Below are 71406 nucleotides of genomic sequence, written 5' to 3'. Positions count from 1 at the left end.
CTCTACCGCCAGGCTGGAGTGCAGTGGTGCAATGTTGGCTCACTGCAACTTCTGTATTCTAGTTTCAGGCAATTCTCCTGCCTCAGCTGCCTGAGTAGCTGGGACTACAGGCATGCATCACCATGCCTGACAAATTTTTTATATTTTCAGCAGAGGCAGGGTTTCACCATATTGGCCACGAGGGTCTCGATATCTTGGCTTCATGATCCACCACCCTCGGCCTCCCAAAGTGCTGGGATTACAGGCATGAGCCACTGCGCCTGGCCTGAAATTATTTTTAATTTTACAAATTACTCACATAGAACCTAAGAATTAGAGACACCTACGAAATCTAATTACAGCAAGGAAAAACAACTTAGATCTTAGAGAACAGAACTAGTGTGAAATTCATTAAAAATTTCCCAAGTTCCCAGACTCTCAAACACTACACATTGAATTGCAGGTAATAACAAAAAATTCCTAACTAGGCCACATTTACCATTCAATGCTGTGCAGTAGAAGCACACATCACAGCATATTAAATAAGGAATACATATTGTTTTTGCTTTTCTGGCCTTTATATGTAAAACCAGTTACCTACCATCATGAGGAGCAGGACTCCTTATAGGCAGGTGCATCCAGGAAAAGTCACATCAAACTTTTATACTGAAGAGGGCAACAATGCATTTGACATCATTGGGAATGATAACAAGGTGAGAACACATTGTGTGTTTACAGAGGGTTGACTATCAACAGGAAAGTATGGTTTCAAATGATTTATGAGTTACTAATCAATCAGATCTCCACCTTGGTTATGCGTTTACCTTGTCCTCCAACCTGATCTGCATTTGCTCCTGACCTAAAAAAGCAGAGGAAGAGAGAAGTCCTCTTTGCTGAGCCTTCACCCTGTGCTGGTGGATTGCTAGCACGTGACAGATGACATGTCCTTATTTAATTTCACACACAAAGAAACAGAGCCTCAGGGATGCCAGTCACAACAGCCAGGAGGTGAAGGTGGGCTTCCTGAAGGCATCAGAATAGCCCACCAGGCACACCAGGCACACCAGGCCTGCATCTGTGGCCCAGCTGACACTGCCCTTAAGGTCTGGCATGAGAACAGAAATGGGTCAAGCTATCCTGCAGGGCACAGGAGAGCAAGACCTACATACGGCTCAGGTTTCCCTACAAGCTCAATCACTGGACCTTTGTAGAGCCCTCCTTTGAATCTGTAGTCTACTCCCTGCTGCATCAAGCAAGTCTTCCTGCTATTCATTCCTCTGTGGTCTCCCAAACAACCGCACCTGTCCTCGTCATGGCCAGGATGACCTTGGGGAATGGCAACAAGAAGAACCTCCGAGGGTGCTGGAGGGACGTACCACTTTATCTGTTTGCTCTGGCCACCATAACAGAACACCGCAACTGGGTGGCTTTGACTAAAGAAATGTATTTGCTCACAGTTCTGGAGACTAGAAATGTGAGGTCAGGCCATTGGGGAGGCCCATTTTCCTCTGAGGCCTCTCTGCTTGGTTTGCAGAAGGCCAGGCTCTTGCTGCCTCTTACATGGCACGCACCCCTGGTGTCTCTATGTGTCTGAATTTCCTCTTCTTCTAAGGACACTAGCTGTATTGGGTTAGCGTCCACTCCAACTATCTCATTTTACTTAAGTCCCCTCTTTAAAGGCCCTGTCTCCATTACAGTCACATTCTGGGATATTGGGGCTTAGGGCTTAAACCTATGAATTTTGGGGGGATGCAGCTGAGCTCATAACACAATTTTATACCAAAAAGTTCCCTCACTCCCCACCACAGCTTGCTACAGTTCCAGAAATTTAACCCTAAGTTCCATCTGCCCACAGATGAGCATTCACGCTCTTAACCAGGGGGTCCTTGAAGCTCTGAGCTGGGCACAGTGACCCTTTCCAGCGCTATCCTCTACTGTCCCTAAAATCAGCCCCACCACTCATAACACAGCTTGGGGTCACTCTCCTGCTCCCTGGAAGAGCTGTAGTGCTGTCTGGCTGCCTCCCCACTCACCAAGGGGGCCACACACTTCTGCCTTCACCTGCATGAGTTTAAAGTGTGCGTCGACTCTAAGTTCCCGGAAATCGGGGCACAGTCATCATGCACTGTAGCCCCATGGTTTCTTTAAAACTGCAAGTGTCAAGAGCTTCCCTCAGTGTGAAGTGGAAAGTTCTGCCTTACTTTGGGAGTGGCTAGGACTTGCTGCCCTCACCTCCTTGCCTGCAGGGCACAAGCACAAACCTCAGCTCCACAAACACTCTCATCTCAGCAAGGCCTCTTCAGAGAGGGTTCAAGGACGCTGGAATCATGCAGAATCTCCCTGGGAATGATGGTGTGGAGGGTTCTGGCTCTCAGCGCAAGGGTTTCTGGAGTCCCGTGTGCAGTGTCAGCACATGGGGGCCATGACTGTGACTGGTAGCAGGGTGGTTATGCTGGAGCCATGCAGCAGTGTGGTTTCAGTGCTCTACCTGACCTTGTGCCAACAAAGCTGGTGCCTCTGACCTTTAGTAGAGGCTTGAATTCTCTAATAAATCACTTTCCAGCTCAACCATATAGAGCAAGTTCTATTGTTTGCAATAAGGAACTCTGTGACCAAGACGGTGACTGTGGCCTATTCCTGTCAGTGTCCCTCCCAGAGACCGTCAGGGTGCCTGGCACAGAACAGCTGCCCAGAACAGGATTTCACTGGGTTATCTCAGCTATTCCCAAGCAAAAAATATCCTGGCATGACCAACCCCTACCATTGCGGAAATCTCCCACTCTCAGCATTTGAGAAAGGGATGCTGAGGATAGGTGTGGCCAGCAGCCCACAGGGAGGAAGGCAAAACTGAAATGAGCAGTGCTTCCCGGGTATGACAGCCAGCTCTGACCAAATCTGCCTGATTGGTTTTCAGTGTTGATCCTACCTCAAATCCAATCCTTACAGATGGAACCAGCTTGTTTTGCTTTTAATTATTTCTTTTGCTTTTCATTTATTTTATTTTTTTGAAAGACCAAGTCTTGCTTTGCTGCCCAGGCTGGAGTGCAGTGGCACCATCATAGCTCACTGTAACCTCCAATCCCTAGACTCAAGCAGTCCTCCCACCTAAGCCTGCCAAGTAGGTGGATCTACAGGTGCACACCACCACAGCCAGGTAATTTTTACATTTTTTATAGAGACAGGGACTTGCTACGTTGCCCAGGCTGGTCTTGAACTCCTGGACTCAAACAATCCTCCTGCCTCCACCTCCCAAAGTGTTAGGATTACAGGTATAAGCCACCATGCCTGGACCGATTATTATTTTAATGGCTACATTTTATTCCATGGAATGATTTGGGCCATCACTGATTTGGTCAGGTCCCTCTTGTTGAACACGCAGATTGTTTCTGTCCTAGACATTTTTTTGTATATGTACTGAGCGATTGCTTTTCTTCTTTTGTGAGTACGTGTTCACTCATGTCCTTTAGCTGTTTTTCTGTTTGGGGTGTTCATATTTTTCTTCTGGGTTAAAGCTCCTAATATATTAAAGATATTAGCATTCAAGTGTCAGACATGTTAAAATATTTCCCTGATTTTTTTTATGGTCAGCACACCCATTCTGGAGAGAGAACTAAGGAATGAGAAATTTTCCTCATTTGCATTTTTACCTCTCAAATATGTTTTCACATATAGAGATTTAAAACTTTAATTTAGGTGATCAGGTATTTATTATATGGTTTTTGCTTTTGTTTACATGTGGTTCATAGCTAGAAACTTCTTGAGGTTTCTTCTCAAGTTTCATTAGATTTGAAAACATTTTGCTCTTAAACAAGTAATGCAGCCAGGTACAGTGGTTCACTGCTGTAATCCCAGCACTTTGCAAAGCCAAGGCAAGTGGATCACTTGAGATCAGGAGTTAAAGACCAGCCTGGCCAACATGGTGAAACCCAGTCTCTACCAAAAATACAAAAATTAGCCACGTGTGATGGTGTATGCCTGTAATCCCAGCTATTCAGGAGGTTGAAGCAGGAAAATTGCTTCAACCCGGGAGGCAGAGGTTGCAGTGAGCCACGGTCATGCCATCACACTCTAGCCTGAGCTACAGAGCAAGACTCTGTCTCAAAAAAAAAAAAAAAGTAATGTATGTACATGAGAAAACATTTTAAAAAGCAAAAGCCTGATCAACAGACAAACAGATAAAGAAAATGTGGTACATGTACAAGATGGAATACTATTCAGCCATCAAAAACAATGAGATCCTGCTGTTTGCAGTAACTTGGATGGAACTAGAGGACATTATGTAAAGTGAAATAAACTGGCACAGAAAGACAAACACCACAGGGTCTCACTTATTTGTGGGATCTAAAAATCAAAACAATGGAGCTCATAGATATAGAGAGTAGAAGGATGGTGACCAGAGGCTGGGAAGGGGAGTAGGGGGCAGATAGGGGAAAATGGGGATGGTTAATGAGTAAAAAAAAATAGAATGAAGAAGGCCTAGTATTTGATGGCACAACAGGATGACTATAGTCAGTAATAATGGTACATTTTAAAATAACTAAATAGCATAATTGGATTGTTTGTAACACAAAGGATACATGCTTGAGAGGATGGGTGCCACATTCTGCTGACGTGGCTGTTACACATTGCATGCCAGTGTCAAAACATCTTGTGTACCCCATAAATATATACACCTACTATGTGCCCACAAAATTTAAAAATTAATAAAAAGCAAAAGGCTCTCTTCCACCCGTCTGCATCTCAGTTCCTCTCTCTGGAGCTCATGGCAGTTACTGATTCCTTGAACATTTATCATCTCCCTAGCGATGGGCTCTACATACACATGCATATGCGTGTGCTTTTCAGAACACAATCTGTAATATGTTACAAGGTGTTGTGCATCTTGGATTTTCTTCCTAGCACTCCATTCCAGCTGCCGTGGCCTCCTTTCTGGCCCTGACCCTGAGTCATGCCCATGCTGTTTCCTCTTTGTGGATGGACTTCTCCCCAAGGATCTGCACAGCTCACTCCCTTGGTTCCTCCAGAGCTCTACTCCAATGCCACCCTCTCAGGAGGTCCTTCCCTGGGCGACCTCACAACACCCACCCTAACACTCCTCTCTTCCCCTCCCTCCTTGATTTGTTATTCTACAAGGTACTGACCATGGCCTCACCTAAGACACAGTTCCCTGTTGACTTGTCCATTCTCTGCCAGCTCTGACTAGAATAGCAGCTCCTTTAGGGCAAGGACTTGTCTATTTTGTCCATCTTTATTCTTGACTCAGAGACAAGTGCCAGCACCATAGTTCAGTCTAACAAATACTCATCGAGTGAATAAATGAATGACCAAAAAGTGCTTCACACAATTCCTGACCCCATACATGTGCTCTATAAATGGGAGCTGCAGCTGTGCTGCTGCTGTGTAGGATGAGAACAATGAGGACACCCACCAGGAGGCCTGCAGTGGGATTTAAGTTAAGCCACTTAGGTTGAAGGGGTTGTAGAACCATTAAAAGCCTCAGAAATGAGTAGCAAGAGCTGTTATGCAAGGCTGTTTGTTAATAAACTTTTTATTCAGTAGGTTTCTTGACAAGGCTTTGTGGCTTGTGTGGACCAGTCCCTGGGTCTCAATACAGCTACCTGCCTGTCCAGAACAACCACATGCACATTGGTTTGTCCCCCACAGGATGCAAAACTTCCTCTCCGTGTTCTGCCCCACCAGCCCAGTCCTCTGCTCTGAATGCCTGTCCAGGAGCCTGCGCTCTCACCATGCCCAGGACTCTGTGTACTCTGTGCCCAGCCTCTTCCTCCACTGAAGTTACTACTGGCCTCTCAGGGCACCTTTCAGGGTTATTCTCCAAAATAAACCTGTCTTTTACTGTTGAGCCACTTTTCATGTTTCTTTCCTCTTTCTTTAACTCTTACAGTGAGACCTAGTCTCTATTAAAAATTTTTAAAATTAGCAGGCCCTGTGGCATGTGCCTCAGGAGGCTGAGGTAGGATGATCGCTTGAGTCCAGGAGGTTGAGGCTGCAGTGAGCTATGATGGTGCCACTGCACTCCAGCCTGGATAACAGAGCAAGACCCTGTCTCTAAAAAAGAGGGGGTGGAGGGGGAGTGGGGGAAAAGACAAAAAGAGAAAGAAAAATGTTTAAAAAAAAACAAAAAAAAATTAAAACAGGAGGAATAGTAGTAAATTGGGAAAATGTGACAGGGACAATCAAAAGGGCTTGGACTAGGTAGTTAATTGAGTACAGAAGTAATTAGGAAGATAAGGGTTCGTTTGCACAGATTTCTCTAGGCTTCAACTTTCCATTCCTGATGATGACAATATTAGTTTCCTTCCAGTATAGAGAGGACATCTTGCATATGGGGGTTTTAATTTCTGCTTTCAAAAAGAAAAGGGGAGGTTCAGAGCACCATTCTTTCTTCCTCTTTTTTTTTTTTTTAATACCTTTAGCTCACAATAATCCTAATGCCAACGTAGCATATTTTGGGGTGGCATGTTCTGAACTCCATCATTGTCATGTTTGATAATGGCTGCTACCACCAAGCTACAGCATCTTGCTGCATCCCTCTGCCCTAAGAGTCTGATGACCAAAGCCTCCTCTATTCTGGAAACCTTAGCAATGCTCTGCTCAATTCTGTCATCTCTGTAACATGACATCTGCCTTCACACTGGTTTCACTTCCACAAGCCACAAACACAAGGTCACACTTCCCTGGAGACACTCTTGCCATCCTGTGGTCAGCAGCTAGTGATTCTGGGAAGGAGGGCAGGGGGGAGCCGCTACCTTCTGTGAACCAGGATGAAATCAACTTTCATCAAACCCAGACAAAATAGGGCCAGAAAGGCCCAAAGGAGAGGAGGCTCAGATAAGAACTGTTTCCAATAAGCCTCTAGAAACATTTCACATCTCTCCTGCTTCAATAAGACTTATCAATAGATATTCTTTACAACTCCTGTACTTTAGATAAGATGTTCTCAGAAGAACCCTTGCTCAGTAAGTGCATCTTTTTTTTAATTTTAATTTTAATTTTTTTTTTGTTTGAGAAATCTTTTATTGAAGATGTCCCAGAAGGCAACATTTTAAAATCAGGCAATAAGTAATCACAACTAAATACAAAATTTCAGGTGAACTTGCCTTTCAAAATAAATCAGACCCTTGCAACAGGAGAATTGCCCAAGAGTTTTTTTCTTGTACAAAAACAGTTAACACCACTTTGCAAAAGGCATACAAAAATACAATATAAAAAAAAAACAACTCCCCCCAGCATGATACCCAACAGCAGCTTATAAAACACAAGCTATTCAGGTGAGACATCAGTAACTTACACCCAAACTGTCCTCCATAGACAGTTCCAAAGTCAGCTGGCTTTTGTAAACCATGTTCCAGAAGGTTAGAGAGGCTATTTCCAAACATCCTCTGGGGTCCTTTGAGGCCAAGAATCAACCTCAGAAAGAAACCATTATGGACAATAAATTTGGAAGTAGCAGCTGGTTTTCCAGAGCCACATATAGTACTTATCACCCCTTACCCACCCCAACTCCCAAACCCAGAGCTAGGAGGCACCTGCTATCCTGGGCAGAGTTCTGGAGGGGCTGCTGGTCCTTCTTCCAAGACAGGCCTAGAGATGCCTGTGGTTACCCACATGACAACTGCTAGGTTGGGTGACTTTCTCAGACTGGAGACTGCACCTGGATTCCACTTGGAGCTGCCAAGTCCAGCTGAGACAATCATGATGGATTCATCATGATTGGCTAAGCATATCTCCTGGGGGCTCCTTTAAAACCCACCAGAAGCAAGTCCACCTTCTGGAGCACTGAATCCAGAACAGCTCTCCCCAAAACTTCAGAACGGCCCAGATTCTGGGAAAGAGATCTGATTCATGGCAGGTTGGCTGGGGCCCAAGGGTGGCTACAGAGCCAGCAAGTTCCTTGGAGTTGCACAAGAAGGACAGATTTGCATGGTTCCAGAACTTCAAACTTGCCGGTCTACGACTGAAATGAGAAGCAGGTGGGAAGAGGAAGCAGTACAGTTCTCCCTCTGAGGTGTCTTACACCTGCTTCGAGCAAAGATTGGGCCTCAAGTGCCCCTCTGAAAACACATGGGCAGGGATCAAGTTCACGAGCCAGGACTCCAAGCTTTCCCCAGGCCCCAGGCTAGGATCCATTTCCCTATGTCTTGGGGAAATATTTCTGACCTGTGAGAAAGGGTGCTGTAGAGCCCATTGCATAACAAAGGCATAATGAAACAAAAAAGTCCCTTGTGAGGAAAGAAAGGTCCCTCCCTCAGAGGAGAGGGCCCAGAGGGCTCTGACTCAAAGAATCTAGAGGCCAAGCTCTTTAAATGTTCCCAGGGTCGCAGCATTTAGAGTGGGAGGAAGGGGGTCAGCTAACATCATTTTATATATATTAAAGGTTTCCAACTCCTCGGCTACTGTAAAGTGTCTGACAGTGAGGTAATGGTCCATGTTAATCAAGTCTGCGAGCTTCTCGTCACCTAAGACAGCTCAAGTGTCTTCTGGAAAAAGGAGCTTCAGGGAGAGCATCCAGGCCCAGCTGTCCTTGCATCACCCCAGAGACACCAGTCGGGAGCATCCTTTCCTAGCCTAAAGCTCATGCAGAGTGTGAGATTTCATGCAGGCTGGAGCCCCTGACAACATCCACCACCTGTTGCATAGCATCTGTCAGCCTTTTCTTCAGAGCTAGTGAGCTAGGCAGACCCCAAGCCTCCTCAGTCAGCTGCCTGCTAGGAAGCCAAACGCGCCAGAGAACATACAGCACTCCCATGAGTCAGGGAAGAGGGAGAGCTGGGTTTCAAGGTTTCCAAGAATGCAAGCCTTTATTGTGTGTGCACCGGCTGCAATGCATTCTGGGATCTGTCCAGACTGTCTCGCCATAACCAAAATGTGCAAATTACTAAAGGGGAGAGGGAGGTTAAAAAATAAACTTGTGTCTTTGTAAGACAGAACAATGAGGCTTTTTGGTCAGTTAGTAGCCACTGAGGTATGCAATTCTTTTCTGCAATTGCTGCTGCCGGCATCGGAGCTGCCTTTTCTCCGTAGCCATCCTCTTCTCAGCCCCCACAAGGGCTTGCAAGTATTCCAAGGCCTTGCTTAGTATCACTACTTTAGGGGCCTTAGAGCAGCTGGCCAGGGTGGGCACCTGGTCCCTCAGGGCCAAGAACCGCGAACGCAGGTCATTCCGCCTCTTGTGTTCCAGGAAGTTGTGGTTCTTCCTCTTGGTCACATCCTCAGTATCAGAACTGACAGGTTTAGGGTGGCAGGACTGGGTAGCCTCACTTTCTACAGGTGGGGGGCTCGCAATCTCTTCATCCTCATCTTCCTTTTCCCCTGGAGCATCTATCTCCAGAGCCTCCTTTTGGGGACCCCCCTCTGGAGCCTCTTCTTGGGAGCAGCTTTCTGGAGGAAAATGGGCAGCATAGTTGTGCTGTTGCTGATGGATGGAGATGTGGAAGTGCTTCATGCAGGGATCCAGAGGGTCTGCTCGCACCGTGATGGTGACCGGCTTCCGAATAGCCAGAGACTGCCTCTTCTCTACTGTCACAATATCGATTTCTTCATTCTCCGAGTCGCTTGGGCTCTCGAACCCGGAGCAGGCCTGGGTCTTGGGTTCGCCCAGGGGACCGGGGGCGGCGGGCGCCGGGTTGCCGGCTTCGAGGCTGGGAGTGCAGTCCGGGGTGGCGGATGCCTTCGGCAGGTTCCCCCGGGACGCGCCAGCGGCGACCCGGTCGCTCACTGCTCTCTCCAGCCGCTCTCGAGCCGAGAAGCCACTTCACATGCAGTCACGGCGGATGATGGAGGCGTAGTTCCTGCCCCAACCTTTCGAGCGGCCCCAGGATTCCGCTTCGTCTCCGGCGCACCCTCCGGGCCACGTCTCGGGGTGACCAATCCCGGGGGCCGGGTCCCCTGCGCCGGGACCCAAGCCCCACGGCGGCGACGTGGGGGGCGATGGCACCAGCTCGAATTTCTTCCAGATGTCCTAGCTAGGCACCGTGGAGCGGTAGAAATCTTCCCCGCAGTCATAGTCGTAGAAATAGTGCTGGTACGAGTCGTAGTCCACGTCCGCTCCCTCGCTCCCGACGCCCTCCACCTGGAGCGGTCGGACCGGCTCCCCGCCGGCTCGGGGCCTTAATTATTATTTTTTTTTAATTTTTTTTTAAGATGGGGTTTCACCACGTTGGCCAGGCTGGTCTCAAACTCCTGACCTCTAGTGATCCACCCACCTTGGCCTCCCAAAGTGCTAGGATTACAGGCATGAGCCACCACGCATCTCCACCAATGCACTGACAGCTCTCTAGCTTTGAACCTCTGGAACCAATGAACTCTGTTTCTAAGCAGTTTATGTATATTGATTTTTTTGCCAATAAATGCTCTCCTTTACCTTTCCCTCTCCGAATGCACTGGTGGCTTGTCCTTTCCTGTATTCCAGATTATCGTTCTGATTTCTATTCTCAAGTAAACCCAGCATATCTGGAGATAATATTCTCTAGCGTCCTTTTTTAGGACACTTCTATAGGGGGTTGTTCTCACTGCATGGAGACTTTACTTGCTCATTTCTTCTCAGAGGTAGTTCAACTTCACATTTTATGACACCTCCTGACATCCCATCATGTCTGCTGGAGAGGCACCTTTTCTCCTGATGATCTCCAACCTCACTCCCTGTAGTTTCTGTCTTGTCATCACAGATGGGCCTTTGAGAAAAGATGGATCAAATGTTGTCCTATGCAGAAGTTTCATTTGACGCATTTGTCTGACACACATTCTTGGTCATTTCTATCTTCTTTTTAAAATTATTATTATTAATATTAATATTATTTCAGATGGAGTCTTGCTTCTGTTGTGCAGGCTGGAGTGCAGTGGCGCCATCTCATCTCAGTGCAACCTCCACCTCCCAGGTTCAAGTGATTCTCCTTCTTCAGCCTCCCAAGTAGCTTGGATTACTGGCATGTGCCACCACATCTGGCTACATTTTGTATTTTTAGTAGAGATGGGATTTTTCCATGTTGGCAAGGCTGGTCTTGAACTTCTGACTTCAGTTGATCCACCTGCCTTGGCCTCCTAAAGTATCAGGATTACAGATGTGAGCCACCATGCCTGGCCTGTCATTGACTATCTTCTGATGGCACAGCAAGTCCTTCCTTTTAGTCTCAACTCAGAATTATGTTCAGAAAATACACATTTCCATAACCCACAGGATTCATGTTTTCTAAATTGATAAATGGCTGGTTTTTTAATCAAATGAACAGAGATTGCTGCCTTCCATGGGACACAGGTGCTACATAAAAATCATTATGTGTATCTGTTTATGTTATGCTTTTATGTGTAGCTTTTGTTTTTGCCACAATTTTACAATAAGCCTTTAAAACATTTTACTGTACCAAACCATACTAATCTGTTAAACAGAAACTGTTGTAATCGTAGCATCTCAGGGCCAGAGTGGCCCTAAAAGGATCCTGTGCTCTGATTTTAGACAAGGACTGAGACTAAGGAAGTCAAATGATCTGCTACTAAGTGTAGAGTCCCATACACTGTCAGAGGGAAGCCACCACAGTCTCAGAAGCAGGACAAAGGACAGATGAAGAATGAAAGCAGGTATATGTCAGGTCATCATCAGAGGTGGGGAAATAGTGGAACCAGCCTGCTTACCTCTCAGGGCTGTTGTGAAGGTTCAGGGGATTGACAGTTGGGAAAGGGTGAATATAAAATACCCTGTAAACTAGGCCTTCTTCACTAAACTTAGAAGGAAGAATGTTCAGGAGTTCCTTGTGAATGGCTATTGATCTAATTTTTAACCTCTGGAGATGCACCATGCTTGAAATAGGACATAGCATTTTGCCAGCAGAAGCTCAGTCCTGCTGACAGTTGATGCATTACATCCCAAAGGAAGAGAACATGCTGTCCTCCATCACAAGCTAAAACCTGATGGGATGCTTGAAGAGGGCCTTTGGGAGCCCAGCTTTGTGATGAAGTTTTTCTAATGGATATTGTTCCTGCTGATAATTTCTCACAGAGCCTATGCAGCCAAAGGAGAATGGTCATGGCACATTTTTCTACCGTGCCTGAGGCTCACACTTTCCATCTGCTGAAGTGCTGTTTCTGAGAATTTGAGCCACAGCCACTGTGGGAGGAGGGGTTATCTTGCCCCACTGAAGGATGATGGACTCCGATGGATGTCACCCATCATGTGAGCTGCTTGGCACCACATCTTTGACTACAGCCACACTCTCCCATCTGTGGGTCAGCCCTACAAGCCCCAAAGAACACCTCAAGGTCCATGGAGTCACACTGCCCTTGGGGTGATGCTGTGGCAGGGTTGCCATTCATTCCTGGAGTTTTTTGTGTGTTGTTTGTTTTTTGAGATAGATTCATGCTCTGTTGCCCAGGGCGGAGTGCAGTGATGCAATCTCAGCTCACTGCAACCTCTGCCTCCTGGGCACCAGCGATTTTTGTGCCTTAGCCTCCTGAGTAGCTGGGACTACAGGTGTGCAACACCACACCCGGCTAATCTTTGGATTTTTGTAGAGACGGGGTTTCACCATGTCACCCACGTTGGTCTCCAACTCCTGACCTCAAGTGTTCTGCCTGCCTTGGCCTCCCAAAGAGCTGGGACTACAGGCATGAGCCACCGTGCCCCACCACCATTCCCAATACTAAAAGAACCTTAGACAAATTAAATTTAACAGAGTTTGATTGAGCAGAGAACCATTTGTGGGAATCAGGCAGCCCCCAGGCAAAAATAGGTTCAGAGAGACTCCTGAACTGTCTGATAGCTGAAGCTTTATGGCCAGAAAAATGAAAGTGATATACAGAAAGTGGAAGTGAGGTACAGAAACAGATGGATTGGTGATGGTGTGGTGTTTGGCTTATTTGAGCCCAGTTTGAACAGCTGGCCACCTGTGAGTAGTTGAATTCTGGCTGCTGTGATTGATCAAGACTCAGCTACTTGGTCTGAGAGTAGGTGACAGTCTGTTTACATGTCCAGTTGGCTTACCATTCACTATGTACAGAGAAACCTTTAGGGTGAATTTAAACTGTGTAAGGAGAAGGCTTTAGGCTAAACTTGATTTAACACCAGGATCGGCAGGGGCTCCCCTCACCAGTCTTCAGGCTGATGGCTTGTGTCCCATCCACTTCCTCTCCCATCCTGCTCTAGAGCCTTTCCAGACTATGATCTCTTCCCTTAAATCTCTCACCCAACTGCCTACTTTATACCCAGAACATAATCTTACTTCATTTCTCACAGAGACCAGAGGTGAAGACTGCACCCCAGCCCCACCCTGCACATTGCCCTCCACTGTCCCCTGTTCTTTCCTCTTTCCCTCTGGGTCCCTTTCTCACCCCAAATATGCAAAACAAATCCCATTCCCCCCATCTGCACCCATTTCTTCCAAGGGTCTCCCTCCATAAAAGCCATCCTCCCCGTGACAAGCAGGCACGAAGGGACAGAAGGAAAGGTGTTCAGTGTTCAAGTATTGCCCAGTTCCCAGCCTGGCAAAAGCCAGCCTCTCTGAGGTCCACTTACACCCCAGCGGTTTTACTTTATAGAGCTCCATCTTTGTAATGCCCTGTGGCAAGACTCGTTTCTGTATTTGTCAGGATTCTTTTCTGTTGGAAACTGAACAAAAATGAGCATGGACAAAAAGAGATGTTTTCAGCTCAGGTGTTAGGTTCAGAAGTGGATCAGCTTCTAGAATGAGGGGCTCAGTCTAGGACAGGCATTATGAGAGTTTTCACTGTGCAGAAACCAGAAAGACAGACTCCACCCCCATCCATGGATTACTTTCTGCATAATCTCTTGCTTCTAAAATACAATAAGAGAAATTCTCCATGCCAAAAGATGCAGTAGAGGGTCTTTTTACATCAACAGAAATGCTGTAGGGTGAACCCCCTACATCAAGTGAGGGTGGCCGTGGGACAGTGATCCTGAAGATCCAGGCAAACAACTGACTTGGAAAAGGAAGCCACTAATAGAACAGTGAGAACAAACACTGTAAATGCTGCGAGCCACAGCTACTCTGGATAAGGTGTCACAGGAGTGCACTGGAATGCATTGAGGCTGACAAGCCAGGGACCTGGAAGACTGCTGGTAAATAACCTTTCTTATTTTCTGTAAGGAACTTGGAAATCTTCCTAGAGAGATGTGAAAACAGCAGAGAAAACACTGGAACAAAGAAACGAAGTGAAAGCAAACATGTTCAGGATTAGTCACTGAGAAACCTAAGAAACCAAAACCAAGTTTTGTCCCAGAGAAAAGGGCGACTGAGGCATCTGCTTGGAGGTCTGGAAGCTTCCTGCCTGTCAAGTGGATTCAAGGGTACTTGGTCAAGGATCATGTGTTTATGAAGCAGGAGTGGCCACAAACAAACCTCTCAAACACAGAACAGGAAAGGAAGTGGTGATTTATCCGGCTGGGAGCTGCAGCAGGTGAAAATACCTTAACAACTGAGCTCCTCAACAAAGAAAATCCTCACCCTTTTAAAGCCTTACAATTCTAGAAATAACATGTGAAGGGGTCTTGATCCATGAAGTAGGCATGGGGTATGTGACTAGGTAGGGGTTTGATTGTGTTTAAACAAAAACAATGCCTTCTGGAAAGATTCCTCCATACCATGCCTGTGATCTACAGGAGTGGGATTAAGGGTGCTGCCTAGTCTGCCAGCCTTTATTTCTCCTATTGAAATGCAATGTAGAAGTCTACCTGGAAGGGCTCTTAGAAGCTTCAGAGGATTAAGGGTCTCCTTCCTCATTTACAGCTTAGAACAACCGTGCACAGAACCCAGAAACCACCTGCCTCCCATGCTTTCAATGGGTTGTCCCAGAGACCGCTCCCTTATGTGAAGCTGAGGCTTGTCTTGTGTTGAATGTAACACAGTCAAAAGAAGGCTCTGGTGACAAGGAGCTTGTTTTTTCTCTCTGGAAGTGGTATTCAAAGTATTGAACAGCCAGTATGGCTCGACCACTGACCCTTCAGTTCAGCCACTAAAGCCGGAGCAGCCATAAGAAAGAGACCTCTTGGGCACTGAACTAGGAAGGAAGGGGTGATTTATTCCACTGGGAACAAGGCGGCATAGCTGTCTAATAGCCAAGCTCATCTAACAAAGAGAAGCCCTGCCTTTATATAGGCTTACAGCTCTAGAAACTACACGTGAAAGGGACTCGAGTTTACAGCTTTAGAAATTACATGTGAAAAGGTCTTGGTTCATGGAGTAGGCATGGGGTATGTGGCTTAGGTGGGAGTTTGATCTTGTTCAGGTAAAAACAATACATTCTGGAAAGATTCCTCCATATGATGCCTTCAATATAGGAGAGATTGTTGTAAGTAGTAGGGGTCTTATTTTTACCCTGGCCGGCGGTGTCAACCCGTCCCCCTTTGTGGCTGACTTCTGGCTTCTCCTTTGAGATGCAATGCAGAAGGCTGAAGAGGATTAAGGGTCTCCTTCCTCACTGCCAGCAGTCAGTCTGGGTGACCCTGCTCTGCCAGGTTCTACCCCTTCTGTTTCTGCATGATGTTGAGGTCTGGAGGGGCCAGGAGATCCGACATGCAGCCATGTACCCACCAGTGTATCTGAACTGATGTACACCAGCATCGCAGGCCCCCATTCTCCTCACGGAGCATATGCAGCGTAAATGCAGCCACTGAATCAGAGAGAACAATGCCAGCCAGCAGCCATCTGTCCTCACCATGGGCAGTGCCTTCCAGAACCACCCCAGGGTGGAAGGCTGAGAGGTGGGAAGGGAGCCGGAACCTCTCATGTTCACACATGCATTACCTCAGGGATTTCTCAGCAACACAGCAAAACAGGCCATCTCACTCCAACTTTATCAGTGGGACACTGAAGCTTTAGATGGAGACATCTATTCAAGGATTTCAGATGGTGAGAAAGAACAAGAATTTAACCCAGGCCTGTGATGAAGCAGGGACCACATTTTAGGAGCCTGTGCCACCGCCCCCAACTCTACCACCAAGCATGGAAACAAAGGAAAATCTTGAGTTCCTTCCAGGGAAATTCCAGATACTCAGCTACCCTGAGAAGCAAATAAGTAACTTGTTAGACAGGAAGGTATTAGCCCAAAACAATAGCCAAGGAAATCAGAGTCCAGAGATGTTTGCTTTCCCTTTAGAAACCTCTTAACAACTTAACACACATCCTTGAGTTTGTCACTCAGAAACCTGGACCCTCACCTGGATCCTGACCAAACAGATTTGCTGGCCTGAAGACCTCAGATAAAGGGAGCTGAGGGCTGCATTCTGACCACCTTCCTACGTTTTAAATTTCTTCTGCAGGGATCTGGAAGCCACACCCATGAGCTAAATCTAATACTCTTTTCTGCTAACCCCAAATTTTTAGACAAGGCATCACCTCCCGAATCAACTAAAAATCAACGAATCTCTGAATCCACCTGTGACCTGTAAGCCCCTGCTTCAAGATATCTTGCCTTTTTGAGCCAAACCAATGTGTACCCTCCATGTACTGATTTACAGTTTTGTCTAACTTCTGCTTTCCTGAAAATTTACCCCTGCCTTTAAAAACCCTTACCTCTGTGAAAGGAAACTGTCTTCTCCCCACACCCACCCACCCAAATCACTAAGCTAAAGGGAAAATTCAAACAGGGAACTGCTTAGGGCAAACCTGCCCCTGATTCTATGTAAGTCATCCTTCTGTTCCCTGAGATAAATGCTGATCTGATTGCCTCCTTTGGAAAGGCTAATCAGAAACTCAAAAGAATGCAACCGTTTGTCTCTTACCTATCTGTGACCTGGAAGCCCCCTGCCCACTTCAAGTTGTCCCGCCTTTCCAGACCTAACCAATGTTCATTTTACATATGTTGATTGATGACTCATGTCTCCCTAAAATGTATAAAACCCAGCTGTCCTCTGACCACCTTGGACACTTCTTCAGAACCTCCTGAGGGTGTGTCATTGGGCGGATGTCCTCAACCTTGGCAAAATAAACTTGCTAAATTAACTGACATCTGTCTCCAATTTTCAGGGTTCACACCTGCCAGCCATCAGCGGTCAGGATTTGAGCATGAGCTGCCTGGTCCCCCTTGCTTCTGTGAATAAACACCTTCCTTTCTAGTGCTGTAACCTCTGTGTGGATATCTGAATTTAACTGCACTGGGCAAGCAGACCCTAATTCAGTTATATAATAGGCCTATTGACCCAAAAGCCAGTGCTCTCTTTACAGCTGAGGCTGCCTCCCTCACACACGTGCCCAAAGGGCCAGGGGCAACTGCACTCAAGTGAAGAGATCTAAGCACCTTTGAGCCCTGGAGCAGCAGGCAGGGCTGCCACCACCATGGGGCCTTTCTGCAGGGGATCCCACAGCCTTCTCCTTCCCCTTCCTCCTCCCTTGACAATGTGTTCAGGCCCCTCCCCCACCTTTGCACCAAGAAATTCCAATAGATGTTAACTAGCCTAGTGACTTAGTACAGCTTTAGGAACCAGAGCCTTTAAAGTATGGGCTCCAGAGTCTCCCCCAGAACAGAGATAAGAACAAGTTTAACAAGTACCCTCTATTTCCCAGGCCTGTTCTTTTTCTGTTGAGTAACTATTTGCAGTAAAAGTTAAGTCAGTTCCTGTTTTCCCACCGGTAATGTATACCGAAGGTCATAAGTCTTGCCTAAGTTGCAACAGCGGTCACGGCTTAATAAACTGCCTTTGTCCTGCCTCTGTAAGCTCCTTTCCCACTTTGCAAGTTTTGGGTCACTGAATCCTAACACTCTTCAGTCACATGCAGAAAAGTCAAGCCCTGTCTATGTTCCGGGCTCAGCCTTGGGATGCTAATCCGCTGAGCCAGTGACCACCTTAATAAAATCCTCCTGTTTCACTCATGGGTCTCTCCTGTCCCTCAATTCCCACAACATCCTAAGTAAATATGCTTTCTCCCATTTTTCTTCAAATGCATACCACTGCCAGTCTGTTTCTCTTTATCCCAATTTTGACAAAGACATATGTATAAAAAATACATTTTTAGGCCAGGTGTGGTGGCTCTGAAGAAGGAGACCCAGGCATCTGAGATCAACTTCCCCTTTGACTATCACACTGCATTTCAATAGAAGAAAAGGGTGACTGACTGGCACCTTCTGTTTCACCTTCCTGTAGGTGGCAGACTTGGTCTTGGGGAAACTTTCCAAAGACACTATTTTTACTTCAAACAAAATCAAAACCTCTTCACATGTGAGTCCTAAGACTGTAAACCCAAGATTCTTCCACGTGTAATAGCTAAAGTATAAGCCTACGTAAAGGCGGAATCTTCCTTTGTTACATGAGCTGAGCTTTGGACCAATTATCGCTCAGGCTTCCGGGCCTAATAAACTTCTTCCTTCTCTATTCAGTGTTCAAGAGATCTGTTTCCCTCAGCAGCTCCTGCTACAGGTCATACCTGTAATCCCAGCACTTTGGGAGGCCCAGGTAGGAAGACTGCTTGAGACCAGGAATTCAAGACAACACAGTGAGAACTTATCTCTACAAAATAAATAAAATAAAAAAAAAATAGCCAAATTGGAGGCTGGGGTGGGTGGATCACCTGAGGTCAGGACTTCGAAACCACCCTGGGGGGGCTGGGATGGTGAGGGCGGCAGGCTTGGCCATAGAGGGAATGGCCCGGGCTGGGGCTGCCGTCCCTGCTGCCCTCAGGCTCAACCTGTCTCCTCGTTTTGTTCCCTGCCCGACCAGGAGCGGGCGCCGGCGTCCGAGCCCGTGTGGGAGCGGCCGTGGTCGGTGGAGGAGATCCGCAGGAGCAGCCAGAGCTGGTCGCTGGCGGCCGACGCGGGCGTGAGAGGCGGGCCCGGGGGACGCCAGGGCGGCAGGGGTGACGCTCGGCCTGCGCGCGGGAGGACGGGGCCGCGACTGCCCCTGCACCCTGGCGGTCGGGTTGCCTGCCCTCTTAGGAACACAGGCCACTCTTGGCCCTGAAGAATGCCAGCCTGGCAGCCCCCGGCCACTGGGGAGAGGGGCGGACCCGGACCGCGGCCCAGACGCGGCGTTCCCGTCATTGGGGTTTCTGGCAGTGCCGCTCAGCTCCATCCAGAGGGGAGATCCGTTTCTGCCACGCTGAGGGATTGCTCGGGCACTAGGGAGGCGATTCTTTTTGGGACCTGGACTAAGTGGGGTGGGAGACAAGCCAGTATGTGGATATCCTTTAGTGAGATTCTTCATGTCGGGGGCCCAGGAAGCTCCCTCAAAACTGTAATTCCGGAGTCCTAAATGAATAGGATTTTTGAATAAGAGTGGTGGCTGGTTATCTAACCCTTGCTCTGTGATCTTTGTAGACTGACAATCAAAGAGAACTTTTAGAAAGAGACAGGGTTTTGCTCTGTCACCCAGGCGGGAGTGCAGGTGGCTCGATCTTAGCTCACTGGATCCTCCGGGGCTCAGGTGATCCCCCCTACCTCAGCCACCTGAGCAGCTGGGACTATAGGCGGGCTCCACCACACCTGATTTATTTAATCTTAGTAGAGATGGGGGTCTTGCTATGTTGTCCAGACTGGTCTCCAGCTCCTGGCCTCTAGCGATCACCCCACCTCAGCCTCCCAAAGTGCTGGGATTACAAGGTGAGCCACCACACCATTAGCTCACTGCCACTCTTTTGATGAACTTTGTTAGTGATTTTCAATGTCCCTTGGTTTTAGTAGTTGTCAAAAGGAGCATTCTGGCTGGACGCGGCGGCCGAGGCTGTCCGTCTGACAGTCTCGCGAGATCTCCGCAGTGTTCCGCCAGAAGCCCTCGACTGCCGTGTAGAAGGCGCAGAGCACAGGCGCACACTCCCTCCTGCCCTTGTATAGTGTCCTTTCGCCCTCCGTGACTAAATCAAATTAAATGAAGCAAACATTTTTTTCGAAGGCAGATTCTGTGCCGAGGACCATCCCAAGTGATTCCGATGTCCTCACAAAGTAGATATTATTTAGCTTGAACGTTTAGATACAAAAGCGAATATCGTAAGATAGAAAAGACTGTATGATGTATGATTCCACGTTTGCCACATTTTTTTCTAAATATTGAGTAAATAGGCCGGCTGTGGGGGCTCACGCCTGTAATCCTAGCACTTTGGGAAGCTAAGGCGGGTGGATCACGAGGTCAGGAGATCTAGACCATCCTGGCTAACACGGTGAAACCCGACTCTACTAAAAATACAAAAAATTAGCTTGAGTGGTGGCGCGAGCCTGTAGCACCAGCTACTCAGGAGGCTGAGGCACGGGAATCACTTGAACCTGGGAGGCGGAGGTTGCAGTGAGTCGAGATCACGCCACTGCACTCCAGCCTGGGCGACAGAGTGAGACTCGTGTCTCAAAAAAAAAAAAAAAAAAAAAAAAGATTGAGTAAATAAATAAAGGTCAAGAGCCCAGATTCTTTTCCTCTTTCTTTTCTTTTTTTCTTTGAGACAGGATCTGGCCATGCTGCCCAGACTGGAGTGCAGTGGCACAATTTCAGCTGGTGGCAACCTCTTGTCTCCTGGGTTCAAGTGATTCTCCTGCTGAGTAGCTGGGATTACATACAGACGTGTGGCATGGTCCCTGGTTTAAAAATTTTTTTGTGTGGGTCAGGTGCGGAGGCTCACACCTGTAATCCCAGCACTTTGGGAGGCTGAGGTGGGTGGATCATGAGGTCAAGAGATCGAGACCATTCTGACCAACATGGTGAAACCTGGTCTCTACTAAATAATACCAAAGTTAGCTGGGCATGGTGGTTCACACCTGTAGTCCCAGCTACTCGGGAGGCTGAGACAGGGGAATTGCTTGAAACCAGGAGGCAGAGATTGCAGTGAGCCGACATTACGCCACTGCACTCCAGCCTGGCACCTGGCGACAAAGTGAGACTCTGTCTCAAACAACAACAACAAAAAATTTGTGGAGACAGGGTCTTACTGTGTTGCCCAGACTGTTCTCAAACTGGGCATAAGCGATCCTCTCAACTCACATGGGATTACAAGCATGAGTCACCATGTTCAGCCTACAGCCCAAATTATAACCCACATTATTGACTTGTGACCAGATGTTAAAATAGTGCTTCTTTCTGTCTCAGTTTCGACAGAGGTCCTCCATACTCGGTTGGCAACTGCTTCCCCACATTCCCCAGCAAAGGAGAAGATCATAGCAGGGTTTTATGGATCCCATCCAAGAGTGACTCCTACAAGGGGCAAGGCAACCTCATTGCAAAACAACAGGAGAGTAGATTCTTTTGCAGAAGCTAAGACAACAATCATAGGCTGTGAGTGGAAGGGGAGCTGTGGAGAGAGAGGCCCACAAAAGTCCCAGGAGGAAGTCGGCCTAGAACATGACCTCAGGCAGAAGGAGCCCTTAACTCTCCTGTCCCCCATTTCCTCTCAGTTCAGATGCAGCCCCTGGAATGAGACTTCATATAACTCAAAATGTAACTCAGAACACTTTTTAAAATTATCTGAAGGTGACCAGGAAAGCTAAGGGAACTGTCTAGATTGCTCAGCTGGCCCACATAGCACGTTTAAACAGATGAAGGACAAGGGAAAATAAAGCTGTTTATCAGTTGCCCACTGATTGTTCAAAAGATGATTGTTTGCCCATTTCTGATTTGTCACTTACACACAGCTGACTCCAAGCCCCAGGAGAGCAGGGTTCTCTCCTGAGATCTCTCTGGTTCACTGCTGTATCCCCAGGTCCAGAGCACTGCCTGGCCTAGATGCTCAGTACAGATCTGTTGAGTGAACAAAGGTTCTCTAACACAGAAACAGTCAAAAGAGAATTGACGTCGTCATTGTTTTAAGCCATTAAGTTTTGGGTGCTCTGTGTATAGCAAGAGATAACTGATACTGAGGCCTTGCTCCCAGGCCACTCTCCATCAGCAAGGCAGAGCCCCTGGCCTTGAATTCCCCTCTGGCTGCATGTGGCCTTGGGGGCACTTGTTCAGGCTGTCTTGTTCCAACCTGCTTTCACCTCAAGCAAACACAGAGGAAGGTAGGGGACATATCATAGAAGATACTTCCTGATGAAGAGGAAGGAGGGATAAACAGGAACACCTTAAAGAAAAGAAGGGATCTAATTTCAGCTTGAAGACACACTTTTTTTTAATGTTTACCAGCCAGCAGGACATGGGCAGCAGAGTGCAGACATCACAAACAGCAAGAGTGACAGCAGTCCCCCGAGTAAGTGATGCACAATGACCTATTACAGAGTTCAGGAAAAATAGAACTTTTATTCATATGTATTTTTGTCTCCCTTTTAAATGTTTTGTATACTTTATAATGTGTATTAAATCAATGTATACATAAGTTATAAATTAAAAGTACACACATATTCAAGTGTTTGCTCAAAAATCTTTTACTGATAGGCAGGGCTACACCATCATAGACTATTAGAGGCCAGAGGAGAAGGAGGCCTGGCCTGGGGTCCCTGTGCCTACTAGAAGCACATTACAATATCCATCCACTGACATCACAGGTCTTATCTGGGTCCTTCTTCTCCACCACAATATACTTGCAGTCCTCCTTATTAAAGATTTTCTGGCACTTGTGTATGTCATAACCCACAGGCACAGCAACACTGTCATTGAGACAAAACAAGAGCTTGTTAGAAGAGAAACGACCCATAGCACTACCCCCCTGCCCCAGTGCCACCCACTCTGTTCAGGAAGCCATCCATGCTACAGCTGGCTGGGGTGCCTTCACCAACTTAAGGGCACCCCTTGGCTGGCAGCCCCAGAGTGTGACCTCCAGGAACATGGACCAGTCTGTACCATAGAGTCACACAGCCTACCCCTAGATTCCATCCTGCAGGCACAGAAGGTCAGCAGTAGGTGCTGACAGGCCAGGGGCAAGTCTGGCTATTGTGGAGCTAGGCAGCTTGTTCAGGCTGGCTCCTCCCACCCTCCCTGTTCAGGAAGTGACCAGCATATTGTTGCTAGAATGTGGAAAGGGAAGAGTTGTCCCAACCCTGGCTTGGAGGCCTGTTAGCACAGGAGCTCTCTCAATGAACCATAGCAAAGAGTCACTCCAGGTCAGTTTCATGGAGCCCCAGGAGAAGCTGATAAAAATCAGAGACCACCTCTAATTGAGCTGCAGTACATACAAATATTTTAAAGATTTCCAATGAGATGAGATGGCACTAATGCTAGAATATTTATTTATGTGAGCTCACTGCAGCCTCTGTCTCCCAGGTTTAAGCAATTCTCCTGCTTCAGCCCCCTGAGTAGCTGGGATTACAGGTGCATGTCACTACGCCCAGATAATTTTTATATTTTTAGTAGAGATGGGGGTCTCACCATGTTGGCCAGGCTGGTCTTGAACTCCTGACCTCAAATGATCCACCCCCACCTTGGCCTCCCAAGGTGCTAGTATTACAGGCATGAGCCACCATGCCTAGCCCAATGCTAGAACATTAAGTGGAAAAATCAGCCCACAGAATTGTGATATAAAATTTGAAATCCACTATGTGCAAGAAAAGAAATGTAGAAAACAGACATAAAGAAATTATGATAGAAGCCCAGGCATGGTGGCACATACATGTAATCCCAGCTACTCAGGAGGCTGAGGTGAGAGGACAGCTTGAGTCCAGGGGTTTGAGACCAGCCTGGGCAACATAGTGAGACCCTGTCTCAATTTTTTGATACAAATAAATAAATATGATAGAATGTTAACAGTTATAACCTTTAAGCAGTCAGGATTATTAGTAGGTTTTTCTTCTTTTTTATCCTATACCCTCCAATGGTTCTATAATTCATATGTTTTACTTAGAAAATTGGGGGAAATGTCATTTAAAACCTTGCATGTTTAAAAGTGACTGTTGGCTGGTAGGAATGTAAAATGGTGCAGCTGCTGTGGAAAACAGCTTGGCAGCTCCTCAACAAGTTCAACAAAAAAATTACCATATGACCCAGCAAGCTACTCCTAGGTATATATCCCAGGAGAATTCAAAGCAGAGACGCAAACATTATATGCCAATGTTTGTATATTGACAATGTTCAGAACAACATTACTTACTTTAGCCAACAGGTGGAAGAAAGTCAAGTGTTCATCAACAAATAAATGGATAAGCAAAATGTGGTCTAGCCATGCCATGGAATATTAATCCAGCAGAAACAGGAATAAAGTACTGATACTTCCTACAACATAAATGAACCTTGACAACATGCTGAGTGAAATATGCCAGACACAAAAAGACAAACGTGGTGTGATTCTATTTATATGAAGTATCTAGACTAGGCAAATTCATAGAGATAGAAAGTAGATTTGAGGTTACCAGGGGTTTTGTAGGGGGGAGACTGAGTTATTGTTTACTGGATATAGTTTCAGGTTGGAGTCATTAAAAAGTTTTGGAAATAGTGTTTATGGTTGCATAATACTGTGAATGTATTTAATGCCACTGAATTACACATTTTAAAATGGTTAAACTGGCACATTTTATGTAGTATACATTTTACCACAATTAATAAAAGTTAAAAATAAAGTGGCATTTGTTGAAGAGATACAATTCTTTCTTTTCTTTTCTTTCTTTCTTTCTTCTTTTTTTTTTTGAGACAGAGTTTCACTCTTGCTGCCCTGGCTGAAGTGCAATGGTGCAATCTGGGCTCACTGCAGTCTCCACCTTCCGGGTTCAAGTGATTATCCTGCCTCAGCCTCCTGAGTAGCTGGGTTTGTAGTCATGTGCCACCATGCCTGGCTAATTTTATATTTTTAGTAGAGATGTGGTTTCTCCAGGTTGGTCAGGCAGGTCTGGAATCCTGACCTCAGGTGATCCACCCACCTCAGCCTCCCAAAGTGCTGGGATTACAGGCATGAGCCACCGTGCCTGGCCAAAGAGATACAATTCTTTTATTCGTGGTAGGAAGTGAAATGGTGAATCTCTGCTGCCCATGTGCAAATATAAGTTTATAGGGCAAAGGGCATATTACTGGATGCTTATTTCAGTTCAAACCAGACTTAGCTCTGTAGGTGAAGCAGCAGAGAGAGAGGAGGAGGGGAAACTGTCAACATCAGGTGTTCAGCTATCCAGAGCCAGTGATTGGATGGACTTGGCCTTTTGTCTCCCACTCCCTTTTCCTCACCCAAGTCAGAGAGCCAACCCTGAGCTCGGCCCAGGCAGTGTGGAGGCCAGGACATCTCCCATGCCCTGCCAGGGAGCCTCCACCTGGGCCCCCAGCCTGAGGCTCCACTGCCACCAAGCAACTTGAGATCTGGGCAGTGTCCCACAGAGGGTGCAGTGGATCCAAAAACTTATTCCAGAAAAAGCTTAAAGTCTATATTTTTCCATGGAGGAGAAAAAAGTTCATGAGAAAAACAAACTTGGTAGGAAGTGAGGCAAATCCAGGGAAGAAGGGGTGGTTCATTTCCCCCATGTGGAGCAGTGTGCTAAGTGGAACAGGCAACATGGCAGGAGAAAGGAAAGGGCACCTTGAAACCTGACCAGGTGTCAGTTACTGCCCAGGCTCGCAGGACACAGAATTGGTACAGAGAAGGCATTAAGTGTTTGTTGGGTTAAAGAATGTATATGCAGAATCTCATTTAATTCTCATAGCCACCTGATTATCCCTGATTATACTGTGAAACAGGCTCAGAGACATTCAGAAACTTACTCAGGGTCACACAGCTAGTATACAAGGGAATGGAGATTCAGACTCAAGTTACTCTGACTCCAATATCGAGGTTCTTCCCTCTTCCCTGCAAGGAGCAGCCTGGCCCTTTTCCACACCAGGCCCACAAGAATCCAAGCCTACAGTGGAAAATCCTAGAAGAGGTCAGGGATACCAAATCTGGGTGACACAGATACTTTAGCCACCAGGGAGCCGTGCTCCTATGTTAGGGAGGAACCAGTCACCAGTCCTTCACCTGGCTGGGATACAATCATACTCCACCAGAGTGACATCAACACTTGCTATAAAGACAGTGTCAAATCTCTGGAGCCACAAAATCAAGGCTTAGCTGTAATACCCAGTGGCCCGACCAATGTGATGCCTGGGAGTCTGCTCTGAGCAGCCAGCCAACTCCCAGTCCAATTCCTTTTGTTCCATTAGGCACCTAGCATGGATCCTGCTCAATAAATGTGGCTGGAACTCTTTAGACACTTCAAGTTCAGTAGGACGCAGGTGTTCTGATGTAAGTCAAGTGCTTGCTTCTCTACTCACAGTGTCCTCATAAGACTCTCAAGGCACCTGTTAAAATTCAGATTCCTAGCCCTTCCCCAACAGATTCTGATCAGACTTACAGAGAGCAACATGATATTTCTTTTTCACCACAATCACATGTCTCACAGTTGTCAGTCTGCCACCTTGAGTTTATTGGGTGTTTGTTTCCTTTAAGATCCGTGCATTCTAAAACCATAAACATGACATCATCAGTGCAAGTCACACAATGAGAATCAGTGCAAGTCACACACTGAGTCCAGCCCCTGCTATCTGTACCCTTCCCAGAGAGGGAGAAGCTCACTGCTTTTAAAGATATCAAAGAATGGTGCTCTTGGATTCACCCATGGCTAATTCCAGTACTGTTCAGTTCACGCTATTGATAACATTTTCTTACAGGAAGCTTACATCCTTCTGAGTTTTATTTCAGAACAGGTATTTCAAGAAAAAAATAAGGCCCTTTTTTAAATCAGGTAGCCATGTGAACCTACGGGTACTTGGGACCAAGGTTTTTCCTGCTGGATTATCTCTCAATCAATATCTCACTTCTACACTTCCCTTTGCTTTGCATCGGTGGTTTTCAACCCTGGGTGAACATGTAAAACATCTTGGGTACTTGAAAACCAACTATGTCTCAGCCCTACCCTAGAACAATGGAATCTATCTCTGGGTGCAGGGCCCAGGCTGCTGTAGTCTTAGAAGCCTCCTAAAGTGAAGCCAGGTACAGTGGCTCACATCTATAATCCCAACACTTTGGGAGGCTGAGGTGAGTGAATCACCCGAGGTCAGGAGTTCGAAACCAGCCTGTCCAACACGACGAAGCCCCGTCTTTACCAAAAATACAAAAATTAGCTGGGCATGGTGGCAGGCACCTGCATTCCCAGCTACTTTGGAAGCTGAGGTGGGAGAATCACTGGAACCTGGGAGGAGGAGGTTGCAGTGAACCAAGATCTCACCACTGACTCCACCCTGGGAAACAGGGCAAGACTGTCTCAAACAAACAAGCAACAACAAAAAAAAACACAAAGGTTTTCATCTGAAGACAGGTCCACCTACCAGGCTGCAATAACATAATAAATATTGAAAAGTCAAGACTTACCCTTGGTTGACTCTCCTGGAACTATGTCATTCAGTATTAAATAGCATGATGCATTGCATAAAGTCACAAAGGTTGCAAAGATCACAAGTCCACCCAGGAGAAAGTTCTGTAATGTGAAGAAAGGACAGGATGAAAAATGAATTAATTCAGAGGATAATCCTTTACTGAGTGCTGTGTACCAGGAACTCTGCTGGGCTCTGGTGAGAGGTTATGAGGTGGAACTCCTAACTGTGGGTGACTTAGCAAGGGAACAAGACCCACACAAGTCACTAGCATGAACTACAGAAAGAGGCAAACAGGAGTCAACATGTATAAGGCAGTAATGATATGTGGGCTGTTTCACTGCAGAGGAAGTTCAGGAGACCTTTATAGATAAGGCAATCTTTAGCCTCTTTGCAGAATATGTAAGAGTTAAAGGACAGAATGAGGAGTTTCATGAAAAGAATGAAATGTTAACAAAGATAGAGAAGAGAAGCAACAAACATATATAGTTGAAGGCTTATTGTAGTTAACTGGATTAGTTGGAGATATGACTGGAAAAATAGGTTGGGGCCACACTGTGAACACAGACAGTGAGGCTAGGAAGTTCACTTCTCAGATCATAAATGCATCTCTGATGGCTCCATGAACAAACCAGTTAATCTAGGCTGAAATTGTAGAACAAGGAAAAGTATCTAGTGGACCTTGTCATCTTTTTGAGATGAGCACACTTTTTTTTTTTTCTTGTAAATCTGTTTTAGTTCTTTGTAGATTCTGGATATTAGCTCTTTGTCAGATGCGTAGATTGCAAAAGTTTTTCCAATTCTGTTGGTTGCTGGCTCACTCTAATGATTGTTTCTTTTACTGTACAGAAGCTCTGGAGTTTAATTAGATCCCATTTGTCTATTTTGGCTTTTGTTGCCAATGCTTTCGGTGTTTTAGTCATGAAGTCCTTGCCTATGCCTATGTCCTGAATGGTTTTATCTAGGTTTTCTTCTAGGGTTTTAGGTGTTAGGTGTTAGGCCTTATGTTTAAGTCTTTAATCCATCTAGAGTTAATTTTAGTGTAAGATGTCAGGAAGGGGTCCAGGAAATGTAAACTTTTTTCCCCAAAATGCCAGCCTTGTTGACAGTATTTTCACTCCCTTCTTGCAGAAAGAAGCCTCTGGGGGGATGGAGGATCACTAGAATCTTGGAGATCTTGTTCACTGAGTCACAAAGCAGGAGAGTCAACAGGGACAAGCAGGGCTGCAGCCCAGGACAAGTGACATGTGCAAAATCCCCAAATCTCCTGTAGCTCTAGAGCACAGGCATGAGATTGAACAACTGAGGACAGAGTGCAAACCTGGTGACAGCAGAGAGAAAATTATTTCATTAAGAGATTTCCCACTTGACAGTATCTCAGAAATAGCCTGACACTGACACTCTCTCTCTCTCTCTCTCTCTCTGAAGCTCAGTTTTCCTCCCCTGTAAAAAGAGGGGTTCTCCCCCTTGGGTAAGCACTAGAGTTACCCAGGGAGCTAATAGGAAACACACAGTCTCAGGCTCATTGAAGAAAGAGACAGCCAGTGCCTCCGTATCTTTACCTAGGTGAGAACCCAGGAACAATGCTCAACCCAGTGCTGCTTTAATGTGCATATAAATTCCTGGGAGTTTTTTTTTTTTTTTTTTTTTTTTGAGATGGAGTCTTATTCTGTCATGCAGCCTAGAGTGCAGTGGTGCAATGTCAACTCACTGTAGCCTCTGCCTCCCTGGTTCAAGCAATTCTTCTGCCTCAGCCTCCCAAATAGACGGGATTACAGGTGTGCACCACAGTGCCTGCCTAATATTTGTACTTTTAGTAGAGATGGAGTTTCATTATGTTGGCCAGGCTGGTCTCAAATTCCTGACCTCAAGTGATCTGCCCACCTTGGCCTCCCAAAGTGCCGGGATTATGGGCATGAGCCACCACACCCGACCAGAGAGCTTATTCAATAACATGCAGATTCTGCTTCAGTAGGTCTTCAGACTTACATGAGGCTCCCAGGTGATGCCTACGCTGCTGCTCTGAGGCCCACCCCTGAATAGAGAGGCTCTAAAGCTCCTTTTCATTCTTGTCTTCTATTCTGCCACCAGCCTTCCCTCCCTTCCTGTCTTTCTTTCCTGCATTTAGTAACCATGAGCCCCTGATGTGTGCACACACAGGAGAGTACACCACCGTGCCAGCATGGGCTAGGGTTTTCTAGATGGTGCAGCTTCATGATCAGCCTTGAGGTGAAGCAGACTGGTGGTGCCCTTAGAAGTTGTGTCTCTTGGGCCAGGTGTGGTGGCTCATGCCTGTAATCTCAGCACTTTAGGAGGCCGAGGCAGGTGGATCACGAGGTCAAGAGATCGAGAGCATCCTGGCCAACATGGAGAAACACCATATCTACTACAATACAAAAGTTAGCTGGGTGTGGTGGTGCACACTTGTTGTCTCAGCTACCCAGGAGGCTGAGGCAGGAGAATTGCTTGAACCTGGGGGTGGAGGTTGCGGTGAGCCGAGATTTTACCACTGCACTCCAGCCTGGTGACAGATCAAGACTCTGTCTCAAAAAAAAAGAAGGTGTGTCTCTTTAGGTAAATTACTGCTCCTGGAAGGTTCTTAACCCATAATCAAGAGTTGGGGGTCTGGTCAGGCATAATGGCTCATGCTTGTAATCCCAGGACTTTGGGAGGCCAAGGTAGGAGGATCACTTGGGCCCAGAAGTTAGAGACCAGCCTAGGCAACATAGCAAGAACTCATCTCTACTTAAAAAAAAAAAAAGAAAGTATTTTAAATTACTAAATAAAGACTTGGGGATCCTCAGGATCGTAGGCAGGCAGGGGTATTGCCAGCTGTGCAGCTTGCTAAGTTCCTGTGAAGCTGCATGGAGGATGGGCAGGAGGAGCCAGTTGAGTGGAGATGGGGAGAACCCCCACCTCACTGTTGTTTTACCATCCCTAGTTCTGCCTCAGGACAGTTTCTGAGAGCACGTTTGTCTTGCAGTGTGATCCAGAAGAGGCCCAGTGTCTGCTCTTAGGACCTGCTCCCTGGTTCCTCCCACTTGGCTGGCTGCTTCTTGCCTCATCTCCCTTGCAGCCCTGAGAGCAGCCCAGTTCATTCCCTGGTGTTAGTAAAGAACATTTGAACAAAGACCAAGTTTAAGACACAAGAAAATCCTGCATGCATTTTTATAAATTTTGAAGCAAAATCTTTCTTGGCCAGGCACAGTGGTTCATACCTGTAATCCCAGCACTTTGAGAGGCCGACATGGGCAGATTGCTTGAGCTCAGGAGTTCAAGAGCAGCCTGGGCAGCATAGTAAAATCCTGTCTCTACAAAACATACAAACACTAGCTGGGCATGGTGGCTCGCCTGTAGACCCAGCTACTCAGGAAGCTGAGGTGGGAGGATCACCTGAGCCCAGGAAGGTTGAGCCTTCAGTGAATTGGTCCTGGAAGGAAAAACAACTTGGATCTTAGAGAACAGAACTAATGCTAAACTCAATAAGAATTTCCCAAGCTCCAGACTCTCATACTCTGTACATTGAATCAGGCAATAACAAAATATTCCTAACTAGGTTTCATTTACCATTCAATGCTGTGCAGTAGGAGCACACATCACAGCATATTAAATAAGGAATACATATTGTTTTTGCTTTTCTGGCCTTTGTATATAAAATCAGTTACCTACCATTGTGACGAGCAGGACTCCTTATAGGCAGGTGCATCCAGGAAAAGTCACATCAAACTTTTATACTGACGAGGGCAACCACGCATTTGACATCACTGGGAATGATAACAAGGTGAGAACACATTGTGTGTTTACAGAAGGTTGACTATCAACAGGAAAGTATGGTTTCAGATGATTTATGAGTTACTAATCAATCAGATCTCCACCCCAGTTATATGTTTACTCTGTCCCCACCCTGATCTGCATTTGCTCCTGACCTAAAAAAGCAGAGGAAGAGAGAAGTCTTCTTTGCTGAGCCTTCACCCTGTGCTGGTGGATTGCTAGCACGTGACAGATGACATGTCCTTATTTAATTTCACACACAAAGAAACAGAGCCTCAGGGATGCCAGTCACAACAGCCAGGAGGTGAAGGTGGGCTTCCTGAAGGCATCAGAATAGCCCACCAGGCGCATCAGGCACACCAGGCCTGCATCTGTGGCCCAGTTGACACTGCCCTTAGGGTCTGGCATGAGAACAGAAATGGGTCAAGCTATCCTGCAGGGCACAGGAGAGCAAGACCTACATACGGCTCAGGTTTCCCTACAAGCTCAATCACTGGACCTTTGTAGAGCCCTCCTTTGAATCCGTAGTCTACTCCCTGCTGCATCAAGCAAGTCTTCCTTCTCTCCATTCCACAGCGGTCTCCTCCCAAACAACTGCACCTGCCCTTGTCATGGCCAGGATGGCCTTGGGGAATGGTAACAAGAAGAACCTCCGAGGGTGCTGGAGGGACTTAACCACTTTATCTATTTGCTCTGGCCACCACAACAGAACACCACAACTGGGTGGCTTTGACTAAAGAAATGTATTTGCTCACAGTTCTGGAGACTAGAAATGTGAGGTCAGGCCATTGGGGAGGCCCGTTTTCCTCTGAGGCCTCTCTGCTTGGTTTGCAGAAGGCCAGGCTCTTGCTGCCTCTTACATGGCACGCACCCCTGGTGTCTCTGTGTGTCTGAATTTCCTCTTCTTATAAGGACACTAGCTGTATTGGGTTAGCATCCACTCCAACTATCTCATTTTACTTAAGTCCCCTCTTTAAAGGCCCTGTCTCCATTACAGTCACATTCTGGGATATTGGGGCTTAGGCCTTAGACCTATGAATTTTGGGGGGATGTAGTTGAGCTCATAACACAATTTTATCCTAAAAAGTCTCCTCACTCCCCACCACAGCTTGCTACAGTTCCAGAAATTTAACCCTGAGTTCCCTCTGCCTACAGATGAGAGTTCACACTTCTAACCAGGGGGTCCTTGAAGCTCTGAGCTGGCCACAGTGACCCTTTCCAGCGCTATCCTCTACTGTCCCTAAAATCAGCCCCACCACTCATATCACAGCTTGGGGTCACTCTCCTGCTCCCTGGAAGAGCTGTAGTGCTGTCTGGCTGCCTCCCCACTCACCAAGGGGGCCACACACTTCTGCCTTCACCTGCATGAGTTTAAAGTGTGCATCGACTCTAAGTTCCTGGAAATCGGGGCACAGTCATCATGCACTGTAGCCCCTTGGTTTCTTTAAAACTGCAAGTGTCAAGAGCTTCCCTCAGTGTGAAGTGGAAAGTTCTGCCTTACTTTGGGAGTGGCTAGGACTTGCTGCCCTCACCTCCTTGCCTGCAGGGCACAAGCACGAACCTCAGCTCCACAAACACTCTCATCTCAGCAAGGCCTCTTCAGAGAGGGTTCAAGGACGCTGGAATCATGCAGAATCTCCCTGAGACTGATGGTGTGGAGGGTTCTGGCTCTCAGGGCAAGGGTTTCTGGAGTCCCGTGTGCAGTGTCAGCACATGGGGGCCATGACTGTGACTGGTAGCAGGGTGGTTATGCTGGAGCCATGCAGCAGTGTGGTTTCAGTGCTCTACCTGACCTTGTGCCAACAAAGCCGGTGCCTCTGGCCTTTAGTAGAGGCTTGAATTCTCTAATAAATCTCTTTCCAGCTCAAACCATGTAGAACAAGTTCTATTGTTTGCAATAAGAACTCTGTGACCAAGACGGTGACTGTGATCTATTCCTGTCAGTGTCCCTCCCAGTGACAGGCAGGGTGCCTGGCACAGAACAGCTGCCCAGAACAGGATTTCACTGGGTTATCTCAGCTATTTCCAAGTAAAAATATCCTGGCATGACCAATCCCTACCATTGCAGAAATCTCCTGCTCCCAGGGGTTGAGAAAAGGATGCTGAGGACAGGTGTGGCCAGCAGCCCACAGGGAGGAAGGCAAAACTGAAATGAGCAGCGCTTCCCAGGTGTGACAGCCAGCTCTGACCAAACCTGCCTGATAGGTTTTCAATGTTAATCCTACCTCAACTCCCATCCTTACAGATGGAACTAGCTTGTTTTTCTTTTAATTATTTCTTTTGCTTTTCATTTATTTTAATTTTCTTGAAAGACCAAGTCTTGCTTTGCTGCCCAGGCTGGAGTGCAGTGGGACCATCATAGCTCACTGTAACCTCCAATCCCTAGACTCAAGCAATCCTCCCACCTAAGCCTGCCAAGTAGGTGGATCTACAGGTGCACACCACCACAGCCAGGTAATTTTTACATTTTTTGTAGAGACAGGGTCTTGCTATGTTGCCCAGGCTGGTCTTGACCTCCTGGACTCAAGTAATCCTCCTGCCTCCACCTCCCAAAGTGTAGGGATTACAGGCATAAGCCACCATGCCTGGACCATTTATTATTTTAACGGCTACATTTTATTCCATGGAATGATTTGGGCCATCTCTGATTTGGTCAGGTCCCTCTTGTTGAACACGCAGATTGTATCTGACCTTGTTTTCCTATAATTTGGAACAGTGTTGAAATCCAGGTCCATCTGATAAAAATTTCCCACACCTATACTAATTTCTTTAAGATAAGTTCATAGAGTTAGAATTTTGGGGTAATAGAAAATTATAATTTTCTCAAATTATCACCTGTTATTCTGATAGGTGGGAAATGTTTTGTGTTAATTTATTTTGCTTTGCTAATTGGCAAGATTAGGCATTTTTTTGTATATGTACTGAGCAATTGTTTTTCTTCCTTTCTGAGTACCTGTTCACTCATGTACTTTATTTTTCTGTTTAGGGTATTTATATTTTTCTTCTGGGTTAGTTAAGGCTCCTCATATATTAAAGATATTAGCATTCAAGTGTCAGACATGTTAAAATATTTCCCTGATTTTTTTTATGGGCAGCACACCCATTCTGGAGAGAGAACTAAGGAATGAGAAATTTTCCTCATTTGCATTTTTACCTCTCAAATATGTTTTCACATATAGAGATTTTAAACTTTTTTGTTGTTGTTGTTAATTTACAAAAGGTAGGCTATGTTTATTAGAGTCACAGGCAGTTGACTCTCTCAGTGTGACTCAAGACCACAAAAAACCCATTTCTCCTTCACTTCTGAGTCCTGGGGTTGAGACCTAGACTGGCAGGTATACTGCCTGGGGCCCATTCACAGGTTTACAAGTTTCTCATTGAGGGCAATCTGTGACTGTGTGAGGTTGGCCAGGTAGGTCACCATCAGCAGGTCATTGATGTTGCTGTTGAGCATGGTCTTTTAAAGTCATCAGGAACTATTTTGGGTACTTGATTAACCAGGCTCATCAGGAATCGGCCCACAGTATTGTCAGCTGACACCTTTCCAGACAGGACATCCTCTGTGTATTGCAACACCGTGCTCAGGGCATCCTGGATGTGAGCTGATGCCCCTCCTACTTGCTGCAAGTCACTAGAGAGTCCAATCACTCGGTTGGGGCTAAAGTAGGTCTTCATGATCAGGTCAACTCCAATTCGTTCAGTGTCATAGTATGCGTATTTCACTGTCAGAGGTGTGAACATCACTCCCATGGTCCTCCCGGGGACACCCATTAAAGTGCTGACATAGGCTTCGATGCTCATGCGGCCGTTCTGGAGACTTGTTTCCACAGTGAGGTGGATGGGGTTGGGGGCCTCCCGGCTGTAGTACTCATGGATTAGCACAGAGTGCTCTGTGATGTCATGGCCTGTAGCTTACCAGCCCAGGATGAGCTCATTTGGAGAAACTTTTTTACGCAGTTCATACATGTTCGTAACAAATTCCATGTCAACAGCCACTTCATCTTCTGACTCATTGTGCGGCACTGAAAAGCAATTGGTGACCTCCACTGAGTGTTTGTCCACCGTTCCCAGCAGGGTCCCGATAACTCGGGCAGCACCCTCGTTGCGTCGCTCGTAGCTGTTCACAATGGAGGCCAAAATGACTGGGCGCAGCCTGACGACGTGGCCGCCGGGGAAGGGCCCTGGGAGAGCGGGACCAGGCAGAGCGAGCGCTGGGGTCTGCGCCGGAGCTTGCGCTGAGGCCGAGGTCTGGCCAGGAGCCGCAGTCGTAGCCGCTGCTGCCGCAGGATCTGAGGATGAGGCTGGAGTCCCAGCGGAAGGCGGAGCCGCAGCTGGGGCTGGCGTTGGCGCTGGGGCTGGGACTGAGGTTGGGACCGAGACTGGGGCCGCTGCCGGGGCCGGAGCTGGCGTGGCAGGAGGAGCACTTGCTGATACCGCCGGCATGGCCATCTTGTCGAGAAAGAAAGCGATTTTAAACTTTAATTTAGACTATCAAATATATATTGTATGGTTTTTATTTTTGTTTATATGTGGTTAATAGATCATGAGTTCTTGGGGTTTCTTTTCGAGTTTCATAGATTTGAAAACATTTTACTCTTAAACAAGTAATGGAGCCAAGTATAGTGGCTCACTGCTGTAATCCCAGCACTTTGCAAAGCCAAGGCAAGTGGATCACTTGCGATCAGGAGTTCAAGACCAGCCTGGCCAACATGGTGAAACCCTGTCTCTACTAAAAATACAAAAATTAGTCATTCGTGATGGTGTATGCCTGTAATCCCAGCTATTCAGGAGGCTGAAGCAAGAAAATTGCTAGAACCCGGGAGGCAGAGGTTGCAATGAGCTGAGTTCATGCCACTATACTCCAGCCTGAGTGACAGAACAAGACTCTGTCTCAAAGAAAAAATGAAGAAAAGTAATGTATGGAAATGAGAAAACATTTAAAAAACCAAAAGCCTTTTCAACAGACAAATACATAAAGAAAATGTGGTATATGTACACGACGGAGCACTATTCAGCCATCAAAAAAGAATGAGATCCTGCTGTTTGCAGTAACATGGATAGAACTAGAGGACATTATGTAAAGTGAAATAAACTGGCACAGAAAGAAAAACACCACAGGGTCTCACTTATTTGTGGGATCTAAAAATCAAAACAATGGAGCTCATGGACAGAGAGAGTAGAAGGATGGTGACCAGAGGCTGGGAAGGGGAGTGGGGGGATGGTTTGGAGAAAATAGGGATGGTTAATGAGTAAAAAATTATAGAATGAAGAAGGCCTAGTATTTGATGGCACAACAGGATGACTATCGTCAATAATGATGGTACATTTAAAAATAACTAAATAGTATAATTGGATTGTTTGTAACACAAAGAATACATGCTTGAGAGGATGCCAGTGTCAAAACATCTTGTGTATCCCATAAATATATACACCTACTATGTGCCCACAAAATTTAAAAATTAAAAAGAAGCAAAAGCCTCTCTTTCACCTGTCTGTATCTCACTTCCTCTCTCTGGAGCTCATGGCAGTTACTGATTCCTTGAACACTTATCATCTCCTTAGTGATGGGCTCTACATACACATGTGTATGTGTGTGCTTTTTGGAACACAATCCATAATATGTTACATGTTGTTATGCATCTTGGTTTTTCTTCCTAGCACTCCATTCCAGCTGCCGTGGCCTCCTTGCTGGCCCTGACCCCAAGTTGTGCCCATGCTGTTTCCTCTTTGTGGATGGACTTCTCCCCAAGGATCTGCACAGCTCACCCCCTTGGTTCCTCCAGAGCTCTACTCCAATGCCACCCCCTCATGAGGTCCTTCCCTGGGCGACCTCACAACACCCACCCTAACACTCCTCTCTTCCCCTCCCTCCTTGATTTATTATTCTACAAGGTACTGACCATGGCCTCACCTAAGACAGCTCCCTGTTGACTTGTCCATTCTCTGCCTGCCCCTGACTGGAATAGCAGTTCTTTTAGGGCAGGGACTTATCTCTTTTGTCCATGTCTTCATTCTTGACTCACAGACAAGTGCCAGCACCATAGTTCAGTCTAACAAATACTCATTGAGTGAATAAATGAGTGACCAAAAAGTGCTTCACACAATTCCTGACCCCATACATGTGCTCTATAAATGGGAGCTGCAGCTGTGCTGCTGCTGTGTAGGATGAGAACAATGAGGACACCCACCAGGAGGCCTGCAGTGGGATTTAAGTTAAGCCACATAGGTTGAAGGGGTTGTAGAACCATTAAACGCCTCAGAAATGAGCGGCAAGAGCTGTTATGCAAGGCTGTTTGTTAATAAACTTTTTATTCAGTAGGTTTCTTGACAAGGCTTTGTGGGTTGTGTGGACCAGTCCCTGGGTCTCAATACAGCTACCTGCCTGTCCAGAACAACCACATGCACATTGGTTTGTCCCCCACAGGATGCAAAGCTTCCTCTCCATGTTCTGCCCCACCAGCCCAGTCCTCTGCTCTGAATGCCTGTCCAGGAGCCTGCACTCTCACCATGCCCAGGACTCTGTGCACTCTGTGCCCAGCCTCTTCCTCCACTGAAGTTACTACTGGCCTCTCAGGTCACCTTTCAGGGTTATTCTCCAAAATAAACCTGTCTTTTACTGTTGAGCCATTTTTCATGTTTCTTTCCTCTTTCTTTAACTCTTACAGTGAGACCTAGTCTCTATTAAAAATTTTTAAAATTAGCAGGCCCTGTGGCATGTGCCTCAGGAGGCTGAGGTAGGATGATCACTTGAGCCCAGGAGGTTGAGGCTGCAGTGAGCTGTGATGGTGCCACTGGCTGTGATGGTAGCACTGCACTCCAGCCTGGATAACAGAGCAGGACCCTGTCCCTAAAAAAGAAAATGGAGGGGGAGTGGGGAAAAAGACGAAAAGAAAAAAGTAAAAAAAATAATAATAAATTTTAAAATTTTTTAAAAGCCGGGGGAAGAGTAGTAAATTGGGAAAATGTGACAGGGACAATCAAAAGGGCTTGGACTAGGTAGTTAATTGAGTACAGAAGTAATTAGGAAGATAAGGGTTAGCTTAACAATGTTCGTTTGCACAAATTTCTCTGGGCTTCAACTTTCCATTCCTGATGATGACAATGTGAGCTTCCTTCCAGTATAGAGAGGACGTCTTGCATATGGGGGTTTTAATTTCTGCTTTCAAAAAGAAAAGGGGAGGGTTAAAGCATTATTCTTTCTTCCTCTTTTTTTTCAATACATTTAGCTCACAATAATCCTAATGCCAACGTGGCATATTTTGGGGTGGCCTGTTCTGAACTCCATCATTGTCAAGTCTGATAATGGCTGCTACCACCAAGCTACAGCATCTTGCTGCATCCCTCTGCCCTAAGAGTCTGATGACCAAAGCCTCCTCTATTCTGGAAACCTTAGCAATGTTCTGCTCAATTCTATCATCTCTGTAACATGCCATCTGCCTTCACACTGGTTTCACTTCCACAAGCCACAAACACGAGGTCACACTTCCCTGGAGACACTCTAGCCATCCTGTGGTCAGCAACTAGTGATACTGGGAAGGAGGGCAGGGGGGAGCCACTACCTTCTGTGAACCAGGATGAAATCAACTTTCATCAAACCCAGACAAAATAGGGCCAGGAAGGCCCAAAGGAGAGGAGGCTCAGATAAGAACTGTTTCCAATAAGCCTCTGGAAACATTTCATATCTCTCCTGCTTTGATAAGGCTTATCACTAGACATTCTTTACAACTCCTGTACTTTAGATAAGATGTTCTCAGGAAAACCCTTGCTCAGTAAATGCATCTCCACCAATGCACTGACAGCTCTCTAGCTTTGAACCTCTGGAACCAATGAACTCTGTTTCTAAGCAGTTTATGTACATTGATTTTTTTGCCAATAAATTCTCTCCTTTACCTTTCCCTCTCCGAATGCACTGGTGGCTTGTCCTTTCCTGTATTCCAGATTATCGTTCTGATTTCTATTCTCAAGTAAACCCAGCATATTTGGAGATAATATTCTCTAGCGTCCTTTTTTAGGACACTTCTATAGGGGGTTGTTTTCACTGCATGGAGACTTTACTTGCTCATTTCTTCTCAGAGGTAGTTCAACTTCACATTTTATGACACCTCCTGACATCCCATCATGTCTGCTGGAGAGGCACCTTTTCTCCTGATGATCTCCAACCTCACTCCCTGTAGTTTCTGTCTGGTCATCACAGATGGGCCTTTGAGAAAAGATGGATCAAATGTTGTCCTATGCAGAAGTTTCATTTGACGCATTTGTCTGACAAACATTCTTGGTCATTTCTATCTTCTTTTTAAAATTATTATTATTAATATTAATATTATTTCAGATGGAGTCTTGCTTCTGTTGTGCAGGCTGGAGTGCAGTGGCGCCATCTCAGCTCAGTGCAACCTCCACCTCCCAGGTTCAAGTGATTCTCCTTCTTCAGCCTCCCAAGTAGCTTGGATTACGGGCATGTGCCACCACATCTGGCTACATTTTGTATTTTTAGTAGAGATGGGATTTTTCCATGTTGGCAAGGCTGGTCTTGAACTTCTGACTTCAGTTGATCCACCTGCCTTGGCCTCCTAAAGTATCAGGATTACAGATGTGAGCCACCATGCCTGGCCTGTCATTGACTATCTTCTGATGGCACAGCAAGTCCTTCCTTTTAGTCTCAACTCAGAATTATGTTCAGAAAATACACATTTCCATGACCCACAGGATTCATGTTTTCTAAATTGATAAATGGCTGGTTTTTTAATCAAATGAACAGAGATTGCTGCCTTCCATGGGACACAGGTGCTACATAAAAATCATTATGTGTATCTGTTTATGTTATGCTTTTATGTGTAGCTTTTGTTTTTGCCACAATTTTACAATAAGCCTTTAAAACATTTTACTGTACCAAACCATACTAATCTGTTAAACAGAAACTGTTGTAATCGTAGCATCTCAGGGCCAGAGTGGCCCTAAAAGGATCCTGTGCTCTGATTTCAGACAAGGACTGAGACTAAGGAAGTCAAATGATCTACTAAGTGTAGAGTCCCATACACTGTCAGAGGGAAGCCACCACAGTCTCAGAAGCAGGACAAAGGACAGATGAAGAATGAGAGCAGGTATATGTCAGGTCATCATCAGAGGTAGGGAAATAGTGGAACCAGCCTGCTTACCTCTCAGGGCTGCTGTGAAGGTTCAGGGAATTGACAGTTGGGAAAGGGTGAATATAAAATACCCTGTAAACTAGGCCTTTCTCGCTATACTTATAACTAAGAATGTTCAGGAGTTCCTTGTGAATGGCTATTGATCTAATTTTAACCTCTGGAGATGCGTCATGCTTGAAATAGGACATAGCGCTTTGCCAGCAGAAGCTCAGTCCTGCTGACAGTTGATGCATTAGATCCCAATGGAAGAGAACATGCTGTCCTCCATCACAAGCTAAAACACGATGGGATGCTTGAAGAGGGACTTTGGAAGCCCAGCTTTGTGATGAAGTTTTCCTAATGGATATCGTTCCTACTGATAATTTCTCACAGAGCTTATGCAGCCAAATGAGAATGGTCACGGCACATTTTTCTACCGTACCTGAGGCTCACACTTTCCATCTGCTGAAGTGCTGTTTCTGAGAATTTGAGCCACAGCCACTGTGGGAGGAGGGGTTATCTTGCCCCACTGAAGGATGATGGACTCTGATGGATGTCACCCATCACGTGAGCTGCTTGGCACCACATCTTTGACTACAGCCACACTCTCCCATCTGTGGGTTGGCCCTACAAGCCCCAAAAAACACCTCAAGGTCCATGGAGTCACACGGCCCTTGGGGTGATGCTGTGGCAGGGTTGCCATTCATTCCTGGAGTTTTTTGTGTGTTGTCTGTTTTTTGAGATAGATTCATGCTCTGTTGCCCAGGACGGAGTGCAGTGGTGCGGTCTCAGCTCACTGCAACCTCTGCCTCCTGGGCACAAGCGATTCTTGTGCCTCAGCTTTCAGAGTAGCTGGGACGACAGGCGTGCACCATCACATGTGGCTAATTTTTGGATTTTTGTAGAGACAGGGTTTCACCATGCCACCCAGGTTGGTCTCCAACTCCTGATCTCAAGTGATCTGCCTGCCTTGGCCTCCCAAAGAGCTGGGACTACAGGCATGAGCCACCGTGCCCCGCCAACATTCCCAATATTAAAAGAACCTTAGACAAATTAAACTTAACAGAGTTTGATTGAGCAAAGAACCATTTGTGTGAATCAGGCAGCCCCCAGGCAAAAATAGGTTCAGAGAGACTCCTGAACTGTCTCACACTTGAAGCTTTATGACCAGAAAAAGGAAAGTGACATACAGAAAGTAGAAGTGAGGTACAGAAATAGACAGGTTGGTGATGGCATGGTGTTCAGTTTATTTGAGCCCAGTTTGAACAGCTGGCCACCTGCTGCTGTGATTGACCAAGACTTAACTACTTGGTCTGAGAGTAGGTGACAGTCTGTTTACATGTCCAGTTAGCTTATGGTTCACTTCCAGAAAAACCTTTAGGGTGAATTTAAACTATGTAAGGAGAAGGCTTTAGGCTAAAGGTGATTTAATACCAGGATCGGCAGGGGCTCCCCTCACATCTTCAGGCTGATGGCTTGTGTCCCATCCACTTCCTCTCCCATCCTGTTCTAGAGCCTTTCCAGACCACGATGTCTCCCCTTAAATCTCTCACCCAACTGCCTACTTTATACCCAGAACATAATCTTACTTCATTTCTCACAGAGACCAGAGGTGAAGACTGCACCCCCAGCCCCACCCTGCACATTGCCCTCCACTGTCCCCTGTTCTTTCCTCTTTCCCTCTGGGTCCCTTTCTCACCCCAAACATGCAAAACAAATCCCATTCCCCCCCATCTGCACCCATTCCTTCCCAGGGTCTCTCTCCTTAAAAGCCATCCTCCCCGTGGCAAGCAAGCACAAAGGTGCAGAAGGAAAAGTGCTCAGTGTTCGAGGACTGCCCAGTTCCCAGCCTGGCAAAAGCCAGCCTCCCTGAGGTCCACTTACACCCCAGCGGTTTTACTTTGTAGAGCTCCATCTTTGTAATACCCTACATCAGGACTCATTTTTACATTGGTCAGGATTCTTTTCTGTTGGAAACTTAACGAAAATGATCATGGGGAAAAAGAGACATTTTCAGCTCAGTTGTTAAGTCCAGAAGTGGACCAGCTTCTAGAATGAGGGGCTCAGTCTACGACAGGCATATGAGAGTTTTCGCCATGCAGAAACCAGAAAGATTGACTTTGCCCCCATCCATGGATCCCTTTCTGCATAATCTCTTCCTTCTAAAGTACAGTAAGAGAAATTCTCCATGCCAAAAAATGCAGTAGAGGGTCTTTATACAGCAACAAAAATGCTGTAGGGCAAACCTCATACATGGGGTGATGGTGGCAGTGGGATAGAGATCCTGGATATCCAGGCAAACAACTGACTTGGAAAAGGAAGCCACTAATGGAACAGCGAGAACAAATACTGTAAATGCTGTTAGCCACAGCTACTCTGGATAAGGTGTCACAGGAGTGCACTGGAATGCATTGAGGCTGACAAGCCAGGGACCTGGAAGACTGCTGGTAAATAATCTTTCTTATTTTCTGTAATGAACTTGGAAATCTTATCCAGAGAGGTGTGAAAACAGCAGAGAAAACACTGGAACAAAGAAACGAAGTGAAAGCAAACATGTTCAGGATTAGTCACTGAGAAACCTAAGAAACCAAAACCAAGTTTTGTCCCAGAGAAAAGGGAGACTGAGGCATCTCCTTGGAGGTCTGGAAGCTTCCTGTCTGTCAAGTGGATTCAAGGGTATTTGGTCAAGGATCATGTATTTATGAAGCAAGAGTGGCTACAGACAAACCTCTCAAACACAGAACAGGAAAGGAAGTGGTGATTTATCTGGCTGGGAGCTGCAGCAGGTGAAAATACCTTAACAGCCGAGCTCCTCAACAAAGAAAATCTTTGCCCTTTTAATGGCTTACAGTTCTAGAAATTAATGTGAAAGGGTGTTGATCCATGAAGTAGGCATGGGGTGTGTGACTAGGTAGGTTTTTGACGGTGTTTAAGCAAAAACAATGCCTTCCAGAAAGATTCCTCCATACCATGCCTGTTATCTACAGGAGTGGGATTAAGGATTGTGCCGGGTCTGCCAGCCTTTATTTCTCCTATTGAAATGCAATGTAGAAGTCTACCTGGAAGGGCTCTTAGAAGCTTAAGAGGATTAAGGGTCTCCTTCCTCATTTACAGCTTAGAACAACCGTGCACAGAACCAGAAACCACCTGCCTCCCACACTTTCAATGGGTTGTCCCAGAGACCGCTCCCTTATGTGAAGCTGAGGCTTGTCTTGTGTTGAATGTAACACAGTCACAAGAAGGCTCTGGTGACAAGGATCTTGCTTTTTCTTTCTGGAAGTGGCATGCAAAGTGTTGAACAGCCAGTATGGCTCAACCACTGACCCCTCAGTTCAGCTGCTAAAGCAGGAGCGGCCATAAGAAACAGACCTCTCAAGCACTGAACTAGGAAGAAAGGGGTGATTTATTCAGCTGGGAACAAGGTGGCATGGCTGCCTAATAGCTGAGCTCATCTAACAAAGAGAAGTCCTGCCTTTATATAGGCTTACAGCTCTAGAAATTACATGTGAAAGGGTCTTGGTTCATGGAGTAGCCATGGGGTATGTGGCTTACGTTGGAGTTTGAGCTTGTTCAGATGCCTTCTGGAAGGATTCCTCCATATGATGCCTTCGATCTATGGGAGAGATTGTGGTAACCAGTAGGGGTCTTATTTTTACCCTGGCTGGCAGTGCCAACCATTCTCCCTTCTGGCTGACTTCTAGCTTCTCCTTTGAGATGCAATGCAGAAGGCTGAAGAGGATTAAGGGTCTCCTTCCTCACTGCCAGCAGTCAGTCTGGGTGACCCTGTTGTGCCAGGTTCCACTCCTGTTTCTGCATGATGCTGAGGTCTGCAGGGACCAGGAGATCCAACATGCAGCCATGTACCCACCAGTGTATCTGAACTGATGTACACCAGCATTGCAGGCCCTCATTCTCTTCATAGAGCACATGGAAAGTAAATGCAACCACTGAATCAGAGTGAAGAACATCAGCTATCAATCTTCTGTCCTCACCATGAGCAGTGTCCCCTGAGTAGCTGGGATTACAGGGTCCTGCCACCATGCCCAGCTAATTTTTGAATTTTTAGTAGAGATGGGGTTTTGCCATGTTGTCCACGCTGGTTTTGAACTGTTCACCTCATGTTCTGCTGGCCATGGCCTCCCAAAGTGCTGGGATTACAGGCATGAGCCAGCAGGAGGCTTTTTAAATGCTAGGGTGTGTTAAGGGAAAAGTACTGAAGGATGCTAGTTGAGGGGAGGGAGGTTTGGTCAATGAGCACATTGACCAGATTGTAAGCTGGTGCTTATCAATACTAGGGTCCTACCCTACCACTGAGATTGGGACACAGAGGCTCTGTCCTAATTTACAACTACATTTCAAAGGGATGACTCCCAGGTCCTTGGGAAAAACATTCCTGTGTTATAGAAGATACATTTCAAAGAGACAAAGAAAAGATTGCTAATTGTCAGTTTTCTAAAGTAAATACTTTGGGAAAAGGTTGTTCAGGGAACTATATTCAGGTTTTTCCTTGGAACAAATTATAAATTCTTGGGGTAGCATTGAATTTTATTAGGCAGAAACTTAAGGGGGCTGAGGTCATTATCCTAAGGGTGTGCCCATGAGCTGTTAGAGATGATGGTAGTGTTTGTTCGAGTCTCTTAGTGTTGGAGGTGGATGAAATAATTTGTGCTGACAGTCTATAGTTTTCCTTTTTATTTATATTTTCCTTTTTATTATTTATTATTAACTATAATAATAATTATTATTATATTGCCTTGCACCCTCTAAGAGTCTGCAATTCTTTTTTGTTTTGTTTTGTTTTTTTCAGATTGAATTTCACTTTGTTGCCCAGGCTGGAGTGCAGTGGCACAATCTCAGCTCACTGCAACCTCCAACTCCTGGGTTCAAGTGATTCTCCTGCCTCTGCCTCCTGGGTAGCTGGGATTACAGGTGCATGCCACCATGACTGGCTATTTTTTGTATTTTTTTTTTTTTTAGTAGAGACGGGTTTCACCATGTTGGCCAGGTTGATCACAAACTCCTGACCTCAGATGATCCGCCCGCCTTGGCCTCCCAAAGTGCTGGGATTACAGGCGTGAGCCACCACATGCCACCCACAGTCTGCAGTTCTTATAGGCCAAGACTGAGGCTTAATTCAAAAAGGGCTTAGAGGAGCCCAATTAAAGTTTGGTGAGAACTTTTATCACTACAAGGCCACAACAATCAAGACAGTGTGATACTAGCATAAGGGCAGATATGCACATCAAGCAAATAGAGAAAATTGAGAGTCCAGAAAGTGTAAGAATTAAAGAAAGAGGAAATAAACAGGAAAGGTGGCTTGCTAGTTAAGACAGGTTTATCTTAGAGAAAACAAACCTGAGAGGAGTGTTTGGCCAACTTAGGTAAGAGGCACACTTTTTTTTTTACAGACTAAGGGTTTTTAAGGATTTAGGGTGGGAGAGTTTATTAGAGGCTTGGAATGCTTTGTGTGTGTGTGTGTGTGTGTGTGTGCATGTGTGTGTGTGTGTGTGTGCTTATTTGGGATAGAGAGTTGAGTTTTTGTTTTTATACATATTTTTGCAGTTGCAGGTATATCCCCTGCCCTGAGTTTGCTTTTAGCTTTTTTATTTTAGTGCACCTGAAGGGAAAGGAATGTGCTTATTAAGGCCCACTGTTTTACTGAGGCCCATTGTATGAGCGTGAAGTTTGGCAGTTACCCAAGAGATGTTTTCCCTACAGTTTTTTGTGCCCGAGCTATTTTATTTTTTTTCTTTATTTTTATTTTTTTAAAGATGGGGTTTCACCATGATGGCCAGGCTGGTCTTGAACTCCTGACCTCAGGTGATCCACCCACCTCAGCCTCCCAAAATGCTAGGATTACAGGCGTGAGCCACCGTGCCCAGCTTCTGAGTTGTTTTATTTGTGTTTTACTGTCTCCTTTTTCTGACCACTTGTAGTAGAAGAGAAGTGATTTCCTTATAATGTATGAGGCTAGAAAGTGAAGTTTAGCAGTAACCCTAGCAACTTTTTCCCCACTGGTTTTTGTGCCCGAGGTGTTTTATTTGTGTTTTACTGTCTGCTTTTTTTTTTTTTTTTTTGACTGCTTGTAGTTAGAAGATAAGTGATTTCCTTGAAATGTATGAGGCTAGAAAGGGAGCTGGAACTTGAAGTGGTGGGGTTTGTCCGAGATGACAGTGCTCCTGCTCTGTCAGAAGGAAACCCTACATTTGTGGTCAGTTGATTTTGACATTCGGCAAATATTTACTGAGCCCTTATCACCAACCATGCATGGTACTGAGTACTGGAATCATTGAGATAGTTAATATATGGTTTCTGTCTGAAATATATCTGTTTTGTGAGAGAATATTTTGTCTTAGGAGAAACCTGGCAAAGCATCAAGCAGTCATTGATCTACCTCCAGTTTTTCCACTTTTAAAGTAAGAGAGTTCAACCAAATCATTATTCTCAAACTTCCAAATTCATAAGAATCAACCAGAGAACCTCTGAAAATACATATTCCTAGGACTCTACCCTGGACAGTATGATCTCATAGGTCTGGGGCCCTGGGATCTGCCTTTTCAGTGAGGCATGTCACTTGATTCTGATGCAGGAGGTCCAGAGACCACATGTAAAAAATAATGGCCTAAAATATCTTTGGTTTCTAATATTTTGTGATATTATGATTGTTTGTGAATGAAGCCACAGGCAATAATTACAAAACTTTAAAAATCTCTGGATATATTGGCATAGGTATGCTCAAAATATAAGTACTAAAATGATCATTGTACCACTGTTTCTATTGGGGAAAGAAAAGGAGAAAGAAGGAAAGAGAGAACCATCTATAGGGAACTAGCTAAATACATTATGATAGTCATTATAAAGAACTCGTACACAGCCCTTAAAAAGAATGAGGTAGATAGGCATGGGTGGCTGAGTTCTCCATTGCCCTAGGTCATGGGGTCTCTGTTGGCACTAGGCCTGCAGCGATCATGGTGAACTTACTTTAGATTGTGCAGGACCACTGGGTTCATGTTCTTGTCCCTATGGGATTTGTCATGGGATGTTATTTAGACAGAAAGAGTGATGAAAAGCTAACTGCCTTCTGGAACAAGAGTATGTTATTTCAAAGGGAATTGCGACCTGTTGAAGAAGTTACCTGGAAGTAAAGACTGGCTGAATTATATAATGTTCACATTTTAAAGTTCTGAGAGAAATAAAAACATGTTATTATTAAAAAAAAAAAAAAAAGAATGAGGTCATTTTCTATGTACTGTTATCAAAAAGACCTCCAAGTATACCTTTAAGAGTAAAAAGCAATATGCAAAACACTACATGTGACAGATTATAGTTTCCGAAGACAGCCATAGCAGTGTCTACTCTTCTGCAATGTGACTTTGTTTCCCCCAAATCAGGAGTAAAGTCTGTTTCCCCCCTTGCATCTGGGCTGGCCAGTGACTTGCTTAGCCAATGGAATATGGCAGCAGTGATGTTATAGGGCTTCCTTGAAGCTTCTGCCTCACTCCACTGAGATGCTCGCTCTGAGGATGCCCCATCTCAGAACCCAGTCACCAGGCTCTGAGACGCCGGAGCCTCAAGAGCAGACTGTATGCAGCCACTCTGGTTGACCGACATGGCTGAGCTCCCAGCAGACCCAGCCTGCACGTCTGCCTAGGTGCACCTTCAGATGGTTGCAACCTCCACTGCCATCTGACTGTAGCTGGATGGGAGACACCCCAAGAGAGAACACCTGCTGAGCTCACAGAATTGGGACACATAGCAAATTAAGAACATTTTATGCCACCAACTCTTTGGGTGGTTTATTACACAGCAACAGATAACTGTGATGCTGTGTGTAACTCAATCCCACCTGCACATATTTAAAAGATGAGAATGTGAGCCAGGTGTAGTGGCTCACGCCTGTCATCTCAGCACTTTTGGAGGCTGAGTTGGGTGCATCATTTGAGGTCAGGAGTTCAAGATGACCCTGGCCAACATGGTGAAAACCTACCTCTACTAAAAATACAAAAATTAGCCAGGTGTGGTGGTATGCACCTGTAGTCCCAGCTACTCAACAGGTTGAGGCAGGAGAATTACTTGAACCCAGGAGGTGGAGGTTGCAGTGAGCCAAGATCGTGCCACTGCACTCCAGCCTGGGTGACCAGAGCAAGACTTTGTCTCAAAAAAAGTAAAATAAAATAAAAGATGAGAAGGTGGATGCCAATATGTACATTAAAACATCTCTGGACATATCCCCAAGAAAACCTCTCCCACAGTGTTCCCTGCCTCAGGAAACAGTCCATTCAGCTGCTCAGGCCACAATTCTTGGACCCATCCCCAACTCTTTTTCTTCCCATATCTAATTCACCAGCAATCTCAGTTCTCTCTATTTTCACCATGAAGCTTAATCTAACCTCTTCCCACAACCTAAGCCAGGGCACTATCATCTTTCACCTGAGCTACTGTAATAGCTTCAAAGAGGGACTCTGCCAAGCCCTTTGGCTGCTTGCTGTCTACAGGGCAGACAGGACGGTCATTTGAAGATAAACATATGACTAGTCCTTCCTTTGATCCGAAACCTCCAAGGGCTCTTCATTACCCTTACAATCCAAAGCACATCCCCAACTTCTTTTGAGCTGCCTAATCTTGCCTAATCTTAGGGCCTAACCTTTTTCCCTTCACAACTCTAATCTGTCCACTTTGACCAGATGTTCCTTGAACAAATCAAGGAAATTCTTTTTTTTTTTAAATAAATTTTTTGGCCAGGCGCGGTGCCTCACGCCTATAATCCCAGCACTTTGGGAGGCCGAGGCAGGTGGATCACCTGAGGTTCGGAGTTCGAGACCAGCCTGCCCAATATGGTGAAACCCTGTCTCTTAAAAAAAAAAAATTATTTTATTTCAAAGTTGATACAGAATTGCTAACATTTCCATAAAATACTTACTATGCTTCCATTGCAGGAAAAAATACCACAGAAAGTAATATACTTTGCAAAAAAATGTAGTTCATCTGAAGTTTCCAAATGCTTTTGAAGGCTAATGCAGCAGCTGGCAAAATAACACACAGTATGCAAAGAACAGGGTATTTTACAGAGTCGGTAATGAAAATGGACAGCTCTGGCAGATATGCTTCATTTTTTTCATTTTTTAAACAATAACACTTTCAAAAACACTTGAAACCAAAATCATACATGTCCAAGGAAATTCTGGTCCCTGGCTTTTGCCCTGGCTGCTCTCTCTCCCCAAGATAGTCATAATCTCACTCCCTCACTTCAGGTCAGAGCTCAGAACAGCATTCTCTCCCACCACTTCGTTGTTTCATGTTGTGTTTCATTCACAGATCACCACAGCCCCATTTTACTTTATGAATTTGTGTGTTTATTGTCTGCCTTGTTCACTAAAGTGCCAGTACCATGAGGCAGAGACTTGACATGTCTTGCTCCTTTCCAGGAGTGCAAAGAGGTCATGTGAGCACACAGAGAGAGAGTGGCCACATATGAGCCAAGAGAGGGGCCTCAGAATGAAGCCTGCCTTGCCTGCACCTTGATCGTGGACTTCCAGCCCCCAGAACTGTGAGAAAGGAATTTCCATTACTTAAGCCTCCCAGTCTGTGGCATTTTGTTATGGCAGCCCGGGCTGACTAATAGAGCAGGAAAGAAAAATTCCAATCTTCATAGTTCATTTTTAAGTTCATTAATGTTTAAAGTGATTACCATCAAGATCTCCTACAGTCATATTTGATGATTTCTTGTAATTAGTTGGTCATGGTTTGTAACTCCTGATGAACATTAAGGTTTTAGTTTTAGAGAGTGAATAACAGAAAAATACAACATAGGGAAAGTTTCCCCTTATATGGGCTGATATTTGTAGCCAAAACAGTTCATAACCTAACACATCTATTAAAGAAAAAGTAAAAACTGCATACCACCTATCAGCTGCAGAGCTCAGAAAAGGTGAAACACATAAATGAAACACTCAAACAGCTACTTAAAAAGTTCTATCAAAAAACTCACCTACAGTAGATCAAATACTGCCCATAATCCTCCTCTGAGTCAAATACACCCCCACAAAACAAACTGGGTATTCACCCTATAAAATTTTGTTCCACAGACCACCCTTACTTATAAGTCAGCTTAAAAATGATCTCCATAAGTTAGGGGAGCTAACCTCTAAGAAGGCAAATGCAGGCTTTAAACATGGCAATACAAAAAGTATACAGATGAGTGCAAAAAAAAAAAAATACCTATAAGTCTAACAAAACCAGCACACATCCCTTCAAACCAGGAGACTCTGGTTCAAAAAATGAAACTCAACTTCTCTAGGACCCATATTGGATGGGTCCCAGAGTATAATATTGTCCACTCCCGCTACTGTTAAAGTTGCAGGTGTCGTGCCTTGAATCCACCACAATCAGCTAAAACCAACAACCCAGGACCAGTGGACCAGTCAACAAAATCCAGACCATCCAACCCGATTAATCCTGCAACAAAACCATGTTAGCATTGAAAACGACCACAGCCCTGCTCTGGCCACTCCAGAAGCTGGCCAGTCTACACATGGCAAAAGCTTGAAAAAAAACTGCAAGCTCTGCTCTAGTCACACAACCAAAAGCTGACTAGTCTACCAAAGTTTAAAACATCATCAAAAGTAAATATAATAAAAAAATTTAAACTTAATTGCTATCTCAGTACTGTTAACTATTCTATTGCTATGTTGTCATTTTTGCCAATCCCTCTGCCCAGGAGAAAATTTACCCTGCCCAAGCTAAATATGAGGATGCTATCCCTTGCCTTGTTTTGGCTGGTTCCTTTATCCAAATAGGGAAGCAGGGCAACCCTCAAAAGGGCACCTTCACTGCATACATACTATCTGGATTGAAAACACAGTAATTAGAACTCTATTGTACCAAACATATTATAAATACACAAAAACCCATCTAGAAACGTGTATATATGACCAAATAATCTACTCAGTTTGTAATCCCCAAAATAACAAACCTCACATATGTTATAACCCCAAGTCCACATCCGGGACTTTGTTTAAAGCACACATAAAATAAATAAATAAAAAAGGTCACCTTCTAAACCAACTAAGGTCCCACCCTTCCACAAGAAAGCCATTTCCTTATGTTTTAATGTTTACCAGGCACTATACCCAGACTCAACCTACACTGCCACCTGCAATAACCTAGCCTACAAAAGTACTATAATAACCTTCGCAAATATGTACGTGAACCAAGAATTACTCCACCTTGCCCCCCTGAGACCCCCCAAAAAACCGTAGGTACTGCATAGCATGGTTCCCTATCTGGTATCCTAAACGGAATTTTCAAGAGCCAGTTATGCTTACTAAAATGACAGTAAAACCAGGTTATAAAACAAAAACCTACAATTCTATAAATCTTACCATCCTAGAGCCAGACCAACCTGTATGAACTACAGGCCACCCCATAATGATCCTAATAAAAACGTACCCAACCGCTCACCTATATATTATCAAAAAAGAAACTTGGACCCATCCAGCTCAGCAACAGTTTCGAGTTTTCAAGTCATTCTCTAAAAATATGAACCAAAAAAATGCCCAAATTCCCTCCTGTAGACTGTAATCTGTTTACTCAACTGGTCAAAAACATAGGCAGCAATCTAAGTGTCTCCTCCTGTTATTTGCAAAAAAAACAATATGGAAAATCAATGGCCATGGAAAACAAAAGAGTTAATGTCTCAAAAAATCTTTACCCTAACTCTCACCTCCCCTGAGCCAACGCCCAAACGTTTGAGCATTTGGCTCTTAAAATCTTTTATCATAAAAAAAAATCGTACTGCCCATAAAAATAAAACCTTCACAAACCCAGTTGAAAAATGAATTGCTTAAAATAGCAGTATTATAATAAAACAATAAAAAGACTTTATGGTGAGGCAAAAACAAAATAAAATAGCACCAGATTGCCACGCTACAACCCATTTTCTCACTCTCCTTCTCAAAGCCATTCCTAATACCAACTGGAGACACCTAACAGCTGGTGAGCACCCTCTGGCCTCTATTTACTCTGTAGGCAATGGGCTTATTGGCAGTTACCTCCCAACTGGACAGAGGCCTGCGTAAAAGAAACAATCAAACCATCTTTCTTTCTGCTCCCACTTTAACAACAACAACAAATTTAGGGTACCCCATTTATAATAAAATAAAAACAATGTAAACATAAAAAAATAAAAATTAAAAACTAAAAGTACACTAATTAGATCCCTTAAAGAATAAGTCAATATTATAGACCAGCACGAGACAAATCTTGGAAACACCGTACCCCAATTTACATGCTTAACTGCATATATAAGGTTACAAGCAGTACTTGAAATTATTACTAATAAAACAGCAATTGCTTTAAATCTGTTAACCCAACAATCCACAAAAGTAAAAAATGCTATTTACCAAAAGAGGCTAACTTTAAATTACCTTCTAGCTCAAGAAAAAAGAATGTGTGGAAAATTCAACTTAACCAACTGCTGCCTAAAAATTATTCATAATTAATACAAAAACTAGCTCATATCCCAGTTCGAACTTGGAAACTCAGATAGTCTCCAGATTCCCTTTGTAAAGGTTAGTTCTCATCCTTTAGTGGTCTTAAAACATTAATAGACATGATGCTAACTATACTAAAAAGCTGCTTAATACTCCCTTATCTCTTGCCCCTTATTATTAAGAGCATTCAGTCTACAATAAAAGTTTTAGCAAACAAAACAACCACAACCCAACTAATGACTCTAACAAGGTATCAATCTTTGCCAACAACAAAAACCCCACCTCCTGAAAAACTAAATAATAGCAATGCTTTCAATTGAGTTGTACTCATAGAAAGTATCAAAGAAAGGAATGAGGCAGAAATGAAAGAAAAAGGATAAAATCATACAAAGTAAAGAAACAGGCTGTCTGTGTTAGACTGGGGGCAGTCAACTAGTTCAGGCTCCAGGAGAAACCTTGATAATGTTATCTCAAAAGCCAGAACTCAAGAAAATGTGCTCTAAAGACTTTCCCAATACTCCCTCACCGTCTGGAGGGTAACAAATTTTCTTCCTAATCCTTACCTTCATAGTATAAATAAGTCTAAAAATTTATGGATATCTGTTTCCCATGTATTACTTGCCTGTTTTGTATCTAAATAACACAATGAAGACCATAAAAAATGTGCAAACAAAATAATATTACAAACATCAAAAAGAGACTGATCTGGTCCTGACTGGGCTCAAAATAAGGCCACCTGGCCCGCATACCAAAAGTTATATGTAAGCCTGTCATTGTATTGATTACTTTTGCTCTCACCTCTGTAAGCTAACTTCTTTTCAATCCCTAAAATGCACAAAAGGCACTGGGACTCTTCGTCCTGCACTCAGTACCTTGAATGCAAATCCACTGAGCCAGTGTACACTTTAAATAAAATCCTCCTGTAACCTCACTGGTCTCTCCGGTTCCCTGATTTCCCACAACAATATGTTGCCCAGGCTGGTCTTGAACTTCTGGGCTAAAGTGACCCTCCTGCTTCAGCCTCCCAAAGTGCTGTATTGCAGGCATGAGGTACTACACCCAGTTCATTAAACCTTTCTTAAAGAGTTTTATTTTCAAAGATAGGGCTTTTATTTGTTTATTTAGAGAGATGGGGTCTTTTTATGTTGCCCAGGCTAGTCTTGAACTCCTGGACTGAAGCAATCCTCCCACCTTGGTCTTCCAATGTTGAGATTACAGGCATGATCCATCATGCTTGGCTGGACAGGGTGTTTTAAAATGAAAATGTGTACTGACCTCATCAGCAGGAGGATGCATTCTGGCACCTGAGTTCTTCACCTGTCCTCCAATCCTTAAAAGGCCATGCTGCATAAAGTCAATAACAGATAAATGTTTGCTGAATGAAAGGATGGATTAAAAAAAATTAATAATGAATTTCTGCATAATCTAGTATTCTCTTTTATATTTCTAGAAGAGGTTTCTTTGAGCCTATTACATCCTGGGAATCTTTTAGGTGAGCATGATTAGAGAGCTTGTAGGTTGCTTTCACATATATCCGGCATGTTTGAGTCTTGTATCAAAACAATAGATTGGTAAGGCTGGTGTTATTGTATTGATAAGTAAATCGTCTTGGAGAGAAAATGTAATTTATCTAAGTTTAGATCTCCCCAATGGTCAGCATTCAGAAGTTTAAAGAGCACAGGCTAAGTTCATCACACATAACTGGGCTCAAATCTTGGCTCTGCCACATATGACCTTTGATGGGTAACAACTTTTGGACCAGTTTCCTCATTTGTAAACTAAGTACATTTGTGGCTAGTCCTCAGGCTTGTTGAAGTCAAAAGAATACAGGTAAAACTCCAAATCACTGCACCCTATACACATCACATGTCTTTCCTTTCATTCTGACCCTAAGTCCGATGTCTTTCCCAGAGTATCAAAGGGCCTCTCTAAGGGATGTGTCTGGCAGCTTGCACCAAACAAACTTGTGTATGTCAACAGCTGGGAAACTTTGACTTTCACAAGAATGTCAAAGCAAATGAACACAGACACACACAAATAGGGATGTGCATCTTTGTGTAGGCAAGTGTACTCAAGAAGGCAGGCAGAGGAAGCGATATTCTCTTTCTTTCTTTCTTTTTTTTTTTTTTTCAGATGGAGTTTCACTCTTGTTACCCAGGCTGGAGTGCAATGGCGCGATCTCAGCTCACCGCAACCTCCGCCTCCTGGTTTTTCTGCCTCAGCCTCCTGAGTAGCTGGGATTACAGGCATGCGCCACCATGCCCAGCTAATTTTTTGTATTTTTAGTAGAGACAGGGTTTCACCATGTTGACCAGGATGGTCTTGATCTCTTGACCTTGTGATCCACCCGCCTCGGCCTCCCAAAGTGCTGGGATTACAGGCATAAGCCACTGCACCCGGCCCGATATTCTCTTTCTTAAGTTTTAAGCAACCTAAGGCAGAATTTCAAGTACAGAAAGAGAACTTGGGAGATGAATTCAGCCTGTGAAGCCTTTGGTTAGCTTAGGTAACAACGAGTTAAACATGTTCAGTGCATTATAGCTTCTTCTCCATTGCCTTTTTGATTTAGTTCTGTAGGGCAATTATACCCATTGTGCAGATAGGCGTGCTGAATGACCTTTGAGGTGCATAGTTTAATTACGAACTCAAATCCAGTTCTCCTTTTTTCAAAATCATATTTCTTCTCAAATCCCATCCTGCTTCTTCATTCTATTCAAGTGCCTGGAGATCTCCTTCCTTCACACTGTTTAAAGTCATGCCCCAGGCCGGACGCAGTGGCTCACGCCTGTAATCCCAGCACTTTGGGAGGCTGAGGTGGGTGGATCACGAGGTCAAGAGATCGAGACCATCTTGGTCAACATGATGAAACCCCGTCTCTACTAAACATACAAAAAATTAGCCGAGCATGGTGGCGCATGCCTGTAGTCCCAGCTACTCGGGAGGCTGAGGCAGGAGAATTGCTTGAACCCAGGAGGCTGAGGTTGCGGTGAGCCGAGATCGCGCCATTGTACTCCAGCCTGGGTAACAAGAGTGAAACTCTGTCTCAAAAAAAATAAATAAATAAAAAATAAAGTCATGCCCCAGATCTCATCACAGGGAAATGAAGACATCACCATCCCTAAGATCCACCCCACACTCCTGAAGAATGGGGTGGACACCAAGAACGATCCCCAAAATTCAGAAGTAAAAATGGCAGTAGAAAGGAAACTTTCTCTATTCACAAGATGGCGCCGAGAGCCAAGACGGAAGCCTGAAGCTCCTGCCCCTCTATTTTTTTTTTTTTTTGAGACAGAGTCTTGCTATGACCAGGCTGGAGTGCAGTGGTGAGATCTCGGTTAACTGCAACCTCCACCACCCAGGTTCAAGTGATTCTCTTGCCTCAGCCTCCCGAGTAGCTGGGACTACAGGCGTGCACCACCATGCCCAGCTAATTTTTGTATTTTTAGTGGAGATGGGATTTCACCATGTTGGCCAAGATGGGTCTCGATCTCTTGACCTTGTGATCCGCCCACCTCGGCCTCCCAAAGTGCTTGGATTACAGGCAAGAGCCACCATGCCCAGCCCAAAGCCAAGGCTTTAAAGGCCAAGAAGGCAGTGTTGAAAGGTGCCCACAGCCACAAAAAAAAAAAAGAACAAGATCCACACTTCAACCCACCTTTGGCCAGCCCAAGACACTGTGGCTCCAGAGGCAGCCCAGATATCCTTGGAAGAGTGTCCCCAGGAAAAACAAGCTTGATCACTATGCTATCATCAAGTTTCCCCTTTTCTGCTGACCACTGATCAGCCATGAAGACGCTAGAAGACCACACACTTGTGTTCATTATCGATGTTAGGCTAACAAGCACCAGATCAAACAGGCTGCGAAGAAGCTCTATGGCAAGGATGTGGCCAAGGTCAACACCCCGATTCGGCCTGATGGAGAGAAGAAGGCATATGTTCAACTAGCTCCTGATTACCATGCTTTGGATGCTGCCAACAAAATTGGAATCATCTAAAATCTGAGTCCAGCTGCATAATTCTAAATATATGTATATCTTTCCTCCATTAAATAAAAAAGAAAGAAAACTTTCTGGGATGGACACAGTGGCTCACGCCTGTAATTCCAGCACTTTGGGAGGCCGAGGCAGATGGATCACCTGAGGTCAGGAGGTGGAGACCAGCCCGACCAACATAGTGAGACCACTTCTCTACTAAATACAAAAAAATTAGCCGGGTGTGGTGGTGGGCACCTGTAATTCCAGTTATTTGGGAGGCTGAGGCAGGAGAACTGCTTGAACCTGGGAGGTGGAGGTTGCATTGAGCCAAGATTGCACCATTGGACTCCAGCCTGGGTGATACAGTGAGATTCCTACCCCTCCCCGCAAAAAGGAAAGTTTCTCTGCCAGACAACAGCTTCTGCTTGTTGTATTTGCTGTCCCATTAACATGCCTGGGGTGCAGACACAGCCTCCTTTCTCCCGGGTTAACCCCACACAGTTCCCTCAGCACAGGCACCCTTTTGTTTGATGCTCACAAAGTCCAGTTCCTCCCTTGGCTGAGCACACAGCGTCATAGGATCTAGCCCTCTATTACCTTCTCCACGCATCTTTACCTTCCCACCTGCCACACTACCAGAAAAATAAAGTAAAAAGTCAATAAAGACATTTCTTTATTTGATTTGTCTTAAAGTCAAAAGGAGGAGGGACTAAGGCATATCAATATTTAGTTTGTCCTACAGTGAAAGGAGGAGGAATTAAGGCAGATAAATATTTAATTTGTTCTACAATCAAAGGAGGAGTGATGAAGGTAGTAGATAAATATGGATAATATTTCAAGTAGATAAACATGAAATCCTGTGTTTATCTCCCGCAGACTAAGTACACAATAGTGGGCTGGTGTCCACGGATTAGTGAAGAAATTCTGCCCTGTCCTCCCACCCTCCTCTCCCTTTGGTGACCCTGAGCTCAGGGAGGGTACTTCCTGCAGTGATTCTGAAAGGAATGACCTAGGCTGGGTGCATTGACTCAGGCCTGTGGCTTAAGTGGAGGCTTAGCTTGGTGGAAGCTTCATCCGAAAGCCAAGAAGAGTGATACAGACAATGACTGGCCAATCTACGTGGAGTCGGGTGAGGAAAATGACCCCACTGGAGATGATTCTGATGACAAACCACAAATTCGTCCCAACTTACCAGACCGAGAGACACTTACGTAGCAATAAATTGGTGGGGGAGAAGTTTTAGAACTTGATAGTGCTCACTCTGTTGCTGAAAGACACCATTTGTCCAATTTTGTGGAACCCTGAGAGGAACATTTTTTCACTGTTAGTGATCTGTGCATTTTTATTAGACGATCTGATATAGGTTGGATTTTGTGACTCAAAGGACAGATAAGTTTTCTGTGTGGTGCCCTTGGTTTCTGAGAGCTTTGCTGGCCACTCCTTAATTCTGAGTGAATCAAGGCAGGCCCTGAGATCTCCTGTTTTTCTTGCTGTGCGTCCAAACTCTGGTTAGGAGAAAGATAAGAAAATCTCCACGTTTGTTTTTATATTGATTCAGTCCTCTGCATTCCTTTGTTATCCTCTTTCTCTGAAAACCATTAAGTTTTGGGATCAGTTTTACCTTTGCCAGGCCTTTCCTAATGAATTCCACATTAAATTTTCTGGCAAAATATTAAAGAGAAACCTTCATTGATATAAAGCAGACAGGGAGGTCTGGCTACATGATCATAAAAGGTACTCTCTAAATCTAGGATGGCAATTTTAAAGGCTTGCAGTATTTATGGGTAGACAAACATGGGAATGATCTGAAAGACTCATTATGGCATCCTGACTTGCCCAGTTGAATTACATTTTAAGTTAGCCCTGAAAAGGGAGACTGTGAGCCCAGGTCTGGATGGTTTCCCTGTCTGGTTTGGTATTTGACGATTCTATACATACAACCTGTTCTGTTATCATAAAACAAGTCATTTGGACAAAAAAAAAAAAAAATCTAAGGAGGCTTAGGCAGGTGGATTGCTTGAGCTCAGGAGTTCCAGATCAGCCTAAATATGATGAAACCTTATCTATATAAAAAATACAAAAATCCGTGAGTGTGGTAGCATATACCTTTAGTCCCAGCTACTCAGGAGACTGAGGCAGGAGCATCACTTGAGCCCAGGAGGTTGAGGCTGCAATGGAGCCATGATTGCACCACTGCACTCTGGCCTGGGCAATAGAGTGAAATCCTGCCTCAAAAATAAGTAAAATTAAATATTTAAATGCAGAATTTAATCTAACCACAAGAAAACTACAGACAAACCTATTTTACAAAATAACCGGCCTAAACTTTCAAAAATATCAAGACCATGGAAGATGGAGAAAGGTTGAGGAGCTATTTCACATGAAAGGTGATTAAAGAAATCTGATGGCTAAATGTAATCTGTGATCCTGGACTTGACCATAGAATATTAGGACAACTGATGAAGTTTGAATATGGACTATGGATTACATAATATTATTTTATCAACATTGAGTTTTCTGATTTTTGATAAATGTTTTGAAATCACGTAAAAAAAAGTTCATGTAAAAAAAAAGTTCTTGTTCTCCGGAACTCCACATTGAAGTGTTCATAGATGAAGGGACATGATGAATGCAAATTAGTCTCAAATTGTTTTTAAAAAGTGTGTATAAGTGTGTACGTGTGTCGGGGCAGGGGAGAGAGACAGATGCTGGGTACAGTGGCTCAAGACTGTAATTTCAGCACTTTGGGAGGCTGGGCAGGCAGATTGCCTGAGCTCAGGAGTTCAAGACCAGCCTGGACATGGCAAAAGCCCATCTCTACAAAAAATGCAAAAATTGGCCTGGCGTGGTGGCACGTACCTATAGTCCCAGCTACTTGGGGGCTGAGGCAGGAGGATCGCTTGAGCCCAGGAGGTCAAGGCTGCAGTTAGCATAGGTTGCGCCACTGCACTCCAGCCTGAGTAACAGAGCAAGACTGTTTTTGAAAAAAAAAAAAAAGAGAGAGAAAGAGCCAGGTGCGGGGGAAATGATAGCTCAAATGGAGCAAAATGTTAACAGCTGGTAAATCTGAGTGAAGGGTACATAGTTTTTTGTTTTAAATATTCTATAACTTCTCTGTACATGTGAAGCTAGATCAAATTTAAAAGTTTTTTAAGGGTCTTTTACTGGCCAATAAGCACACAAAAAGATGTTCAATGGCCCACTGCGGTGGCTAATGCCTATAGTCCCAGCATTTTGGGAGGCTGAGGCAAGCAGATCACTTGAGGTCACAAGCTCTTGACCAGCCTGGCCAACATGGTGACACTCCATCTTTATTTAAAAAATACAAAAATTAGCTTCTGCCATGGCCGCCATGGGAGAGCAGTAGCCATGGCTCTTTGCTACCCTATGGCTGTGGGCCTCAACAAGGGCCACAGGTGACCAAGAACGTGAGCAAGCCCAGGCACAGCCACCTCCGCGGGCATCTGACCAAACACGCCAAGCTTGAGCGGGACATGATCCGGGAGGTGTGTGGCTTTGCCCCATACGAGCGGCGTGCAATGGAGTTACTGAAGGTCTCCAAGGACAAATGGGCCCTCAAGTTTATCAAGAAAAGGGTGGGGACACACATCCTTGTCAAGAGGAAGTGGAAGGAGCTGAGTAACTTCCTCGCGGTCATAAGGAAAGCTGCTGCCAAGAAAGACTGAGCCCCCATCCCCTGCCCTCTCCCTGAAATTAAAAAAAAAGAGCTTGACAGAGAAAAAAAATACAAAAATTATCCAGGCATGGTGGCCGGCACCTATAATCCCAGCTACTCAGGAGGCTGAGGCAGGAGAATTGCTTGAACCTGGGAGGTGGAGGGTGCAGTGAGCTGAGATCACGCCATTGCACTCTAGCCTGGGCGATGAGAGAAACTACGTCTCAAAAAAGAAAAGAAAAGATGTTCAATATCATCAGGCATTCAGGAAATTAGGGAAAAGCAAATCAAAATCACAATGAGCTACCACTTCACACTCACTAAGAAGACTACAGTCAAAAAGATAATACCTGTGTTGATGGGAAGGGTGTAGGTATTAGAACTGTATGGCAGTTCTTTGAAAGGTTAAACATGCAGTTGCATTTAACCCAGTAATTCTATTCCTAGGCATACACCCAAGAGAATTAAAAACAGATACAAAAGCACATACTTGCACACAATTGTTCATCGCAGCGTTATTCACAATAGCCAAAAGGTGAAATCAATACAGATGTCCATGAACAAACAGAAAAATGTGGTCTGTCTATACAATAGAACATCATTCAGCAATAAAAAGGAAAGAAATACTGATACATGCTATCACATGGGTGAACTTTATAAATGTGATGCCAAGTGAAAGAAAGCAGCACGAAAGACCACACATTATATGATTCCATTTACATGAAATGTACAGAATAGGCCAAAATATAAAGACAGAAAGTAGATTAGTGAGTGCCTAGGGCTGGGGAGGATGAAGAATAGCAGGGTTATATTTAAAGGATTCAGAGTGCCCTTTTGGGAGGGATTAAATGTTCTAAAATTGATTGTGGCAATAGTTGAACAACTGTGAATGTGTTAAAAATCACTGGGTTGTAAGGTGGATTGCATGGTATGTGAATTTCATCTCAACAAAGCTATTACTCAAACAGTGTTCTTTTTTAAATTTTTTTGTCTGTCTTGAACTCCCATGATTTCACCAAAAAGTATTCTTGTTTAGTCTCTGAAGTGTTCCAGTATGTATAATAAATTGTATGTTCACCCTACTTAAGCTTTATATAGGACTCAAAAGCAAGCCTGACTTGATGATGGAGTTTTGCTGTTGCAATAGAAAAAGGATACGAATAAGGGGAATTTTCTGTCAGAGAAGTGGAAAGCCTGGCTCTTCTGGCCTGGAGGAGTCAAGAAAGGAGAAAAGAGCAGCATTAATGATAATAATCATAGTATCAATAAAAAGAATAGCAATAGCAAACTTCTATTAGGTGCTTACTCTGTGCCAGCATAGTGTTAAGTGCTTACATAAATAATCTCCTTTGATCCTTACAGTATCCCTATGAGGGATACAGACCTTGCATCCTTCCCCATTGTCCAGGCTCCTCGGGGAAGCAGTGGTCAAGCAATGGCTTCCAACCTCCTTTTTCTATGCCAAAGTCCCAAAGGGGGAAGTGGGTGGAAGACATGAGGTGATTATTCACGTTACCCCCAATTTTCTTCTCCCCAGTAACCACCTCCTGAAGAGGCTGGAAAACCAAATACTCTCTTTCCCAGCCTTCCTTAAAAATAGAATGTGACTTAGTTTGGCCAATTAGATAAGTTTCCTTTAGAGCTTCTGGGGAAGACGTTTTGTTTTCAAATGAAGGGGACCACCACAAGAGAAACACTGCCTGCTCGTTGGTCTCACTTATACGTTCCTTAAACTCAAATGTGACGGGTGGAGCTGAGGCAGCCATTTTATGATGATTAGCCAAAAAAGATAAGAAAAATAAGCCAAGGGCCAGGCACAGTGGCTCATGCCTGGAATCCCAGCACTTTGGGAGCTGAGGTGGGTGGATCACCTGAGGTCAGGTCAGCCTGACCAACATGGCAAAACCCTGTCTCTACTAAAAATGCAAAAATTAGCCAGGCATAGTGGCATGCACCTGTAATCCCAGCTTCCCAGGAGGCTGACACAGAAGAATCACTGGAACCCAGGAGTCAAAGGCTGCAGTGAGCCGAGATCATGCCACTGCACTCAAGCCTGGGTGACAGAGCAAGACTCTGTCGAAAGAAGTAAAGAAAGAGAAAGAAAGAGAGAGAGAGAGAGAGAAAGAGAGAGAGAGGGAAAGAAAGAAGAAAGAAAGAAGGAAAGAAAGAAAGAGGTAAGGGAGAGAGGGAGGAAGGGAGGGAGGGAGGAAGGGAAGGAGGGAGGGAGAGAGGAAGGAAGGAAGTCAAGGAAAGAGGGAGGGAGGGAAAGAAAGACAGGCCAGGAACAACAGAAGGACAACACAGAGACCACCTGGGCTCTTAATGACCTCACAGAGTTGCCAAGCCATCCCTAATACCACCTGCTCCCGGACCTTATGAAAACCCTTATGGTTTATGTCAGTGTTAGAGTTTCTGTTACTTGAAGCCAAAAGCATTCCTAATTAAAACAACATGTTAGATTAAAGGAAAGCCAAAAGCAGAGGGACTCTGTCCATCTGAAGTCCTGGCCAGGTTTTCTGCCGGGTGGAAGGAGGGAAGGAGGGTGTGCTGCAGTAAGCTGGAGGTGAAAGCACAGCAATGGCAGAGGGCAGTGCCTGGCACTAGAGCCCGTGTGTGATGTGCTGGTGATACTGAGGTTCCAGGCCCCCCAAGAGGCAGGGAGCACCAAATGTAGCTGACTCTGGCTGGAGCATTTGGCAAAGCAGGCCTTGCTGCAGGGGTGAAGTAGGCCTTGCTGAACGGGAATAACAACCAGAACTCTAGGCAGCACCATCACAAGACCACAGTGAGGCCAATTTGAAGCGAAGACTGAGCCCAAATGAGTCAAGACCAGATCACAAATTCAGACCAAATACACCAGGACAAGGTGCCTGGGAACCCCAGCAAGCTTGGCTCTCTGTAAAACCATAAGAGACACTGTGGAATCCCTGTCCTGTATTATTGGAATTGGACAGAGGAAGGGAGAGGCAAAGACATAGGAACAATTTTGCATTTCCCTGGAAGAGACTGAGTTCTCCTGAAGAGGCTGTTTAAATTGTAAAAGAATGAGGTTGGCAAGAGTAAAGTCCACTTTCACCTTATACTGGCCCTGCTCCCCCTCTGGATGGAGGCTCATAAAGAAGATTAAATCCACCATAGATGAATAAAGAAGTGTTCTGGTGGGTGCAGAAGAGCACACGTGAGCTGTGGTCTGGGTAATATTGGGCTCTGCTGCACAGTCTTTGTAGACTTCTGTGAGTGCAGCCAGGCCAGAAGTAGGGGAGGGTTTCTCCCACTGGTCAAAACCTGTCTTTCCGTTTGAGCTTTCCATTATAAGTGAGCTAGAGGCCCAAATTAGCATAACAGTAGCTTCACTTTTTAAAACTCTTGCACCCAGACACTGTGCTATTTGCTTTGCTTTGCATGTACAGTCTCATTCTAATCATCACAACAATCCAGGAAAGAAGAAATAATTACCCCATTTTACAAACCAGGAAACTGAAGTTCAGAGAAGTGAGTTGCACAGCCGCTCTGCAGTAATTTAAACACTGATCTTCCAGGTGCCACCATGTGACAGAAACCACGCTTTATGAGGAATGGTGAGGGCAGTTGGAATGTGGACCTGGAGGGAAGACCTATTGGGCTCACAGCATTCAGGTTTATCACAGCATTATCACATCACATCATTATCATTTCATAGGAACAGTTGGTTCTGGAGGTCTGCAAGGACGAGCTATGTGGGCAGCAATATTTTCAGTTATCACAAATCTTTACTTTCCTCTCATTCAACCAATGAGTCAGATGCTCTAGTGCATCAGGGAGACAGGAGGCAAGGCAGAAAGCCTAGCTAGCTGGTAATGCTTCTTGGCTTTCATTTCAAAGGAGAATGAGAAGGTTTTCAGAAAAAGTCAAAGGGAGAAGAGTACTCCAAGAAAGGAGCAACAGTGCTGAAAGGAAGCAGGATTGTGAGCCCCAAGGAGAGCAGAGGAAAAGTGGAAATTTTCAGTGCAGGGGGATCTTTAGCCTCTCTTTCCAGAGGCCCCTTGAGACATGGAAGGACCCCAGAGAGGAATGAGTGAGGGATGCATCCAGGAGGTGAGACTGGAAGCCCCAGGGCTCTCACTTTCCCAAAAGAATCCTATGTCCCAGATCTCAAGGAAACAGCAAAGAACCACTGGATACAAAAGGGACCAAATGGACAGAGACAATGAATATCTCTCCAGAAACATGAGACAGAAGACCACATGGCAGCTGGGTGTGCTGGCTCACACATGTAATCTCAGCCTTTGGGAGGCCAAGGTAGGTGGATTGTTTGAGCCCATGAGTTTGAGACCAGACTGGAAAACATGGCAAAACGTCATTTCTACAAAAAATAAAAAATAGCGAGGCATAATGGCTCCTACCTATAGTCCCAGCTGATTGGGAGGCTGTAATGGGAGGATAGCTTGAGCCTGGGAGATCAAGCCTGCAGTAAGCCATGATGGCACCACTGCTCTCCAGCCTGGCCTACAGGCTGGGAGAAAAAAAAGAACTGTCTCAAAAGAAGAAGAAGAGGAAAAGGAAGAAGAAGAAGGAGGAGGAGGAGCAGGAGGAGGAAGAGAAGGAGAAGACCACACGGGCAACTACCCCAAAACCTACATAATCCCTATAACTTTGACATGTTCTGGAGGAGAATGGGAGAAATGTCCCCAAGAAGGCTGAGATGAGATTCTCTACCCTCCCAGTGGATGGGGCCCTGAAACCAAAATTAAGTCAATGATAGAAGGTAATGAGATGTAGTTTCTTACGCTCTTCATTTTAGGTACTGAGATATATACACACCCAAACTAGAACCAACATGCAGAATCCACAGGGGTAGAGATTCCAAGTGAGGAAACACCTCCCAATAGTTGACCCAAACTAGAGGCGGAATGACTCGCCTCCAAGGACAGTGATCAATCGGTCCCAGCAGACATGCAGGCCACAGCTGGATGACTTCCCAATAGTGTGCTGTAGGAAGGCAACTTTAAGATGCTACAGCAGTCACGGAAGGCACCACTCGGGGCTTCTGCAGCAATAAATGAATTGTCTGACACCCCAGTTGCTGCAATATGATTAATCATCAGGGAAATGCAAACTAAAACCCCAAGATATCACTTTACACTCACTAGCGTGAAGTGGCTAAATCAAAAAGACAGAGAATAACAGGTGTTAGTAAGAATATGGAGAAATTGGACCATTCATACAATTGCTGGAGGAAAAGTAAAAGGTGCAGTCTCTTTGGAAAAAAGTTTGGTAGCTCCTCAAAAAAAAAAAGGTAAACATAGAATTAAATGACCCAATGAATTGAAAACAGCTACTCAAACAAATACATGTACATGAATGCTAATAACAGCATTATTCATAATAGGCAAAAAACAGAAACAACCTCATTGTTCATCAACTGCCGAGTGGATAAACAAGATGTAGCATATTCATATAATGAAATATTTTTCAGCTATTAAAAGGAACGAAAAATCCTCAACAAAATACTGTACTAACAAAATAATGTAAACTGAATTCAACAGCACATTAAATAAATTATATATCACGACTGAGTAGGACTGATTCCGGGCTGGAAGTAGGGTTAATATGCAAAAATAAATCAATGTAGTAAATACCATATTAATATAATGAAGGACAAAAACTACATGATCAGCTTTGTTGATTAAAAAAATACTTGGCAAAATGTAACAACATTTCATGATAAAACCATTCAACAAACTAGGAATAAGGAAACTACCTCAAAATAACCATGGTTATATATGAAAAGCCCCCAGGTAACACCGTATTCAATGGCAAAAGAACGGAAAGCTTTTTTTCTGAGATCAGGAACAAGAAAAGGATGCCCATTCTCAACACTTCTATTCAATATAGTATGGAAAACTTTTGCCAGAGAAATTAGGCAAGAAAAAGAAAAACAGGCATCCAGATTGGAAAGATAAATGTAAATTTATCTCTGTTTGTATATGACAATATTTTCTATATAGAAAACCCTAAAGATTCCACAAAATAACTGTTGGAACTAATACATGAATTCAGCAAAGTCGCTGGATATGAAAGCAGCACACAAAAACCAGTTGAGTTTCTATACACCAACAATGAAAAATCACAAAAGGAAATTATGAAAATAATCCCATTTACAATAGCATCAAAAATAATAAAATACAAAGTAACCAAAGAGGTGGAAAAATTTGTATACCGAAAACTACAAAACATCGCTGAGAGAAATTAAAGCAGATACAAATATATGAAAAGACATCCTGTGCTCATGAATTAGAAAAGGCTAGTGTTGTTAAAATGTACATGCTGCCTAAAGCAATCAGATTCAATGCAATTCTATCAAAATCCCAGTGGCATTATTTTGCATATTTAAAAAAAAGAATTCTAAAATACATGTGGAATCTCAAGGGAGCCTGAATAGCCAAAACAATCTTTAAACAAGAACAAAGTTGGAGGGCTCACATTTCCTGATTTCAAAACATATCACAAAGCTACAAGTAATCAAAACAGTGTAGGCTGGGTGCAGTGGCTCATGCCTGTAATCCCAGGACTTTGGGAGGCTGAGGAGGGCAGATCACTTGAGGTCAGGAGTTCAAGACCAGCTTGGCCCCACATGGTGAAACACCATCTGTACTAAAAATACAAAAATTCACCAGGCATGGTGGTGCACACCTGTAACACCAGCTACTTGGGAGGCTAAGGCACAAGAATAACTTGAACCCAGGAGGTAGAGTTTGCAGTGAGCCAAGATTGCATTGATGTACTCCAGCCCGGGCTACAGAGTCAGACCTCATCTCAAAAATAACCCAAAAAACAAAAAAAAACCACAATGTGGTATTGAAATAAAGATAGAAATATAGACCAATGTAACAGAATAGACACCCCAGAAATAAACCCTCATACATATGGCTAAATGATCTTTAGTAAGAGCACCAGCACCTCATAATGGGAGAAGGACAGTCTCTTCAACAAATGGTGTTGGGAGAACTGTATATTCACATACAAAAGAATACAGTTGATGGCTGGGAATGGTGGTACACGCCTGTAACCCCATATACAAAAATTAACCAAAATGGATTAAAGGCTAAATGCTAAGATGTAAAACTAAAACTCTTAGAGGAAAACATGAGGGAAAACTTCATAAGATGATTTTTATTTTTTTATGCTTCTCAGTATTTTATTTGTATGATTTCTGAGACTGTTGAAACATGGTGACTACTATAAAGACTGTATCAAGGTGAGTGATTTCAAGAACAGAAAAAGTAAGTTACTGATCATAATTTCCAAACAATATCCCAGTAAGTATAAAACAATAAGAGAATGCACATTTTGTGTTAATTTTAATGACAAAAAAAACACAGGGGTAAAAACCTGGTATTTCACTCATATCACATAACAAGCTAACCAAACTGGACATGGTGGGTAAATTATAAAACAAATCATTTTAATTATTTCTATGATTTTTCTTTTAATTAGGCCTTTCAAATAGGACTGAGGTATAGTACACTGGCAAAAATAGAGGCAAACAAGAATAGTGCCAAAGTAATAGATACCCCAAACCGAATACCATGTCAGAAAAATTATAGTAACCATTTATCAGATTAGAGCAGCAGAAGAAAGTTACTTCTAAATCATAATCATTTTACTGGTATTTGTCAACTTCGCCACAGTAACTTTGTAACATCATTCTTCATTTGTGAAGTAGTAAAATTCATGTCAGAAAGGGGGGAAACAGAGGAAGTCAGTTAATTCATTCCAATAAATTACCTCTCCAGTTCTTATAAACATGCCCATCAGCACAAAATTGAGAAATAATACCTAAGACTAGAAGAGACTTGGCTTAAGTTATGAAGCAAATTAAAATGGAAAAAATACAAGAAAATAGAACCAATGGGGTTGAAAAAGCCCCACACTGAAAATCTGTATTAAAAAAAATAAAATAAATAAAAATAAAAATAGAAACAAAACTCTAATAGTACAAACTAGCCTAAGTGGTTTGATAGACAAAGTGATTGGGTCAATTGTCACTGTACTTCCATAAATGGATTTTCTCCACTCATGTTAAAGTAGCTCTTTAAGGATTATTTTCATAAGACCCAAATAGTTACTGTATATCATATAAATAAATAATATTTTACTTTGATAACTGACTGAGTATGTGGGGACTCCATGTAATCCAACCACAGGTTGTCTGCTGTATAGTCCTGTGCAAATATTAAAAAAAAATTTTTTTTTGCTATAAGGCTTTGACCCTACAGTTTTCACAGCAACATAACTACTATCCAGCATGTACCATTATTTTGCAAGCCTTCAAGTTCAACAATCCAAATTGTCAATTCATATTAGGTCCAAATGCAGCATCCTTGAGGAGTATAGTAGGTCAGTTAATCATCTAGAGACATACAAACTTCTCCTGATTCATCCCATCGAGAGGGATCATTCTGATCTTCTCCATCATCAACTAGCTCCTCATCAGCTTCTCCCTATTTCATTCTCCTCGTATTCTTCATCCCGAGGGAATTCTGTATCCTGTCCCTGATCTACACCTCCTTGTCCTCCTGGTTGTGATTTATCTGCACAGCCTACACAAACACTGTAACGTCGAGATCCATGTCTTATTCCAACATTGGCTGCTAACATGAAGATCTTCTTATACACCATAGATTTGTATTTTTTAATCCTTTTTATGCACCAGGAAATGTCTTTTTACATGTTCTCTTCGAGTAAACAGTTTTCCACAAATATCACAGCTAAATGATCTCACTCCTCTGTGAATGAGCAAGTGCCTTTTTAGTGTTCGTCTGTATTTGGCTACATAGCTACGGTGAGGGCATTTTAACTTGTTCATGATTAGAGATGATTCACCATTTTCCCAAGTTTCTTGTTTTGGCCAAGATTCTGGCAATAATCCATACTTGAAATCATTTGAAGCACCTGGTATCAATCCATACTTGAAATCATTTGAAGGACCAGGCATCAAACCATACTTGAAATCATGTGAAGTACCAGCATCACCTCCATCTTGACTAGTGCCAGCTTCAGCCAATAAATTTGCATTCACATTCCTATCAACATCTGGCCCCAAGAGTAGAGCACCATCTAAATCTGGCTCTTCCTTGATGAGTAGTGTATTTTCTTCTGGATAGGCAACAGGTGGCTGCATCACTGAGCAATCCTCTAAATCCGTTTCATTATTAGGTGGAATACTATAAATAAATCTTTTTGTTTGCTTTTTCCTCCTTGTATTGCCAGTCTCTTGAATTCCCTGGGAGCCCATATTATTCCAAATACACACTTTTGTTTGACCTTCAGATTTATTTTCAGCCATTTCAGGAGATCCATCCTGGACCCAACTACTGTCATTCGTTTGGTAGTTTTCTATTTGGCCCTCATCGACATTACAACCATCATTTTCAATCTTTACATTACTTGCCAAATTGGTAAGATTCCGTGTTGCCCAAAAACTGGCAATTTTTTGATCCCGTGATGAAGACAGACCATCTCTATTAACTGGTTTTCTATTATTATACTCCACAACTACAGACTCTGGAGCTTCTGATTCAATGCTTATATTTAAGGCATCTTTAATGAAATTTCAGCAAGTTTGAACAACTTCACTCATTTGAAGATAGCTGGCCACTGTGATAACTTCAATGGCATTTTGGCTTGTAAGCACCAGGTTACCAGAATACAAGAAGTCCAAGATGACTGAAAAACCTTGAATTGCAGCAATATCTAAATGGGTAGTAGTGTTTTGTTTAGGTTTTTCTTTGTCTGAAGCGCAATATAAAGTCTTAAAGAAACCGCTGCCTGCAACCAGGATGTTCTTATGAGCTTTGAAGATTTTTCCGCTTACCACAATGCTAACATCACAAAGAATATCTTGCTTTCTCTGTTCATCTAGTTGTCGCAGAAGTTGATAGCAGTAAGAGTTTTCATGTGGCCTACTATTAAAGTCACAGTAACCCTTCTCTGATTCCTGGGCGTTGGCATGGAGTTTGTGCTCGTTAGAGACGTGGTGCCTCAGGAGAAAGGTTTTCTTGTAGTTGCAGGTCCCTCGCGAAAGCTCATCATGCCCCACTTGGGGGAGGTCCACGCTTCCTCCATCTGCAGGGGTCTTTTGGCACCAGCCGCAAGACATAAGGCCAGTATCCCTGGAATAGCGCAGCCAGGGAAAGTCCTTGAGCCAGGAGGCCTGAAGCTTCTGCATTAGAGACTTGGGTCGCGCGAGCGGGAAGTGCTGGACAGTCTCTTCTTCGCCAGCTCCCACACCGCTGCCCTCCACTTCGTCCCCGCCATCGCCGCCCGACCGCCTGCTGCTCCTGCAGCTGCCGCCTTCCGCCTCGCTGCCGTCGCCCAGGCTCGCCCCCTCCTCCTCGTCCTCGGTGCTGTCGCTCAGGGACGCGCCGTCCTGCATCAACTCCTTCCTCTCCAGCGCGTCCAGCTCCAGATCTACAGCCGCCGGCCCTCGCCCATTGAAATGCCTCAGGGGCCACGCCGAGGTCTCGGGGCGGCCGCAGCTACTGCCATTGCTGCCGAGACCCCCGCCGCCGCCGCTGCCTCTTCAGAAGGCCAGAGTCCGACGGTTCCTATTCGCTAGCAGGGATCCCCAGTGCCGCCGCCGCCCAGCGAGGTGGGGCCGCCCGCGTCGTGGGGAAGCAACTCCTTGGCTTCCTCGGTGACGCCGGCGGCCGCCCCAGTGGAGGCCTCCGGGTCTTGGGGCTTCAGGCCCTCCAAGTCCACTTCCTTGTCGGTCCCCCGCCCATTAGGCTGCTGAAGCGCGGGCGGCGCGGGTTGTCTCGGCTGGAGCTGCGAAGGCCAAGCCGCGGCCCCCCCCCGCCAGCGTTATTGTTCGTGGAGCCGCCGCCGCTGGCGGTGACCAACCCGCCTCCTCGGAACGCCAGCGTCCTGCGGTTCATTTCGCTGAACGACAAGGCGCGCGCCGCCGCCGCCGCCCGGTGCCCCGGCTCGCACAAGGCCTCGGGCCGCGTCCCGCGCGCTCCCCGCGGCTCCCTCTCCGTCTCTCCCACGCCCCGGCGTTCCGGTCTCGCGGGGCTCGGCCTCACCCTCCCGCCCGGCAGCCCGGCTCGCGATCGCTCCCGGGGCTGCTGCACGCGTCCGCTACCGCTGCCGGGCCGCCGCCTCCGGCCGCTCTCTCGTCCTCCACCCCCGCCCCGCCGCGCTATGAGTAGCGTCC

General features: G+C 44.9%; 3 protein-coding genes and 3 pseudogenes across 3 annotated transcripts; 2 read left to right on the top strand and 4 right to left on the bottom strand.

Moving 5' to 3' along the window:
* Nucleotides 1-8950: 8950 nt before the first annotated feature.
* Nucleotides 8951-15745, bottom strand: LOC135271959 (protein L-Myc-like; annotated as a pseudogene).
* Nucleotides 15746-22254: 6509 nt separating this feature from the next.
* Nucleotides 22255-30952, bottom strand: LOC105711144 (beta-microseminoprotein J1-like). Its single transcript, XM_064370055.1, has 4 exons — nucleotides 30845-30952; nucleotides 27174-27279; nucleotides 26158-26263; nucleotides 22255-22500 (listed from the first exon to the last, which is right to left on the bottom strand). Exons 1-4 carry the CDS (start codon nucleotides 30845-30847, stop codon nucleotides 22371-22373), a joined length of 345 nt encoding a protein of 114 aa, XP_064226125.1. The 5' UTR covers nucleotides 30848-30952; the 3' UTR covers nucleotides 22255-22370.
* A 2546-nt stretch (nucleotides 30953-33498) lies between these two features.
* Nucleotides 33499-59418, bottom strand: LOC105707577 (eukaryotic translation initiation factor 3 subunit F-like). Its single transcript, XM_064370054.1, is given in 5 exon segments — nucleotides 33499-34406; nucleotides 34409-35395; nucleotides 53835-53903; nucleotides 57745-57834; nucleotides 59393-59418. Coding segments are annotated over 3 exon segments (1113 nt in total). The 5' UTR covers nucleotides 53856-53903; nucleotides 57745-57834; nucleotides 59393-59418; the 3' UTR covers nucleotides 33499-34301.
* Nucleotides 47037-47213, top strand: LOC135271932 (NADH dehydrogenase [ubiquinone] 1 beta subcomplex subunit 1-like; annotated as a pseudogene).
* Nucleotides 59419-59902: 484 nt separating the features above from the next.
* Nucleotides 59903-60219, top strand: LOC105707572 (large ribosomal subunit protein eL36-like; annotated as a pseudogene).
* Nucleotides 60220-67238: 7019 nt separating this feature from the next.
* On the bottom strand, nucleotides 67239-70632 carry LOC105707570 (zinc finger and BTB domain-containing protein 10-like). The gene is given in 3 exon segments (XM_021666237.2): nucleotides 67239-68692; nucleotides 68694-68885; nucleotides 68887-70632. Coding segments are annotated over 3 exon segments (2031 nt in total). The 5' UTR covers nucleotides 70627-70632; the 3' UTR covers nucleotides 67239-68593.
* Nucleotides 70633-71406: the final 774 nt, after the last annotated feature.

Source organism: Aotus nancymaae, unplaced genomic scaffold (genome assembly GCF_030222135.1).
Source record: "Aotus nancymaae isolate 86718 unplaced genomic scaffold, 86718_ANA_hifiasm-v0.15.2.pri h1tg000099l, whole genome shotgun sequence".
Lineage (NCBI taxonomy): Eukaryota > Metazoa > Chordata > Mammalia > Primates > Aotidae > Aotus > Aotus nancymaae.
Note: the sequence above shows the minus strand (reverse complement) of the source record. Positions and strands in the feature narration are given on the sequence as shown.

Excerpts from the sequence above, each read along its gene's own strand:
- LOC105711144 (XM_064370055.1), bottom strand. Across the intron at positions 26,264-27,173 it reads TCCAGGAGAGTCAACCAAGG|AATGCACGGATCTTAAAGGA; the intron begins GTAAGTCTTGAC and ends TTATGGTTTTAG. Across the intron at positions 22,501-26,157 it reads GAAATATCATGTTGCTCTCT|TGTTGCTGTGCCTGTGGGTT; the intron begins GTAAGTCTGATC and ends TCTCAATGACAG.